Source organism: Lynx rufus, unplaced genomic scaffold (genome assembly GCF_022079265.1).
Source record: "Lynx rufus isolate CCGP_SWC_20201006 ecotype Redwood Valley unplaced genomic scaffold, mLynRuf1.p SCAF_3, whole genome shotgun sequence".
Taxonomy (NCBI): domain Eukaryota; kingdom Metazoa; phylum Chordata; class Mammalia; order Carnivora; family Felidae; genus Lynx; species Lynx rufus.
This window is the reverse complement of record NW_025814845.1, coordinates 97,710,820-97,769,028: the sequence shown is the minus strand read 5'-3', so window position 1 is coordinate 97,769,028 and position 58,209 is coordinate 97,710,820. Positions and strand designations below refer to the sequence as shown.

The 58,209-nt window shown below is 35.3% G+C and overlaps 1 protein-coding gene across 1 annotated transcript; it reads right to left on the bottom strand.

Annotated features, from left to right (window-relative positions):
• Positions 1-14,937: 14,937 nt before the first annotated feature.
• MYOZ2 (myozenin 2) lies at positions 14,938-55,989 on the bottom strand. The gene is made up of 5 exons (XM_047090461.1): positions 55,914-55,989; positions 40,281-40,450; positions 34,741-34,870; positions 28,889-29,072; positions 14,938-15,172 (listed from the first exon to the last, which is right to left on the bottom strand). The coding sequence occupies exons 1-5, from the start codon at positions 55,987-55,989 to the stop codon at positions 14,938-14,940; spliced, it is 795 nt and encodes a 264-aa protein (XP_046946417.1).
• Between the last annotated feature and the right edge of the window lie 2,220 nt (positions 55,990-58,209).

The following is a 58,209-nucleotide window of genomic DNA, read 5'->3' as shown; positions in this document are numbered from 1 at the left end:
CTCCAGTCTAACCTACATTCTATTAATAGTTTTTCTAACATGAAAATATGATCACAATATTCCTCTGCCAAGATTTTTTCAGGGACTTCCCATCACCATGGGGACCTTTCATGATCTGGCTCCAGACTGTTAACATCATCTGCCATTTTTGCCCATTTACTCCACACTAGCAACACTGAACTCCTTGCTTTTCTGTGATCCTACCAGGTTCTTTCAAGATCCTTCAGGTCTCATTTGAATTGAACACTTACCTCCTCCATTGAATTTTTCATAACTTTCTAAGACAGACTTGCCTTTCCTTCACCTGTTTTGGACTTACTTCTATGATAACAATTATATTGTACTATCATTATTTGCAAATGTAACTGACAGGGCAACCCCTATCTCCACTCTTGAAAAATATTTTGAACTGTGGATAATAAAGTCTCATACTATCTCCTTTCCTCATTGAGAGATTACAGAAGAATGCCCTTTAGTTCACCCTGCTTGAGAGTTTGACTAAATCCTAACTGAACACTTTTTTAATCCTCTAAGTTCAAACTTTCTACCAGTTCTTGGCATATCTAAGAACTGAGTTTTAAATTATAGGCTTGAAATAGGTCACAGTTAAGCATCAAGAGAGCAGTCTGAAGCAAACAGATGAGAAAAAGGAAAACTGACATTGCACCACATATCGCACCCAGAAAACTTTGTAGCTAGGAATGTCTTCACTTGCTTTTAATAATAACACACCCACAGGTTTTAATAATAACCACAGGGTGGGCATAGCTCCATGTCAGGCATTTTGCCTTTTCTAGCCCAGTGATTGGTGTACGGGTTGTTCAGGTTAATCAGCATCCTTTCCGGGAGTTTCAAATCGGATCTTTTCTCTGGTTGCAAAGCTGTAAAGATGGGAGCTGAGAGCTGCTTGTAACAATGTGTGTTGCCTTTTAGAGTTGCTGGTCTGAAAAAATAATGTAAATATGTAAATAATGTAATGTAAATATGGGAGAGAGAGAAGAGAGTCCCTGAAGGTCCTCTATCCTCTTCCAAAATAGGGAATTAAGGAGTTAAGTGTTCACTGGATTCCTCAAAGGTCTGCAGCATGACATTTTGTTAAATATCAGAAGATCAAATTCAATATCCTTAGTATCATAGCCAGCTCTTCCTTAGCCAAAACTTTACTAGCCCTATATCCCCATCCTTTTAGGTCTCTGCTATACCAGAGTCAACATTTGCCTCCTTAATTTTTGCTGAGTTACTACCAGCTTAGGCAATTTCATTATCCTTGTATATTATTTCACCTTGAAACATTCTAATTTTCTTATCTGTAAAACTGTGATGAGAAATAATACTTATATACGATGTCTTTTGATACTGACCCAGATAAAAGCAAGTAAAGTACTGTACTGTGTTATTATGGCCATTAGTGCTATTATTATGATTACCAATACTGTTATCATCAATGTAATGTGATGCTATAAGAACCTATATATTGTTTTTCTTGCTGCCTTATGTATTTCATTACAATCTCAAAGATGTGGGAGGCATTAGATTACATCTGGCCCAGCCTCCCACTCACTGAAGGATCATCCCCACCAGTGGTTGTCCAAGTTCTGTTCAAATATAGTAACATGATAAAAAATGTGATGCTTTGTGGGACAGCCTATTCCTTTTTAAGACTGTTAAGAACTTTTCATCACAGGGAATTGAAATCTAAATGTAATTGAAATCTACCTGTAATTTCCATACATCTGTCCTTTGTAGCAACAGAAATCTATATTATCTTTTCCATAAGACACTGTTTAACTTTGAAAACACTTGTTTTTTCAAGGTAAATATACTCAGTTCTCTCAATTTTTTGAGGGCCTAGTAAATATTAAGCTAATGAATTCATTCATTCACAATATTTGATATCATCCTACAAAGGATTTAAAGTGAATTCTAAAAAATAATAATAAAATGAATTCAAACATATAACATAATGATCAAATATAAATAATAAGAATCAGAGCTATGAGATTGTAATACCAGTAGAACATAAACAATGAGAGCAAAAGAACAAAAATATGCATGAGTCTGTACCTTAAACTTGTTTGGCTCCAATCTAAAAATCAAAAGTGGATATGATATGGAAGTTATCAGTAAGAGGAAAACATTTTTCTGTCATCATCTGCAATGTTTTTCCCCTCATGTGGGCCTTCATCTAAGGAGGCTCTTATCTATGTTCATGGGCAATGGACTCATCATCAACATGTCCCTGGAAAATGCAGTAACAGATTTCATATACCATCCATAAAACTGAATTCAGGATGCACTTTTGGTGTTAACTTCTGAAAAAAAAGATGTGACTCCCAAAAATTAAAACAGATTTTTTTAGCCCAATCATGGTTTGTGTGTAAATATAATTTTTAAAAATTTTTTATAAACAAGTTTTATAACATGTTTTACTTATAAGTTTCTTTAGATGGAAAGAATAAGTCTCTTAGAAATGGAAAGGATCTGGGGCGCTTGGGTGGCTCAGTCGGTTGAGCATCGGGTTTCAGCTCAGGTCATGATCTCATGGTCCTTGAGTTCGAGCTCCACTCAGGGCTCTGTGCTGACAGCTCAGAGCCTGGAGCCTGCTTTGGATTCTGTGCCTCCCTCTTTCTATGCCCCTCCCCCACTCCACTCTGTCTCTCTCAAAAATAAAAAAAATAAAAAATAAAAAAAAGAGGTCAGAGAGGGAGAGACCCAAAACATAAGAGACTCTTAAAAACTGAGAACAAATTGAGGGTTGATGGGGGGTGGGAGGGAGAGGAGGGTGGGTGATGGGTATTGAGGAGGGCACCTTTTGGATGAGCACTGGGTGTTGTATGGAAACCAATTTGACAATAAACTTCATATTTAAAAAAACCAATAACCCCCAAAATAAATAAATAAATAAATAAACATTAAAAAAATAAAAAAAAAGAAATGGAAAGGGTTTTAGAGATTACTTTGTTAAAGTCTCTCATTGTACAGATGAGAAAACTTAAGCTCAGCGAAGTAAAGTTACACAAGCTCACGCTAGATGCTGGTAGAACCAGAACTGAAACCCAATTCCTAAACACTTGGAATTGGCCTGGTGTGAAATATTTTCCCTGAAATATTCTAAGTTTCATAAGAGATAGTACTCTTTTGTTTCTTAAAGTGCAATGAAATTTCTTCTAAATTCAAGTATGGTGATAAATATACTTGGCATCTTTGTACCCTTTTGAAAGACAAGGGAAGGGGCATATAAGAAGGAAGTCAAGAGCATTCCATAAGATTTTCTTTTTCTGAATTGTGGTATCTATGCTAGTACTCTGACTTTATGAAAAACACTAAGATGTTTGGAAATTTACCAAATTTATTTTCTCACCCCAGGGAGAAATCCAAGCCATGTATACACACACATACACACACACTCACGCACACACACACACACACACACACACTTTATATCTTGGACTGACTGTGTTTAAAGTAGTTCTTAAAGAAATACAATAGTAGAATAACATTGTGTCTTTTGCTCATAGCATATTGGCTGAAGCACTGAACCCAAAGGAAGTTGCCCTGGAGAACACTTTTCTTTGTAAAGATGACAAAAATATTCAGGGCACCGGTGTTTTCAAGTTGAACTTCCTTATTGAAATTCACTTCACAGTCAAAAGAAAAAAGGGAAATAAAACATTTTCTAATAGAGTAATAAAAATTGTTGGAAAATATTCAGTGATAGAAATACTTCAAAGAATTATAGGTATATCTAAAACAGAAAATCTAAAGTACTGAAATTATTTCTAATTCTCAACTATTATTGTTCTTGAGTCTTTCATTCTCTTATCTCTAAAACAAGCCCTAAAACTGAAAGTGTGCTGGGAAAAACAATCTAACTCTTGGCAAATAATATCCCAGGAATGTATGTTAAAGACTTTGTACATTTTGAAATCAAAGTTTTCTGATTAAATTGTTTTCTACATGTTTTGTTCTATTACTGTTTCAAATTCTTTTAATTCTGAATAACTCTCTTTATCTAATTAGAATAACTCTCTTTATCAAATTAGTATAATAGTTTTAATATGACAAAGAGAAGCCATTTCAGTTGTCAAAAACTGTGCTGACATTTCAGTTTCAAACAGCAGCTAGCAAGAAGAACTGTAGGTCTCAAACACTGTGGACTGCAACGGAGAGAAAGCAGTATATTTTACACTATGATTCAGTTCACATGGATATATAGAAAACAAAACCAGTAGGTTTTTTTTAAATATATTTTGATACGATAATAATAAAAGTTTTTATTTTTTTATTTATTTTTTATTTTTTTAAATTTACATCCAAATTAGTTAGCATACAGTGCAACAATGATTTCAGGAGTAGATTCCTTAGTGCCCCTTACCCATTTAGCCCATCCCCCCTCCCACAACCCCTCCAGTAACCCTCAGTTTGTTCTCCATATTTAAGAGTCTCTTATGTTTTGTCCCCCTCCCTGTTTTTATATTCTTTTTGTTTCCCTTCCCTTATGTTCATCTGTTTTGTCTCTTAAAGTCCTCATATGAGTGAAGTCATATGATATTTGTCTTTCTCTGACTGACTAATTTCACTTAGCATAATACCCTCCAATTCCACCCACGTAGTTGCAAATGGCAAGATTTCATTCTTTTTGATTGCCAAGTAATACTCCATTTTATATATATACCACATCTTCTTTATCCATTCATCCATCAATGGACATTTGGGCTCTTTCCATACTTTGGCTATTGTTGATAGTGCTGCTATAAACATGGGGGGTGCATGTGTCCCTTCGAAACAGCACACCTGTATCCCTTGGATAAATGCATAGTAGTGCAATTGTTGGGTCGTAGGGTAGTTCTATTTTTAGTTTTTTGAGGAACCTCCATACTGTTTTCCAGAGTAGTTGCACCAGCTTACATTCCCACCAACAATGCAAAAGAGATCCTCTTTCTCTGCATCCTCGCCAATATCTGTTGTTGCCTAAAACCAGTAATCTTTTAAAACAAGATTATTACTATGAGTGACGCACTCTGATATTTTATTCTCTTCTATTTCATTTGAAAAGCTTCTGGTCATAACCAACTAAATTGATTCCCAGACCGCCTAACAGACACAACTATAGTTTGAAAGCTGTAACCAAGAGGGCTTTGGTAGAAGGAACAGTTTATTCTTCAATATAGTGTGGAAATTTACTCCCATCTGGTTAGAACAAATATTCATTTTTGTTTGACATTACCACATCAACAATTTTTCACTGATTAAAAACTTCCTAACATTGTAAAAAGGCCGTTACTCTTTGGCTCCACATTTTACTAACATTACCCCTATTCACAGTTTTAATTCTCTGTGGTTAATAAATGAAATGTACAAATTATATAAGGCTGTATCTATATAGTTATAGATCAATATGAAATTATTTACAGTATGCTGCCAGAAGGTGTGTGGATGATGTCTATGGTTTGTATTCTTAACTGAGATAGTAGAGAGAATGTGATAGTGGAAGGAACGTGAGATCAGAAGCAGGATTCTTGGGTCCAAATTTTATTTATTTATTTATTTATTTATTTATTTGCTTGTTTATTTATTTTAAATAAATTCATTTTTTAATGTTTTTATTTATTTTTGAGAGAGAGATAGTGGGGAAGGGGAAGAGAGAGAGGGAGACAGAGGATCCGAAATGGGCCCTTCACTGACAGTAGAGAGCCCAGTGCAGGGCTTGAACTCACAAACCATGAGATCGTGACCTGAGCCAAAACTGGACACTTAACTGACGGAGCCACCCGGGCGCCACTTGGGTCCTAATTTTAGATGTGCAATGTGAGATTGGGCTAGTTTCTTAATTTCTCTGATCAAGTTTCCATTCTGTAAATGAGGGAATTGATCTAGAATATTTTAAGATAGTGTCTAAAGTTCTTTGATGGTTGTTTATTTAAACCAAAGAGTGTTTTATTATGCTATTAACATAGAACTAGTGGATTAAATTTGGCAAAATAACAACTTGTTAATTGCTTATTCTTATTATTGTATCTAAAATATTAATATTCCTTTGCTATGCTAACAAGAGAACACAAGTAAATATCAAGATATGGAATTATACAAATGGCATAGTCTAATACATTCTGATAATTATGATCATTAATCATAATTGATACATTTATACATATATGCATCTGAAAATGTGATAATTTTTCTGTGTTGCTACACGTGTCAGTCTGTTTGGACTACTATAACAGAATACCATAGACTGGGTAGTTCATAAACAACAGAAATTTATCTTTCAAGTTCTGGAAAATGGGAAATCCAAGATCAAGATGCCAGTAGATTCAGTGTCTGGTAAGAACCCGCTTCCTGATTCAAAGATGTTTGTCTTCTCACTGTGTACTTACACAGGGGAAGAGGTGAGGGAGCTCTCTGGGGTCTCTTTTATAAGGGCACTAGTCCCATTCATGAGAGCTCCACTCTTAAGATGATCCAATCACCTGCCAAAGACCCCACCTCCCAATACCATCACAATGAGGGTTAGGATATTAGCATATGAATTTTAAAGGAGACACTTACATTCAGTCTATGCCTTAATAAGTTTGGTAAGTTTATGTTAAGTTTGGTGTGTTTTTATTATTTTGATCAGTTTGTAAGAAAACTGTAATCATATACTGTGTTCACATCTCTTTCTATATATCATAAGTAAAGAATATTTTTCTTAAATAAATGCGGCCCATGTTCACATTTGACTCTATGTTCCAAAATAAGTGCTGAGCCTGGAGTGCTGTATGGCCCAGAACAGAGTCTTGCCCAGGAGGCCTGGGACCTAAGGCAAATCAGCTATGTTGTAGAGTCTTCATTAGTCCCAATTTTTCACATAGGTGGAATTAAGGTAAAATAGATATTAAAAAGTGACTTTTAAAATTAAGCTTGACGGTGGAAATTGGAAAGTATTCCTGCTTGCTTTTTCAAGGTAAGGTGGAAAAGAAGAAAAGGTTATTTCAGGTAGATTGCATTTAGGTGAATTTTTCATTATTTTAGCATCAGCTCATAGGGGAATTAACTCCTTCCCCTATTTAAGACCTCCAGATGCCTAATTTCTTTGAGCAAGACAGACTGTCTCAGCCCCCAAAGGGACTTGGGAGTGATTATTTTTATTAATTCTATTCTGGAGATAATTGTGCCAAAACATTAGAATCAAGGGGCAATGTGGCTCTTTTTTTCTTCTTTTAATTCTGTTTTTATTTTTAGGTAATCTCTACACCCAACATGGGTCTAGAACTCAGAACAGTGAGATCGAGTTGCAGCTCCACCAACTGAGCCAGCCAGGCTCCCCAGGGGCAATATGCTTCTTTCTTTGAATATTCAGAACAAGAATTTATTTTTTTTATTTTTTTTATTTTTTTTATTTTTTTTTATTTTTTAATATATGAAATTTATTGTCAAATTGGTTTCCATACAACACCCAGTGCTCATCCCAAAAGGTGCCCTCCTCAATACCTATCACCCACCCTCTCCTCCCTCCCACCCCCCATCAACCCTCAGTTTGTCAGAACAAGAATTTAAATGAAAAACTCATTTTAGTTGGGGGTGGGCGGTGGGCGGGGGGGGGGGGGGGGGAGGGGGGGAGGGAGGAGGAAGGGTTATGTAGCCATCAGATCCATGGGAACTCCTTTTTGATTATGTAATATGTTTTCTGAAGAGGTAAGGCACACTGATCAAGAAAGTATCCACCATATTGATATTTAAAAATTAATAATAGGCAACCTGGGGCCATAGTGAGACTTTGCTGCCTGGGATGAGGACCTTTCTCCCTCTTCTTTCAGCAAATTCACTGGTCCCAGCTGTCAGCTTACCCCCCACCCTGAGTGGGAGTGCAGCACAGAGCAGTCTCAAGATTCTACCAAGAACATTTTGCCATGATTGAATAGGAATCCCAGATAAAAATGTAAACCATCGACCTGTTCACTCTGATATCCCTGAAAAGGAATCACCATTGAAGCAAAAGCTAAGAGAATTAAGACAAGAAACAGAAGGATGGAACCAAAAGTTCTGGGCAAACCAAAATTTGACTTTTCATAAGAAAAAAAGAACTTGTTCACTCAAGACTAAAAGCTTAAGGCCTGGGAACTGAAGCAGAATCAGGTCAAACAGCGACATTGAATGAGGGAGAAATGGCTGACTTTTACAGGAATTTTTAAGTAAAAATTTTCAGGAGCACATGTTTTATAACAGAGACTGGTACAGCCCAATTTTGCCATCACCTTCTTCATGGGGAAAATAGCCCTGGGGGTGATTTGGAACAAGCTTAGATTGAAATAAAAAAGAAGACCAGAGCCTGCCCTGACCCACCCATCCAGTGTCAGAGTTTCCACAAGAAGCAGCTGGTTTAGGAACTCATATTATGAGGGTTCTAAAAACCTGTAAGTGATCTGTGAAAACCTGTAACCCCCACACCTTCATCATGCAGGCCCTGTGTCTTATGTCAGTGAAGGGTGGGCTGGGAGAAAGTGGGTCCTGGTGAGCCGTGGGCCTTCTGGCTATGTGCTGACTGTGAATTCCAAGCTGCCTCTTGGTTACAGATGTGATATTAAATAGAGCCCAAGCACTGTGAAAAAAAAATCTTAATTGACATACAAAATATGTGAAGGATCACAGGAAATAAGACTACTCTATCAAGATCCTAAAAAAAGCTATCTTATCTGCAATTTTGAGTCTAGAGAATTGAGCTAAAGCTCATGCTTATCTTAAAAAGTAGTCAGGCCAATTTACTGTTTCTGACTATGTCTATATTTAATAAATTCCTTATTTCAACATATATTAGTTCCAAATCAGAGCCTACTCTATTTATCCCAAAGAAGTTTCAATGTAACCTCTAATCTAACTTAGTTCTTTTTTTTTTAATTTTTTTTTAACATTTATTTATTTTTGAGACAGAGAGAGACAGAGCATGAACAGGGGAGAGGCAGAGAGAGAGAGGGAGACACAGAATCGGAAGCAGGCTCCAGGCTCTGAGCCATCGGCCCAGAGCCCGATGCAGGGCTCGAACTCACAGACCGTGAGATCGTGACCTGAGCCGAAGTCGGACGCTTAACTGACTGAGCCACCCAGGTGCCCCTAACTTAGTTCTAAATGCCTTTGATTTCTTAAGGCATGATGTTGATAAATTTTTATATTCATAACAATAGCTAACGTTTATTGAGCACTTACTGTGTATGTGGTAGTATACTTTATAATGCATTTATTTTAATATAGATACTAATATTATCCCCATAATTCAGATACATTTATTCATTTAACAAATATTTATTGTTCTGTACTACTCACCAGGTATAGAGGGTAGAGCAGTTAAAAAAAAAAGGAAAGTCTCTGCCCTTGGAGAACTTTCATTCTGGTGGACGAGATAAAGAGTAAAGGAACAAGTACATATATTTTATGTGGTGGCCATAAGAACACTCCTTGCAGATCTCCAACAACATTACTGACCAAGGGTTCCAGTTCTGGTGCACTGCAACCCCCATCACTACATTTGTGCCTAGGCTGCCTTCCACGGTCGGCTGCCAGCCAATGACTGACTGTCACAGTGACACTAAAGTGAAACTGTTCCAGGGAAACGCAGGGCCTCTCTTACAGGTGACTTTGGCTCCAGGATCTTCCAACAGCTTTGCTGCATCTTCCCTAGACTGTATGGCAGTGTGGGGCAAGTCCATGCACTTCCATTTGAAGTCTCTTGGCTCTCCCAGCCTGCTAGACTCCTTCCCCTTCTTCACTCTTTTTTTTTTTTAAAGTTTATTTGTTTATTTTTGAGAAAAAGAGAGAGAGTGCAAGCAGGGGAGGGGCAGAGAGAAAGGGAGAGAGAATCTCAAGTAGGCTTAACGCTCAGTGCAGAGCCTGATACAGGGCTCAATCCCATGACCTGAGCCAATGAGTCTGAGGCTTAACTGCCTGAGCCATCCAGGTGCCTCCGCCATTTTCACTTTTGAGGGCATTTTTCCCATTAAATTCTTTCAGATATAACCCCATCTTGGCATCTGCTTTTCTGAGGACCCAGACTAACATGTTATGTTAGGGGGGTAACAAGTGCTATTAGAAAAAATAAAATAATAAGTGTTAGAAATAGATGCTCTTAAATAAGGAGGGTAAGGGAAGGTCTCGGGCAGAGAGGTAGCACTTGAGCACATAAAGAATTGGGGAAAACTGATGCACAGAGTGAAGTAAATTGCTTGAGATGACATCACTGATTGGTGGTAGATCAGTAGATAGCTAGCACCTTCAAACAACTGCTTTTGTATGTTATTTGTAGGTAAGTGATGATAAAGAAAGTGTAATGGGAGTATCTGTTTAGATGACATTTCACATTACACAATTGTGTACATGCAGAATCAGAATCTACTTCCAAAGATGTGAGGAAAATCCTGCAGAAACCACAGCATAACACAATTAATTCCTGTACAGGCTAGCCCATATTTCCTTTCATCCTGCTTCATTCTGGTGTTCCCATTTTGCCCTGTTCCTTTGTATTTATTTTGCTAGTGCTGTAACTTCTATACTAGTTTTTTCAATCAACAGTTTTAAAATAGGGTATGACATTGAGTTTATCTTTTTTCCTTCTTTTTCCGGTCTTGTTTCCTGAAACATCTCCATCTCCTACAGTGCCTAAGTTGGCACTGAAATGTGTTTCAAAATATAACACAAGTTAGAAAAATAAGCACATTCTTTTTGGATCTTAGCTATATAACATCTTAAAATTAGCATATTCCCCCTTTTTGCCCATATGGGCCAAATCTTCCTATTGATGTCACATTATATTGAGAAAGCGGAAGAACTTTCTATTCTAGGTTAAAATCTAGCCCTTCCATCTAAGGAATTCTAAGAGACACACCCTATTCTTTATCTAATAACACTCCAGCTTAAGCCAGGGAAATCTTGACACAGTTTTACTTACTTTTTTCTTAGTTTTTGGAAGTTTAACTTTTTTATGTATTATAATTTTCTAAATATTCTTTGATATATTTATGAAGTTCTTTGATCAGTTAGTTCAGAATCGATTCCCCTTGCTTGCTCTTTCGGCAAAAGCTGGCACTCTTCCATCTTTCATAGAAAGCGAAGTGCCCTTCTTCCTACAGAGTAGAGCACGTGGAGGTTGAAAGTATTTTTCATAAGAAAAGAATCGTTCAAAGCAACACTTTCCTAAGCTTAATAAAAAGCAGTCATAGCTGAGAAACTGCAATGATGTCATGCAAGTTTTATCTTGCATAAGCAGCAGAGTGAGGAAATTCCAGAATTAATAAGTCTGCTGGTACAGCTGTGCCCTGAGTTGGAAAGTTCAGGATGTTCTTTTCATACTCACGACTGGACATTTTGCTCCACATTAGCCTTTGTGAGAATAATTGGCTCTCTCCATTTCCAAGCTGCTAAAACATTTATAAATGGGCCTATTTAGAAAATGTAAAAGTTTAAATGGATTCAATAAATGGTCATTTTGACTCAAAATGATTGTTTTTATTTGCCTTGATTCTGTAATAGCCAGTAATTAGTTATTTTAAATTATCAAGTACTTTTGAATATTGAGTTAAGAAATGCAAAATCCTGACTTTGAGAAATGATTGAAGAGAGTGGCCTTTTAACGATAACTCTAGTTATTAATGTGGCTGTAGTTATTATCTAGAGAACAATTGGCCAGCTGATCATCAGGAAATTGGCTTACATAAAATAGGAGATATAATTTCATGATCCGGAAGTCTGTTGAACAGTATAATGGAAATTGAGCGGGTTCCCTCTAAAGTTTTGAAAAGCAGAAAATATTTTCATTTAAAGGAATGGCTTTGGCGTATTATCACACTAGATGACTTCTTTCAACCTTATGGTTTCTTAGTGTCCTGCATTTCTTTCCTCTTTCTTTCCTCCTTTTTTTTTGCCTTTATAGGGGAAAGAAAAGGAAGATGACACAGATTAAAAGCAGAAATGAGCAAATTTAATCAGAATGCACTTTCGTGTTTCTCAAATTTCAGAATTAAACATGCATGTTGCTTGTTTTATTTAGTTCACTTTCAACACAGTCTGAAAGCTCAGCTTCCTCTGATCATGAGTGCCTGAAGGACTTTGGAGGGATACTTGGAAATTGCTCAATTTATAGCTATAGTTTCCCCAATTGAGATAATGGAGATTTATTATTATTTTATCTAATGTAATAAAATAGTTTAAGGCTGAATTTTATTCTGAAAGACAAGACGAACAATGACTTTTTAGAGCATATATTTTAGAGCCAGACTTATCAAGTTCTTTCCCTTTTGAGCTAGAATTAAGCAAATCATCTGAGTTCTCTAAGACTTAATTTTTCTATATACAATTAAGATAACTTATAATACCTTTCTCACAGGATAATTATGCAAATAAAATATTTTGAATATATGTTAAAAAGTCTTTATAAAGCCATGTGTATAGTGCCTGGCACTTACTAATCCATCAATAAAAGTTATTTTTATTCTTTTACTTTTTCTTTTAATTTTCTTTCTCCTTTCTTCCGTTTTTCATGTATACAAATCTGGCTGGAAAAGATGCCACAGTCTTTTTGCTGTTCTAAAAAGACTATTCTGTTTCTTCAGACTTTGAAATATTTAGCTGTTTTTCAGGTCAGTGGAAACCTAGTCAAAATTGCTTTCAAATTCTCGATTGTGTAGCAACCAGAGTGTGAAATTTTGGCATTTCTAAAGGTGTCAGACAGCTGAACTAGAATTAATAGATACTTCCAGGAAAGGAAGAAATACAATAGTGAACAGAGTTATTCCATCATTTTGTAGCCAATCCTAAAAAAAATATTTAGGATTTTCCCTTTTTAAATATTCCTTTATGGTACTGGGGGGTCGGTACTGTTATCGCTGGGCCCCTTTTGGTGGTTGACAGAATGAGGATACTGAACATAGAGTTTAGTTATTTGGAGATAGCTGAAATCATGCAATAAAATTTCAATTTAATGAAAAATAGTAACTCATCTCAAAATACTAATAAAAATTAAACCATTTCATCATAATGCATCATAGAATATGACTCATTTTTATTTTTTAAAACATTAAAAATGGACAAAAAAATGGTTTGGTGGGAGCCTCACATCTAGCTTATCACAGATGCCAACATTACTATTTTAAAACAGGTAAACACCAAGACATAAGTAAAACTAAGTTATATTTTAAATACACATTTAAAGATATATTTTAAATTATACAAAATCTCTACAACTTCGGTATATGTAAATGCAATACTTTGATATTGCTACTTTCAAGGGTTGCATTTTTTCATAAGCAATTAAAAAAAATATCTCTGCCTTCAAGTCTAAAGGATGATTAAAACAAGCACCAATTCCAACACTGCATACATAGATTCTTTTTTAAATATGTAATGTTGTTAGGTGGCATTGCTTTGACTATGCACTCTCCTGCCTAAATTTAGTCTGGTGCATAGTTTTCTGTGGATGAGACATTCCTTCTTTGGTATAAACATCTATTACAGAACTCTTAACTAAACTAAAATGACAATTGATTTTTATTTCTTTTTTTAAATTTTTAAATTTTTAGTTTTTTAATGTTTTTATCTATTTTTGAGAGAGAGACAGAGCATGAGCAAGGGAGAGGCAGAGAGAGAGGGAGACACAGAATCCGAAGCAGGCTCCAGGCTCTGAGCTGTCAGCACAGAGCCCAACGCAGGGCTTGAACCTACAGACTGAGATCATGACCTGAGCTGAAGTCAGACGCTCAACCAACTGAGCCACCTAGGCACCCCTGATTTTTATTTCTTACTAGGTCAGTCTTATACACTTCCTCTACCATATTTAAAAAAATTTTTTTGATGTTTATTTATTTTTTTTCAATGTTTATTTGTGTGTGTGTGTGTGAGAGAGAGAGAGAGAGACAGAGACAGAGCACGAGCAGCAAAGGGGCAGAGAGAAAAGGAGACACAGAATCTGAAGCAGGCTCCAGGCTCTGAGCTGTCAGCACAGAGCCCAACGCAGGGCTCAAATTCATGAATCACAAGATCATGACCTGAGCTGAAGTCGGATGCTTAACCAACTGAGCCACCCAAGCACCCCTCCCTCTAAAATATTTTAAGACACATCTGTATATTAATTTGAGCCATTAATACCAATATGTTCACATATATCAAGATTGATACATTGCTACATTGCTTTCAGTTACTTTTGTGCTTATCCATTTCTTGTTTTCATTTGTGTTTTATAGCATATACTCCCTAGTACTTAAGGACTGAGTAGAATTTAAAGATTCAAGGAAAAAAAGTCACTAATTCTAATTATATTTTCTTCCTTTGTATGTATGTGTGTATATATATATATATATATATAGGTATATATAGGTATATATATATAGGTTATATAGGTAACCTGGTGATTCAAAGCCAGTCAAAAATTACAAGGTAGTTTAGAAATTTTAAGAATGACTAATGAAAAGACTTCATCCAGATGTGCTATTTTATCCTGGTCACCAGAAAGGAAGAACCCAACCCTTTCCTCCATAAAAAATGTGCATCGTCTTCCATAGCTTTCATCCATTAAATAAAACTCCAAATGAGTCTAAATATCTTGCACTGCACTTTGATTCTACATCATTTTGAAAATTTGTTCAGGACTAGCAAATATTAAAGGAAAAAGAGATGAAACCTTTTGTTGTCAGTTACTCTTCTGGACTTTCTCAATGAAAAGGCCGGATTATTTAGACCGAGTGAAAACAACATTATGAATAAAGACAAGTGAGTTGAAAGTTTTTAAAACAAGATTTCAAATTGTTTATTAGTGTTTGAGATAAGATCGAATTTAAATGTCATAAAAGGAAAATTGCTAAATTGCTATTAAATTATTGCTACTAATGAAGAGTGTAAGTGGATTTGCCAGTAGGTAGAATAATAAAACAGCAACATTTATGGTTCGAAGTTTTTGCGGCACATACAACTTTCTTTTCATAGGTCTTCTGTTTCTGGTACAGTGGTATCCTCTGTAGGTTCAGTTGTTATCACTATAGGAATATTCTCAGATATCCATCCCTTAGGAGTCCTATTAAAGGACCGTCTGCCAGAAAGAGGATTGGCAAAACCCATAAACCTGGGATCTGTTAGGAGTAGTAGCTCAAAATCTGGAACCTTGAATTTAACCATCTTTGATGCTTTTTCAAAACCTCCAAATGGTGTGGCAACTCTGTGGGAAGTGAAAAGAAAAAAAGGATATATTAATTAATTTTCAAATTCACTTGCCAATAAATAGAAAACAATTTAATTCATGATTTTATGGGCATGTCGTTATGTTATATTCTTTGTATGATTTTCAGGTTTTGATCTCTGAGTCAAGCATTTTTTTTAAGGACTATGCTTTTAAGATAATAAATTGGTGTAAATTCCTTTGTATGTACTTTTAGTTGATGACTAAATTATCTATTCCTTACACCCTGAACTCCCTGAAAACATTTCTTGCCTTTGTGCCTTTGCTACCAGTGTTTCCCCTGCTTAAGATATTTCTTCCTTGCCTTCTCTCCACCTGTGTCTGTCTTGTGGTCTTTAAGTTCCAACTCCCCTCCAATTATTCCAGCCCACACACCCTTCTTTAGCCAAATTCCTGTAGCATCCATTGCTTTATGTCAGTTATTTGGTGCTTACGATATGGTACTTTGTATTGTTAGCTTTTTTTTTTCATAATATGATTTGATTTGAGTTTGGGTTTTAATAATATGGTTTGGTATAATTTGTGAATTATAAACTCTTTGAAGACAAATAGAATGTCTTTTGTATCTTTCTAGCTCTACCTCAAAACTCTCAATATTCTGTTTTTCTTTTGAATAAAGACCAACTTCTTATCTTGGCATTCAAGGTCCCACATAAAATTCTAGCTGTGTTTGATTTAGCCATTAATTTATTTATTCATTTAGTGCCAGGCACATTTTCAGTGTTAGGGGTATAGCAGTGAACAATGTAGTCAATGTTTGAGCCCTTATATTCTAACAAAGGAGACAGACAATAAAAAAATAAACATATAGACAAAACATTCAAGACTAATGAGAGCTATGCAGAAAATTAAAGGAGTATGATATAATAAAACATAAATGAATGACTAGATAGTCAGGGAAGACTTCTCTGAAGAGGTGACATTTAAACTGTCATCTGAGGATGAGAAGTTAGCCATGGGCAGTACAGCTGAAGCACATCAGCATTTCAGGAAGAGGGAGTAGTTAATGCAAAGAATCTAAGGCAGAAATAATGCTCGGGAAAAGAAAGAAAGCCTACATTGGTAGACCAGTAGGTAAGGGGTTGGTAGAGAGAAGAGAGGACAGAGGGGTGTATTGTACGGGACTTTGTCCAAATAAGGAATATGAATTTCATTGTCAGTGTGAAGGGAAACACTGTAAAATGTTAAACAGGGAGTAGTGTAACGTGATTACATTTTTGTAAAGTTTACTCTGGCTGCTCTTTCTCTGCAAATAGATTATAGGAGAACAAGAGTGAAAGGAGAGACGACATTGTGACAATTCAAGTGAGACATGATGGTGGCTTGGATTTCAAGTGTTTTCCATGAAGATGTGAAGAAGCAGGTGGTTTCAGGATGTGTTGAGCAGAGTCAACAGGATTTTTTGATAAAATGGATAAAAATTGTGGGGGAAAAAAAGAAACCAAGAATTGGTTTTATGTTTAGAGTTTTAGCAACTGGCTGGTGGAATACAGAGAGGAACAGGTTGGGTGTGTGGGTGGAAAACAATGTTGACATCCTAGTGGAAGGTCAATCATGCTGGTTTGCCCTCTTCTCTTTCATGCACCTTTGTTCCAGCCAAACTGGATGCACGGCTTGCTCTTCACCTTATTCTCTCCTACCTTTACTCATACTCCTTTTCTTTGTTGGTATACTCCTACACTTCTTGCTACATTTCTAAATCTTCATTAGGTTATAACTGTAAGTTCTTTTTTTTTTAATCTTTTTTAACATTTATTTATCTTTGAGAGAGAGAGAGAAAGAAAGAGTGCAAGCGGGGAAGGGGCAGAGAGAGAGGGCGACACAGAATCTGAAGCAGGCTCCAGGCTCTGAGCTGTCAGCACAGAGCCTGATGTGGGGCTCAAACTCACGAACCGTGAGATCATGACCTGGCCCGAAGTCAGATGCTTAACTGACTGAGCCACCCAGGCACCCCTATAACATAAGTTCTAATCTGCACTTCCAAATTATCTAGTTCTTTAGTATGTTATTTAAGTAACATACATAGCTCTCTTCTGGAAGCTTTCTCTGATCTCCCACAGCTAAAAGTAGTTCTTTCCCCTCTAAGTTTTCATGGACTCTATCTTTACCTCCCATCTCACCCCATTTCCTATTTTCCATTATATCCATTGATATATCTGCTTTATTTTTTGCCAAACTGTACTCCAGGAGGACTGGAATTCTCTCTCATGTATCTTTGTAACTCATTACAATATATTTGTGTAATGCATTGTACCTAGAAGATCCCCATACACATCTGGACAGTGCAACTGGCAAGACTATATAGATTCTCCAATAATGTGGAAATTATTTTAAAGCCTGGAAGAGATCTGATTTTCTTTGTAGCTCAGTCACTCTGTGATCTTTCTTGAATACCTTAATTTCTGTGTGGCAATAGTGAGGGGCCATGGACTCTAGTTGGGTAAGGAGAAAGTGATTGATGGACTTTGAGAGATGGGATGGCTTTAACGTGTGGGGCTAAAGTATTATTGAAGGAAAGATGAAGAAATGAAAGGTAAAATTACAATGTGATAGAGAGTGGAATGCTTGAAATTGAGATTTTGAAAGAGACACAGGTATTGGTGACGACAAACTTTAAGAAAAACCAAGAGTGACTGAGGGATTGAGAAAGCTATGCTTAAAATGAAACAAAGTCTTGAAAGGGCGGAGAGTTCAGTGGCTCGTACATGGATCCTGAAGCCACAAAGAAGTAAGACAGGAATAGTACTGGGGAGGAAGACAGGGAGCCAGACACTAAAATCTTCAGTGAGGGGAATGTCTACAAAATGAATAGATCACACTCAGATATCACCTCATGCCAGTCAGAGTGGCCAAAATGAACAAATCAGGAGACTATAGATGCTGGAGAGGATGCGGAGAAACGGGAACCCTCTTGCACTGTTGGTGGGAATGCAAATTGGTGCAGCCACTCTGGAAAACAGTGTGGAGGTTCCTCAAAAAATTAAAAATAGAACTACCCTATGACCCAGCAATAGCACTGCTAGGAATTTACCCAAGGGATACAGGATTACTGATGCATAGGGGCACTTGTACCCCTATGTTTATAGCAGCACTCTCAACAATAGTCAAATTATGGAAAGAGCCTCAATGTCCATCAACTGATCAATGGATAAAGAAATTGTGGTTTATATACACAATGGAGTACTACGTGGCAATGAGGAAGAATGAAATATGGCCCTTTGTAGCAACGTGGATGGAACTGGAGAGTGTGATGCTGAGTGAAATAAGCCATACAGAGAAAGACAGATACCATATGTTTTCACTCTTATGTGGATCCTGAGAAACTTAACAGAAACCCATGGGGGAGGGGAAGGAAAAAGAAAAAAAAAAAAAAAGAGGTTAGAGTGGGAGAGAGCCAAAGCATAAGAGACTGTTAAAAACTGAGAACAAACTGAGGGTTGATGGGGGGTGGGAGGGAGGGGAGGGTGGCTGATGGATATTGAGGAGGGCACCTTTTGGGATGAGCACCGGGTGTTGTATGGAAACCAATTTGACAATAAATTTCATATATTGAAAAAAAAATGAATAGATGACCTCAACAATGGCTGAACAGATAGTACATGGTGTCACATGGTATAGAATCTCTGTCTTGTTTCCCATAATTTTGTCTTCCAGTAATTTGCTCCTCTGAAGAGCAGCATGTTTTATTTTATATTGCATCTATATTCAAGATGACTCACCTTATGATATTTTCCCCAAATTGCTGTGGAAGATATGGATAACAACAGGTCACTGATTGGTTCAGTAACCTCAGCCTAAGTTAGTACTCAGCAATCATATCAGTATAGACTTTCATGTCCAGAGTAAAACTGTTACTCTGGAGGTATAAGAGAGATCAGTTTAGAAAGAACTTGAAGAACTTAGATTATCATTCAGGTCCTTTATGATTATTGAACTTCAGAAGGCATAGTGATGATGAAAGCTAATATTTATTGATTGAGTACTATATACCAGACACTTTTTAAAGTGCTTCTCAAACTCTCTTGGTAGGGGAGTCACATTGGGATCTTGTTACAGTGCATCCACTAATCCAATCAGTCTAGTGTATATCCTGAGATTCCACATCTCTAACCAGTTCCCAGGTAATGCCATTGATACCGGTGTGTGGATCATACTTTGGGTACAAAGGCTTTGCATGATTTTTTCGTAAATCCTCACAACCTTATAAATTGGTTCTACTTCTATCCCTATTTAATAAATAAGCCTGAGACACAGCTAAGCTAAATGACTTGCTCAAAGTCACCTACCTATTAAGTTATAGAACTAGGATTTATACCCAGGCAGCGAGACTCATGGGAGGCCTGCTTTTCTAGTCACTATCCTATACCACACCTTGACAAGAAAATTCTTAAGGAATATTGGGCCTTCTGAGATCACTTTCTAAGTAGAGATGTGTGTTTAGGAATGTCAACCTACCTGGGCTTTGTCTAAGTGATATAAAACCAGGTTGCTGTCACATTCACGATACAACTAGCTGATTCAATATCCCACATTTGTCATTTGATTTACTGAACTGAAGGGTCTTTATGACTCAGATTTGATTTAAACTTCTTATTCTTGGATGTCCAAGATGTCCAAGACAATATTTTATCATTTTAGAAGCTGGCTATTATATAGCAATAGTTTGTTCATTTGAGATTCATTCATTTATTCATGCAACAAATTACTGATGGTTTATTATGTCTAAACACCCTATCTGTGCTAGGAGTTCAAGGATGGAAAGATTGCAGTAGGTCTTACAGACAAGTAAAAAGTGAAACACGGGGAAGAAACAACACATCATTGAATATGACAGTTGCTCCAAGGGAAGAGTATCTATGCAGAGAAGCTTAGGGTAAAAGCACCTTAGTCTGCCTGGTTGGTCAGTAACCACTTCTTAAGAAGCCTAGGGTAAGGACCAGCTACATTAATTTGTATGGTCCAATGCAAAATAAAACCTTAGAGATTCTTATTAAAAAAAATTGTTAAGAATTTCAAGGCAAAGACAGCAAAGTACTGAAACCCAAGCAGAGCCCTTCAAAGCGTGGGCACCCCAGGTGACTGCACAGGCTTCACATCTATTCCTGGGAGTTTAAGAATATGCACATGCTCACAAAACTTAATGGGTAATCATTTCACAGTATATACACATATCAAGTCATTATGTAGTACACCGAAAACTAATACAATGTTATGTGTCAATTATATCTCAGGAAAAAAAAAAAAATGATTAGCCATGAGTTGACTGTTTAAGCAGAATGGCTGTTACATAGAGGTTCATTATATCATCTTCTCTTCTTTTTTTTTTTTTTTTTAAATTTTTTTTTTCAACGTTTATTTATTTTTTTGGGACAGAGAGAGACAGAGCATGAACGGGGGAGAGGCAGAGAGAGAGGGAGACACAGAATCGGAAACAGGCTCCAGGCTCTGAGCCGTCAGCCCAGAGCCCGACGCGGGGCTCGAACTCACAGACCGCGAGATCGTGACCTGGCTGAAGTCGGACGCTTAACCGACTGTGCCACCCAGGCGCCCCTAATCTTCTCTTCTTTTGTATATGTTGCATATTTCCCATTACTAAGTTGTTTTGCTTGTTTGTTTAAGAACAATATACGTTTATCCATTGGATGCAAGAGGCTGGAGTTGAACATTTCCAGAATTAGGCTGAATTTGGCCAATTCTTAAAAAACCTTAATTTCAGGGGCACCTGGGTGGCTCAGTCGATTAAGCCTCTGACTTCGGCTCACGTCATGATCTTGCAGTTCATGGGTTCAAGCCCCATGTCAAGCTCTGTGCTGACAACCCAGAGCCTGGAGCCTGCTTCACATTCTGTGTCTCCCTCTCTCTCTGCCCCTCCCCTGCTCACACTCTGTCTCTCTCTTTCTCAAAAATGAATAAACTTAAAAAAAAAATCTTAATTTCAAATCTTAATTTCAGAATGAATTTTGCTCATTTATTTATTTTTCTAAATCAAAGAATAAATGTTCTTCTGCCACTGAAATCTAACATTTGAGTTTGACATTTAATGCATCACTTTTTACCTTTTTATTCAGTTCAGTTTTGTTTTTCCTTCCCAATTTGTAGGTCATTTTCTTCTGTTATAAATGAAAACATTCCATTCTGGTCCACCACCCATCTCCTACCTCCTACCAGTGATCCAGTGAAAGATTGTTGTTTGAAAAGCTGCGTTTTCTTTTCTTTGGCACCAGAGAGACTATATCCTGTTTGTTTGAATGTTTATTGCCCTCAGCATACAAAGTAAAGAAAGTCTATCAACAGAGATGTTAAAGAGTCAATGTGAGAGATCATTTATAAGATTTTTAAGATATCTGTAAATAGTGTCAAGTTTTAGTCAAAGGTAGTGAAGCAAAAATTTCCACTTAAAGATTTGGAATGTTCTATTAAAAGATGACTGCGCACCTCTATAATTCTTGTAACATAAATTCTTCAAACATAGATCTGACTTAAAAATGATTTTTACACTTTGTCATCTGTGCAGTGAATAATAAGCATGTTTCACTCAGATTCACAGTTAATAGATGCTTTCTTGATTATTTTGATCGATCAGTAATAGGGTTGCATTTGTTAAGACTAATAGTGCTTGACATATAATATGCCCATAGTAATTACTGATTATTCTATAAGGTAAAGAATTATGTAAAATGGTTGTATAGAAATTAAAATACACTGAATACACATGCATGTAATACATTTAAAGCCACTTCTATAATCATAGATATATACAGATGAGGAAACTAATATACGGAGGGTTTAAGTGACATACTCAAAGTCATACAGCTTTTTTAAGAAAGCTCCTTGTTCCTAGTTTACTTTTCTTCACATGTTAAGAAGGCTTAACATAGTATTACTTGAATAAAGCATAATATTTAAATAAATTAAAAATGAGTACAAGAATACAAAGTTGTTTTAAACCATGGGCCATTTTGAATATATGATTAGACTTTGGAGCCAATTCTTATCCAGTTCATTATCACTGCTGAATGATGTTAGACTGTGTCTTACCCTTATATGCTTTATTAACAATAATACAGGGATTGAGCCCCACATTGGGCTCTGTGCTAAGCCTCTCCCTTCATCTGGCCCTTCCCTGCTCTCTCTCTCTCTCTCTCTCTCTCAAACACACACACACACACACACACACTATCTAACAATTATGTATAATAATATGGTGTTACCAAATAATATTATTTTACTCTTTGCAAAGGAATTAGGGAATATTTGGAGACTGCTTATTTCCCTTCCTTCCTGTTGCTCTATTTTATTTTTGCAAAAGTGAAAGAAAAGATATATTAGAAGTCTTATAATAACATTTAGTTAAGAAATAGAAGGGAAATGATATATCTTATTACATTTTATTTTTAAATAAATGCTTTTTTCCTCATAATCTTGAGTTTTGTTAAAATAAAGTCTTGGTAAATAACCTATAACAGAAAAGGTATTAACCCAATTCATACCTGGAAATTATTTTAACCTCTCTTTTACATGGCTGGAATGTGTTCTAGACTAATTTGATGAATGGCTTTTATCACATCTAATTTATAATAGATACCTATTGAGATTATTTTGCCTATGTGATTTTTATTTTTTTTATTTTTATTTTTTAATTTTTTTTTAACGTTTATTTATTTTTGAGACAGAGAGAGACAGAGCATGAACGGCGGAGGGGCAGAAAGAGGGGGAGACACAGAATCGGAAGCAGGCTCCAGGCTCTGAGCCATCAGCCCAGAGCCCGACGCGGGGCTCGAACTCACAGACCGTGAGATCGTGACCTGAGCTGAAGTCGGAGGCTTAACCGACTGAGCCACCCAGGCGCCCGAGTGATTTTTAAAATTTAGTTGAAGTGTAAGATACACTAAAAAAAAAGTATACAGATCATAAGGCAAAATTTAGTGACTATTATTTATTTTCTAATTATTTGATAGTAGTATAAAAATATCATAATTTTTATGTTGACCTTGTACTCTGTGGTTGTACTAAATTTATTTACTAATTCTGATTACTAATCTGCTGCTTTTGAATTTCCTATGGACATAATCCTGCCATTTGTGAATAAGGATAGTTTTATTTTTCCTTTCCTATTCTTACACCTTTTGTTTATTATTATTATAATTTCATTGTCTAACAAGTGTCAAAAAACAACTTCTCTGTCTGAAAATGTGTATGTAAGTGTTTTTTTTATTTTAACTTTTACCTTTAAAGAATATGTTCACTGGAAATAGAATTATAGGCTGGCAGTTATTTTTTTTCATTTTTAAAGTGTTATTCCATTGTCTCCTATAATTCCAGTTGCCTTATTTTTACCCTAGCTGTACTATCTGTGCAAAGCCTGATGTGGAGCTTGAACCCAGAAGCCATGAGATCATGAGCCAAAGTCAGACACTCAAACAACTGAACCACCCAGGCGCCCCCAATGTTTTCTATTTTTAAGTAATCTCTACACCCAATATGAGGCCTGAACTCACAATTTTGAGATTAAGAGTTGCATGCTCTACCAACTGAGCTAGCCAGGCTTCCCAATTTTGAAAACTTCTTAGCTATTAACTCCTCAGATATTGTTCTGGCTTATTTTCTCTCTTATTCCCTCATAAGACTCTATTGGCTTATTTATTTTTTTATTACTGCCCCAAGTGCATCTTCTGCTATTTTACTGCATTCTGAGTCCTTTTGATCATTTTCTGTATCAGTTTATGAATCCACTCTTCAGCTGTGTTTCATCTGCCATGAAGGCTATTTGTTTAATCTTTAAAAAAATTTATCATTAAATATAATACAAATATAGAAAACTGATTAAAATGTACAATAGCTTATTATAAAGCAAATAACCTTGTAACTACTACACATGTGAAAAGTTTCTCCAGAAGCCCACATGTGCCTGCTCAATCCCAATCCTCTCCTGATGCTAGTAGTAGTAAATGTTTTGACTTTATGGTAATATGTTTATAAAATATTAAAAAAAAAACCCTTTCTTTATCTGTTAATAACCCACATCTGTATCTCTAAATACTCATGGTTTAGTTTTGCCTGTCTTTTTAAAATGTCTTTTAAATCATTTTTACATATGGATTTTCCTTTAATCTCTTCCTTGCATTTATTTATTGAAAATACTGGATCATTTGTCCCATAGAGTTTCCCACAGTCTGAATTTTACTGATTATATTCCCTTGGTATTTTTAACATGTTTGTCTGTTCTTTGTATTTCCTATAACTTTTATATGGGGCAGAGGGAGGAAGAGAGAGAGAGAGAGAGAGAGAGAGAGAGAGAGAAAGAGACAATCTTAAGCTATGAGCTCAGCACAGAGCCTGATTCAGGGCTCAATCTCATGACTCTGATATCATGACCTGCGCTGAAATCAAGAGTTGGGCGCTTAACTGACTAAGCCACTCAGGCACCCCAGTCCTTTGACTTCCTCATTTCAGTTATTATATGAATACTTCATTTTATTTTGCTTCATTTTACTGAGCTTTGCAAATATTGAATTTTTACAAATTAGAGGTTTGTGCCAACCCTGTGTCAAGAAAGTGTATTTTTCCAACAGCATTTGTTCATTTCATATTTCTGTGTCACATTTTGATAATTCTCACAATATTTCGAACTTTTCATAATTATTAAACTTGTGGTGATCTGTGATCAGTGATTACGACTTGCTGAAACCTCAGATGATGGTTAGCATTTTTTATCAATAAAGTATATTTTAATTAAGGTAGTACATGTTGTTTTACACATAATGCTATTGCATGCTTAATATTTCATAGTATAGTGTAAATATAATTTTATATGCACTGGGAAAACAAAAAATTCATTTGACTCGCTTTATTGTGATAATTTGCTTTATTAACAGTGCTCTAGAACTGAACCCACAATATCTCCAAGTTATGTCTGTATATTTTCACTTTTGTAGAATTTCCATTTGATTCTCTTTTTAAAAACATTTCCAGTCTGCTGATATTCTTTGTCTTGTTATCTATTTTCTTGAACATATTATTCACAATTATTTTAGAGTATCCAACATTCCAATAATTGGATCTTTTGTGTGTCTGTTTCTTTTGTTTATTATTTTTCTCTTTATTTTTAGTCATTTTGTCTTGTCTCATAGTATGCTTGTCTCATACTATGTCTCATAGTAATTTTAATTGACTGATAAGCATGTGTACAAAAATTGTAGAAATAATTTGAGTCTTGGAATGGTGTTCTCTTCCCTCCAGAGATGATTTACTTTTGTCCATGGCAGGCAGTTTGACATAAAGGAATTGATTTTTATCCAATCTAGGATAGGATATATATCTTATATCTGCTAGGCCTCTCCCCCTAGCAGACCCTATATTCCTGTTTTTGGCCTTCCCAGATTCAAGACTGATAAAGGTTTGCTCACTATTTCTGCTTCTTCTTAGTTGTTGCCAATAAATCAGCAAATGCCTTAAGAGGAAAAGTGGTACCAAATGTTGGGTTTATATCTCTAAATGTCCCTCATATCTAGGATTTTGGCCTTCAAGTCCTTACTTCATTGGTAGCGCTTTTTTTTGTTGTTGTTTTAATGTTTATTTATTTTTGAGAGAGAGAGGCAGAGCGCGAGCAGGGGAGGGACAGAGAGAGAAGGAGACACAGAATCCAAAGCAGGCTCCAGGCTCTGAGCTGTCAGCACAGAGTCTGACATGGGGCTCAAACCCATGAACTGTGAGATGGTGACCTGAGCCGAAGTCAGACGCCCAACGGACTGAGCCACCCAGGCTCCCCTCTTGGTAGCTTTTTAATCACTTTATAATAACTAGCTTTTCTACTTATTTTTATGAAGTTTTTCTAATATAAACTAGTCTTCCATAGCTGGAAATAGATTTCCACTTCCTACCTATGTAACTTTTTATACTCATTTATTTAGCAAACATTTAAGACAAAGATCATGATTATGTTGTTTGTTTCTTAAGTAGGCTTTTCAAGCAATGTGTGAAATAGACAAGACCTTAAACTTGTGTAGCAAGTTACATATACTTTAAGGACAAAAAGAATCTTAAAGCTACCGGTTAGGGATTGCCTACGTATCATCCTATTTTGTTTCATCTATTATTTGACAGTAATAAAGAATCTAAGAATATTGCAGCATTATTTACAACAGCCAAGATATAGAAGTAGCCCAAGTGTCCCTCAATAGATGAATGAATAAAGAAGATGTGGAATAAAATATACACAAAGGAATACTACTCGGTCATAAAAAGGATGAGATCTTGTCATTTGCAACAACATGAATGTGCTAAAGGGTATCGTGCTAAGTTAAATAAATCAGAGAAAATTCACTTATATCTGGAATCTAAAAAAAAACAAAACAAATGAATAAACAAACAAACAAAAAGCAGAATCAGACATATAAATACAGAGAGCAAACTGATGGTTGCCAGAGAGGAGGGAGGTTGGGAGCATGCGCAAAATGGGTGAAGGAGAGTGGGAGATACAGGCTTCCAGTTTATGTAATGAATGCCATGTGAATAAAAGTACAGCATAGGGAATATAGTCAATGGTATTATAATAGCATTGCATGGTGACAGATGGTAGCTATACTTGTGGTGAGCATAGAATAATGTATAGAGTTGTTGAATCACTATGTTGTACATGTGGAATTCACATAACACTGTGTATCAACCATGCTAAAATTAAAAAAAAAATTATCATTACTTATTTGCTATCTCATAAAATCAGGGAAAGTGACTAAATAATATTGGCATATGTGTATGAAATGACATTTGTACACATTAAAATGATGTAGATGCACATTTACTTATATCAAATTATGCTCATAAAAGAATCTAAGAATACAGTAATATTAACATTAAGCTGTAAAGTTTTTATTTCTATATTGATGTATATATAACAAAATAAAATTTTCTCAAGTAAAGGAGAAATATTAAGAGGTTCTCTCTCTCTCTCTCTCTCTCTCTCTCTCTCTCACACACACACACACACATGCACACACACAATGTTACATTTACAAAAGCCTTGATTTAACACAGGAAACTACAGTTCCTAATTGGATGGTATTGTGTTCACTGAAATAGCACTCACTTGGTATTTATACAATCAGTAAGCATCTGTTTATAGCCAGCCCAAATGTACCAGTGTGTTTGTAAAACTGGAAAACAAACTGTTCAGCAGGCATGGGGTGGTAAAGCCACAAAATACACCAGAAGTCACACAGCATCTCTAAAGCACTAATCTCAAAAACAAGCCTCAATTATTTCATTATTTTCCATTTTCCCTTAGTGTTTTACTTTTTATAATTTTCTACCTTCCCATTTTGGAAAAAAGTTATATCATTGATTAGAAAGGGCCTCCAATCTCCTTTCCTTGATACATCTCAATCCCTCCTTAAATTCTATGGTATACCTCATTTATGCAACAGAAATATGCTAACTACTATTAGTAACATATATAATACTATTAGTATTACTAGTAATGCTAATGAGTATTAATAATGGTAATAATAGTAATAGTAGTAATAATGCTAATGTTAGGTGTAATCCTAGGAGATCTATTACTAATAATAGGCATAATATTAACACCACTATTATAGTAGTGTGTGAAAACTAAGTATAATTTATAAGTACTGAGGAAGGTCACTAATTAAATGCAGGCTTTGTGGTATTCTTTTGTAAATAAAAAAGTTACTCCTTAATTTATTAATTTTCAAATGAATCGTCATTAAGCAGTCTATTAATTGGTTCTACTTTTCTGTGGGTCCAAAACAGCATACTGGAGATATTTTACTCTTAAATGAAAATCAGGGGCACGCTCAGTCGATTAAGTGTCCGACTTCCGCTCGGGTCATGATCTCACGGTTTGTGAGTTCAAGCCCAGCGTGTGGCTCTGTGCTGACAGCTCAGAGCCTGGAGCCTGCTTCAGATTCTGTGTCTCCCTCTCTCTCTGCCCCTCCCCCGTCACATTCTGTATCTGTCTCTCTCAAAAATAAATAAACGTTAAAAAAAATTTTTAGACAAAAATCAAATGATCAAAGAATGGATTATAAGACCATTAAAAATATATCTAAAATAGCCATGGGAATTATTAAAATTGGATAGCAGGGAGAAATAAATATCCATTGTGAATACTATCATGCAGATATTATTTGGCAATAATTTTGGTAGCATAAATTTTGGTTTATCCATGTGCTGGAGTCTTGAACCACAAATCCTTAAGTTACCTTTAATCTGGTTTAAAAAATGTAAATTGGGACCTAGAGTTACACAGTAGTTCTCATTGTCCTATATGTAATTTCTGAAATTCTTGAATAGCATTGTCATTTGAAACAACACATAAACACTAATATCAACCTTTGAATGAGACATTATTAGTTTTTGGAAAAACTTTTTAATAAAATTATGTTAATAAAAATTTTTTAAAAACATTCTATAATGTGGGAAATAATCTTGATGTTGTAACAGTGATAGTTTCTGAATCACTGCCTTCATTTTTATACTAAAAAACCAAGATTTGCCATATTAATAATATTGCAAAAATGAGTCCTTGCCTAGGCTTAGGAGTTCCCCTATATTGCCATTTTGAGTCTCTTCTTAAAAGAAAATTTCTTTTTCTACCAGAAAATTCAGTTCTCCATACCATGATATAAAAGCCTTGGTGTTACACGCCAACAGCGTCACCCAGGATAATTGGATTACCTGTTAAAGCTCCTGTAATCAGGCAGTTCTGCCTTTCCTTCAGGCTTGAAAAATTTAGGGTATAAAGCCTCTAAAAGCTCCGGATCACCGCTAATGGCTTGTTCCCAGGGAGACTGATAGTACTTAGGGACAGCCGTGGTGTTGAACTTTTCAGGAGGAATTTCCTTCAGTGGTCCAGAATATCCTTTGGAAAAATATAGCAAGAATAAATAAACACAGAGTGCCTAGGATTACAGAACTCCACCTAACATTTTACCATGTTTAATTTTTCAAGCGGGGGTGAATTTACGAAGAATGCGTCCTTTTTATGATCTCTCAGACAACAGTCTGAAACTGTAAGACATTTTTAACCCCTTTAAATTTGTGGAATTTTCAGAAGAAACCACTTTTGTCAACATTTAATTATACCAAATCATACAGTTATTTCTTTCTTGATTATCTTTAGTATGTATTTGTTCAATGAAACTATTCATTTAATTTTAAAAAGTTGTTTCCCTTACATTAATTTATAGTAGGCTTTAGTTACCACAGTGAATGAATTAAGTTAAAATTATATATATTGAGTGCCTACTGTGGTTCAAGAAATAGCCATGAAGATAAAACCTCCCTCCTCTGGGAGCTGATTCATTAGAGGTAATACTTAGGTCTTGTCTATCTTAAATCGCTGAGTGATCTGCAAACCGTTTAAGCTTCAGAACGGTGAAGTAATTTGTTTTCACTGTCTTAGTCAGACCCTGATCTTATTCCCTGAGGAGTCCATCCCATGATTACTTTGTTCCTCAAGATTTCTTAGGTAACTTTTCTGCTTCTGGTCTCACTTCCTCAACTTCTCGCGGGAGCTGGAAATTTTTTTAAGTGCCGTTTAAAAATCACACGAATTTCTGGCATAAACTTTAAATCATGTTCACATGCATCAAGTGACATTCTTCAAGTTATTCAAAGGCAGCTGTGTACTCTCCATCTACACTACCATACTACCTCATTGTGTCGTTTGCATAATTCTCTTTTCCACTGTCAAAACCCTTTACCATTTGGTCACTCTTACTTTTTTAAGTTTCTCTGATTCTCTTCTCTAAAATGTTTTCTATTTTCTTCTGTCAAATCACACCTATCCTTTCGTTACACTAAAGAGTTTATCTCCTCCAACAAATCTTGCAGTTATTTGTTTGCACTATTAATTTTCTTCTGATTGCCTCCAGTATCTCATGATAATCTCTTCTAATAATCTTTTTTTCTGCTTGCCACTTAGTTACTCAAAGCTCTTTTCTTATATTATATATGCTGCCTAAAAAAATTCCATTTATATTCATGGCTTTGTAGCCTACATATTGATGATTGCACATTTTTAAATCCCCAAGAGTTTCTGTTCAACCACCCATTACATTTGTCCAAACAAATATTCCCCTGCCATCCTTTATAACCTGTCTAGACCTATGTGTGCCTATTTCTAATATATTTAGCTTCTTCTTCTATACTGGTTACCTTAATGCTATCACTACCTTCAGATGCCCAAGACAGAAGCATTATGCTAAACTTTCCCTCATTCCCACAACAAATCTCTAAGTATTACCATCTGTGTTTTTTAAGGACTTCTAAAATAGTGGCTCTTAAACTTTGTTGCTGAATAACTTTGGGCACATATTTAAAATGTGGATAGTGGGCTCTTCCCTCCAGAGATTTGATTTCGGTAAGTCTCAAGTATGGCTTACAAGTCTTAGGGAAGGGATTTGCAAAAAGAACATTGGGAAACCTTGCTCTAGAAACTTCCCTCTATCTTCTTCATTTTTGTTACCACTGCCTTGGTTTAAGCCTTGACCATCTCTTGCCTGGGCTTTCACAATAGCCTTCATACTAATCCTTTAGATCCCAACCCTTCCCCCATGTCCCACACTGCTGCCTGACTGACCTTTCTAACTGGAAAACCTGATCCTGTCACTGACTTCCCTTTCTCAGGGTGCTAAGATGGCTCCCCATGACAAAAGTCTAAATTACTTAGCATTGCACATGTGGCCCTAGCCCCATCCAGGGTAATGTCCTGCCATTCTCTTGTCCCTTTAATGCCTCAGAACTTGGGTCCACTCTACCTGAAGCTTGTTGTGTCCCCATATGATTCCCTACTTGTTCCATTAGTTCCCTGTGCCTGGAATGTTTTTCTAATTCTTGCCACCTACAAATTCCTATTTTAAGCCTTAGCTTGAAGTTACCTCTTCTATCTAGCCTTTCCTGTCTCCCTCAGAAAAGGAGAGTTACTTTCCTGGCATTTTGCATTTGTATTGTAAACATAACTCCATTATCATAACTATTACATTTTAATGTCCTCTTCCTTTCCTAAAAGTGATCAAATGTCAGCCATCTAGAAACTGGAAATTTTAGAATTTTATATTTTTAAAAATTCCTTGAAATCCCACTACCCCAATACAGTTATTTTATCTGTGTGTATTTTGTCTCAGTATTTTTCCACCAATAAACATAATGATCACATAACTATAATTCTAGTATACATTCTAGTGTATTTTATTCCTAACCAACTTTGCTCAGGATACTTTTGAAGCTTCTACATCATGTTTATAATAATTTTAAAGGTTTTATAACCTTTGTTACATTGAGGGATGACAAGGGGTCTAATCTTTTCACATTTTTTTAATATTCCAAGTTTCCCAATTTCTTTTTATAAATAGAATTAACTAATAACTCTTTTCTGATGTGCTGATTTATAGGAAAGAATTTGCATATGTTTAAGTTCTCAAATACATTACATTTCAGCAATGCTACATGATAAAATTTCTTGTTTGATTTTTTTTTTTTAATTTTTTTTTTCAACGTTTATTTATTTTTGGGACAGAGAGAGACAGAGCATGAACGGGGGAGGGGCAGAGAGAGAGGGAGACACAGAATCGGAAACAGTCTCCAGGCTCCGAGCCATCAGCCCAGAGCCCGACGCGGGGCTCAAACTCCCGGACCGCGAGATCGTGACCTGGCTGAAGTCGGACGCTCAACCGACTGCGCCACCCAGGCGCCCCTCTTGTTTGATTTTAAAATAATGTCTTTAAGATAACATTTCAGTTCAAAGGAACTTAATTCCTGCAGTATTATGGCACTGTAATACTCTTATTGATTCATGTTTGAGAAAAGTTAGATTTTAAATACATGGCATGTTAACTAATAAATTTTTTTGCTAAATTAGGATAAACTGAAGTTTGCTTCCTCAATTATCAACCAAGGAGGAAGGATCCATTACTCTTGCTTCAGGACAAACTATCTGATAACCTCCAAAATCCTCCTTTTCTTAGTCTGTGTTACATAGACATTTCCTAATATTTAATAATTGGATATATAGATTTAAAGAGCTCCATGAGTTTATACTTTTAAACTTTCTCTTTATATTTATTTATATTTATATATTCATATATATATTTCATTTATTTTGAAATAAATAAAATGCATATATGATATTGAATTATATATGCAGAGGCAAAGTGAGACCACAAATATAATGTGAACTTTTTCCTGTCTCCCTATGCATGAATTCCTTGAGGGTAGAGATGAATTTTTTTTTATTCCCTTTGTAATTACATAGTTTATAAAGATGACCACATAATAAAAGTTCTAACTTCGTGCTGAGAGTACTGGATTGAACCAACATAAGCCTTTCTATATGTCTTCTCTTTGCTATTTAAAAAAATAAACAAAAAAACACTCCAAACATTAGAAGGCAAGTAGTTACCACATGGTGGTTGGAGCTAAAATAATATGTATGTATTCTATTATGTTTTAAGGATATAAAGTTGATAAGGAAAGGATTAACTTTAGCTAAGTACAATGGTACCCCACTTATCCTTTGTTTCACTTTCTGCGGTGTCAGTTAAAGGCAGTAATCATGGTCCTGTCCTGTCCCCAAGCGGGTGCTCCTCCTTCTGATACGTGGTTAGAAAGTCAATAGTAGCCTAACACAAGGCCTGCTTCACTCACCTCACTACACCTCCCCATGCAACATTTTATTATCTCACATCATCACAAGAAGACAGGAGAGTACAGAATAATAAGATATTTTGAAAGAGAGATGGAGACCACATTCACATATGTTTCATTATAGTATATTGTTCTAATTGTTCTACTTTATTATTGTTGTTGTTAATCTCTTACTGTGCCTAATTTATAAATTCAACTTTATAGTAAGTATGTACGTATAGATAAAAAACATTGTATACATAGAATTCACTACTGTCCACAGTTTCAGGAACCCGCTGGGGTCTCAGGCATATTCCTGTGGAAAAGGAGGACTAGCATACTTTATTATATGTTTGGGACTATACTTATCAAACTTAATTCTCACAGCCCTGTGCAGTGAGATTTGTTTTCCTTATTTTACAGATTGAGGGAACTGAGATTCAAAGAGATTTACTTTATTTCCCAGCACAATCTTAAAATAGGCGGGGATGGAAAGAGCTAGGAGGCTGAACCCAGGTCTGTCCGATTCTGAAGCTTGTTTTTCTCCTGTGTGCTTAATGCTGTATATGTAAATCTGTTACCTGCTTTCCTACCATGAAAAAGGCTACTGGAAAACTAAGAACTTTATCACGATGCTTTACTTCAGAATTCTATGCATTCTAATTGTGTATTTGGTCTCCTTCAGTGTTATATTATTGTATCTATCAATACTTTTTCTCATTGTGGTGTTCAATAAGAGTGTCAATAAATCTAAGGTCATCAATGACTGGCATTCAATTTACTTTTAAGTAAGATTAAATATGATACAGTTGCTTTACTTACATATTTTCAAAAACTATTGCTGTTGTTTGAGGAGAATTCTAGAATTACTTTTCCTAAATTTACTGTTTATAAAAATATGACAGGGGCGCCTGGGTGGCGCAGTCGGCTAAGCGTCCGACTTCAGCCAGGTCACGATCTCGTGGTCCGTGAGTTCGAGCCCCGCGTCTGGCTCTGGGCTAATGGCTCAGAGCCTGGAGCCTGTTTCCGATTCTGTGTCTCCCTCTCTCTCTGCCCCTCCCCCGTTCATGCTCTGTCTCTCTCTGTCCCCAAAATAAATAAACGTTGAAAAAAAAAATTTAAAAAAAATGACATAAGTATTGCTAATTTCAAGATAAAAGTATTTGAACCTTTAAAAAATCTATACATTCTCTTGAGGAAATACTTGAAGGTACTTGCCATCAATTATTTTGAAAAAATGTTGTCTAAATAGATAGTTTTTGTGATAGATTTAGTATTTCAAAATCTAACAGAATTTCTAAATAACATACACTGACTGGATAAGGATTTGGTTCTCTTTTCAGATATTAAACAAATATGCAATCTTAAAGAATTGCATTTAAAGTCTTCTAAGAAAGCAGAGAATAATAAAAGCAATCTCCACAAGGTCACCTTACAGAAGGCATCTGTAAATTTGGTGTCTGGATTTAATTCTTGATCAGTCAATATGAGCTTATAGCCATTCATAACCTCAGTTTCTTAATTTGTACAATGAGGATTGTAATGAATGTGTCAGAGTTATTTTGAAATTAAAGAAGACAATATATATCATAGCACTTGATAAACTATAGTCCTATACAAATAGAATGTCAATATCATGACAAGTGATTCAATTTTTAATATAACAGATGATTGCCAACAAATACAACGAAACTTCTGAAAGAACATAGGAAATGTTTTATATGACTTCTTAGAACTAAATCTTTATGTTCATATTGAACTTAACCACAAAATAGACATGATAACCAAAGCCATGTCATTTAGATACCATTCATTAAAGGGTCCAAATGACCTGAGTCATATATTTAAGTACACACCAATTTTATTCTATTTATTTTATTTATTGTCTGTAAGGGGACAGTTACCTGGTGCAATGTTTTCTGGATTTGGGGGACTTCGTGGATCCGGGGTGTTGGGAGGAGTAAATGGGGCTTGTTGTGAGCCACCTTCCAAGTTGCTTCCATCCAGTTTCCCGTTCTGCATGGCAATGTTGTGCTGTATTTGATCAAAAGTAAACTCTGCTGAAAACTCAAAAATGTTGGACACACTAATAGGAGATACCGTATGTGCAAGACTCCATTTGTATATTTAAAACTTAAATACAGTGCCACTTTCTTGTTTCTTGGGGCTTCAATAATTTATATGTAGTTGGTTAAGTTATTGAATGAGAAATTTTACTGATCCTAACCTAGGATCCGTTATATGACAACACTTCAGTTAATAATAATTAATTGAGGGGTGCCTGGGTGGCTCAGTCGGTTAAGCATCTGGCTTCCACTTGGGTCATGATCTCTGAATTCATGGGTTTGAGCCTGGCCTCGGGCTCTGTGCTAACAACTTAGAACCTGGAGCCTGCTTCGGATTCTCCGTCTCCCTCTCTCTGCTCCTACCCTGCTCGCCCTCTGTCTCTCTCTCTCTCTCAAAAATAAATAAACATTAAAATAATTTTTTGAATAATTAATTGAGCCTCACTATGTGCCAGACACTGTGTCTAAGGCTTGGTATCAATTATTTAATGTACTATTCACAAAGCCCCTATAAGGTGAATCTATTTCATTTTTAGGTCTTTACAAATCTAATATTACAGAGCATACCGGCCAAAGATTTGGCTTAGTCACACTTACATTACTATTTTGTTTATACTGAGATTTAATTATATTCTTTAGTTTGTCTTGTTTAAAAATTTAATCTAAAATTTGAACTCTAGCTGTGTATAAAAAATATACTTGGAGCTGCATAGATTTATAAAAGGAAGAATCTGGGATTTCTAGGAAGTAAAATGCTTAAAAGAGATGTTCATCTTTTAAGTTTTAGGTGAATTTGTTTTACTATTATAATTTAGGATTTATTCTATGGCACTAATATAGCACCTTTAAAAACAGTTAATTTGCAGTTTAACAGAGAAAAAGACATTGTAATAGGTGATGTCTTCAGAAGCAAGGCTAGGCATTATCTCTATAATAAAGCATTGTTGTAATTTGATAGGAGAAATATGTGTGTTTTAAGAAGAAGCCAATCTAAGAAGTACCTAGTCATTTTTTTTAACTTTAGAAAGAAAAATTTAGTGAAGAGCATAGCAAATAAAAGAGCCAATTTTGACTTTATGTGACAGAGGCAGAAAACATTTTTAAATGCTTTTTCACTTTTGCATGTATTTCTAAGATGATCTGGTGAAAAATAATTTTACACTTTAGTACTTAAATAAACTTTATCTTTGTTTTCAGGCTTTCCCCACCCACAGCCACTCTCCAGGTGCCTTTTACATTCACCTTACTCTCTGCAACACCGTGGATAAAGCTGCTGTGGAAATGAATAGGGCACATATTGGCAATGGGAAGCTGGCTTGTGGAAAGGAGCAAAGACAGGAGAGATAATGTTTATTAGGTGAGCACAGTGTCTTGATTACTGAGCAGAAGAGTTGACATTTTATTCCATAGGCAACAAGGAACAATTTCTAAAGACTAGAATAATGTTATACTCAGAAATATCAGTATTTAGCTTTTTGAATGTAGCAATTATCTAAGTGTTAGACATTTAAGTCTAGACTAGACTGGTATCTTTTCTCACTTCTGAACCTACATCACCTCTCAAAACTTTAATTATAAATAAAAAGCCAACTGAGATAAATATAGGAACATCATGAATCTAGAATTCTTTTTCTAAGTACCTGAAATTTGTCCATGAGATACATTTCACCTAAACTTGCAAACCATTCTACCTACGGTAATTTAAGAATCATAATACTGATGTTCTTTGAAGACTTCTTCCTGGGGATTATTGAACAGGAAAATCAACTGTGTCTAGCTAGTCATTAATTATCAGGCGACATCCAGTACCTCTATTGTCATCGTTAAATATACAAAGAAAGCCTAATAGTAGTTGAGTAGCAACTTACTTTAGTTATGATATAAGCCTTAAATTACAGAGTTCCATCCTGTGTGATTCCCTTCAGGAGAAGTTGAAAAGATAAATGAAAATCTGTTTCTTTTTATTTCAGTTAAGTTGACCCTAAACAAAGTAAAACTAGAGCAGCATCTTACGGGTCATAAACATACAAGTTATAAACACATGGATAATGTCTATTACATGATTTCTGTTGAAATATCAATAGAAATAAAAGGTCTTTTTTAAAAAAACATGTTTCTATAATTTTTGCCAAATACATAGAAGTTATTTTTTTGCACAAAATAAATATATGTTAGGAATCTCAGTATATTTAGTTTGGTCTTATTTCAGCATTATTTTTATTGTACACTTCCCCTTTCCCCACTATTATTTAAGATTTCTAAGGATTTTAAAAAGTCCATAGTTACCAAAAACATATGTAGTCTTCACCATAAAATGGAGATTGTTTTCCTCAATATCATTTTATAATGATTTATAGAACTTAATTTTAATTATCATGAATCATTCTTCTATTTTATTTTTCCTTAAATGCTTGTTTTCTTCATCCATTTCAGTTTTTGCCTACTGGTGTAAGAATTTGATCAATTCATGAACTAGGGTTTCAAAATTGGCTTTGTAGCAAGGAGTGTATTTTCATTTCTTTTCAAGACAGCACATTTTCTGTTGTTATTTATGTCATAAGGTTTGTGTGGCTTAATTCTGATGGTTTCTTAGCAGTAGAGTAAGCTCAAAGCTGCCGTTAGCTTTTTCATTTTTAAAATGGTACTTAGAATTTAGACAAATGGCATTAAATTACCAGGGAGTTGGCTTATATTTTCATCTAATGATGTCCTAAAGATTATAATAAAATAAGACATTTATATAGAGTTAAATAATCATTTTGACAATATTTATTGCTTGAGGGAACCAGTAAAAGTAAAAGCTCATTCCAGAAAATGTAGTTAATAAATTAGGAAAATGTGATATAAATCATATAAAGATGATTCAAGAAGTAGATTATAAGTAATAGCTGTTTTCTTTCAATATTACTTTGTTTCTTCTTCACTACACAAAGGCTGTATTTATTTATCTATGAGTTCCCAGCATAGTATCTAGAACACAGTAGACATTCACTAAATATTTGCCAAAGTATAAATAAATGAATGGAAATAGACCTGAGCCTAATATTGTTTTTAAATTCCCATCATATTAACAAGGCTTGCTCCAAGTTGCAATCTAGTGCCTTGATTAAGCAAATATATCATTATATAATGTGGTTCACTCTCTCTTCCTCAATGATTTATTATGCAGGTCATTTTTAGAATTAAATACAGATCATTAAAGAAGGCACTTTAGAGAACATTTTAGTCCATTCTCTTATTTTCTAAATGAAAAAAGAGGTCCAGGAAAACTAAAAAAACTTTTAAGTGGACTCCAAATTGCACAGCTTGTGGGACAGCCAGGACGGAACCCTGGTCTTCTGGTTTCCAGCCCAGTTTCCTTTAATTACACCATGATAGGTGTCAGTGCCAAGAATTCTAAAATTCTGAGAGCTGGATTTCAATCTTATTTATTATAGTGTTGCTTAAGACAAATTAATATACTTCCTTGAACATTACTTTCCTCATTTAGAAAAAAGAGAGAGTAGATTTCAACAGAGTTTGGAGTGGGTTATGTAACTCAATGACATACTAGTTCATTGCATACGTTATTATTGTTTATTGCTCTAAGTTACTTATTGGCATTTGATTGTTTATTTCAATATGCTTGTTACAGACTATTTTATTTATTTAATGTTCAACCTTTTAGGAATACTGAAAAACTATCAAGGCATATTCTTACCTTTTATGTATAATCAAAACATTTGGCCACAGGATGTTGTCAGTAATTTGAGATACTAGTGATGAAAGAATATATTGTGTTCATAAAGACATTTAAAAACTCATTGTGCCTTCCTCCAGAATTGTAGTTAAGGCATGGACTTAGAGATGTAAGTATAAGTTATGAAAACTGGATTTATTCATTTATTCAGGTGCCTAGACTTGTAGATGACTTTTCAAAGAATTTCCTTAAGCCACTTCATTTTATACTACTCTTTAAAGCTGCTCCTCTGTTGTCATTAATGAAAGAATATGATTATATAATTAGACATCATCAGCTGTGATAGGGATTATTTTAGGCTCACACTGTATTAGCCACATTTTTGGATGTAGATACTGGACATAATTATAGGGTAACATAACATTATATTTATCCATGACTTCAAGTGAAAAATCATCCCTCACAAATGTAAACATTATAGTTCAGTAAGATTTGATGTCTAACCAAATTCATAGTTATAACTAGACTTAATCCATGGATGTTAAATGATGCTCATTAATGTGAAAAAGAAATTATTTTATTTAAGAAGTCCCCTCACATTTATTGTTAACCAGGGAAATGGAAATTTCAGGGATGAATAAAATTTTAGTGTTTGTGGGTGTGGATGTTAGTTCTGTAATGTATTTTAGTAATTACAATAAAAGATCTCAGTGAAACCAGTCTATTTGTTGTAAAGATGTGAGATGTCCATTCAAAACAACTTAGTGGGGGCAGCTGGCAAATGTTTGGGTTGAAATGCACAAGTAAACTTACAGACTTCCCATAGTTACAGGAAGAAACCTTTAGGAAATAAAACGTATTTATTGTAGTCTCCACTACTTCTTCAAATTTAGAACCAATGCTTTATTCCTTTTTGATTCTTCATGACTGGTATTTTATTTTTAAAGCCATTTTCCCAAAACTAGTTGTTTTCCTACTATGAACTTCTTCCTCTATAATCTCCCCATAGAATATATTGTGTTCATAAGGACATTTAAAATATATATAATATAATATATAATATAAATATATGAATAATGTAATATTAATATAATACATAAAACATAATTTAAGTCATTAGTTTGTTCATTTGTTTATTAACTTTAAGCTGAGGGAAACTTTTGCCTGAAGATTTGTCTACCTTGGTTTGTTGTTAATAGGAATCAGACTTCCCTACACAATGTGGAATAAATGCTTTGAGTGAGAGGAGCTCAACTGTGTCTGTAGTCCTCAGGCACGTTTCAGTGTCAGGATGTACTCAGCCAATAAAATGCTTATACTTACTTTGTGGAGTGCTGTGTGCTTTGGAAGTGTTCCCATCCCAAGCATTTAACTAGCAGTGATAAGACCATGGAAACTTTTAGTTACACCAACCTCCACTCCCTCTCCCTCCTCTTAGTGAGCAGACCAGCTTTTCAGTGCCAAATTTACAGGTTTGCAGTGTCCCTACTGAACTAAAAAGATACTCATAACATATACAATGCTTCTTTTGTTTATTCACCTCAACTATTTATTATCATGAGAAAAAAAAGTCTAACAGCATCAATGGGAAAATATGTCAAATAAATATGTAGAACACTTGTTTGGGAATCTAGTGATACATATACACTTAGAAATGCTGCCCATTTATTTAGATACCACATGATCAGGTTATACCTACATTTATTTGTGCTTTAGATTCATACTGGAAATTTTCAAATGTGTATTTATCAGATCTTCTTTGTCGCATCTTAAATAGTCTGGCACCACGGTTACTGAGGTGGGATAATTCTTCCAACATGATGTCTCTGGGGATGCTGACTTTTTTGCCCAGGTGCATGCCATCTACATCTGTAAAACAACATTCATGTGTATGAAAACCCCAAGGTAAGCATTTGTAAGTGCTTTGCTAAATTCCGTAATTTATTGCCTGCTATGTAGTGGCTTAAATAAAGACTCTTTATTCAAATTGCTTTAGGTTGAATCCTGGCTCCCTTATTTTCTAACTGTATGATTATAGATATGTTACTTATTTTTCTAAGCCTTGGTCTCCTCATCTGTAAAGGAGGGCTAATGGTAATAATACCCACTGAATAGGGTTGATAGGATTAAATAAAATGCTTCATATAAATCACTTAGCAATGGTAACTGGCACATAGAAAGAATGACTGAAAGTTAGCTAATAACACTGTTATTATTTAGTGTTTCCAAATTTAATGAGTTTTCAAACAGCACTGCTTATAGTTGTTTTAATAAGTTTTATTTGGCACTCCACATTTTTATGTGTTGGTTTGAATTGTCCCTATCACTAGAAGGCCTACCCTTCCACTCATGCCATCCATTTCCCCATCACTGTCAAAATACCATTCATTCTGCAGCCATCACCAAGGAGCCTAGTGTAAAGCAGGCAGGTGGTGAGTATTGAGTGAAGAATCCTTCCCAACCCAGCTTAAGTGCTATTTATGTGAATTCCTTCACTAAAATCTGTATTCATAATTATTCATGCCTTTTCTGTATTCCCATCACACTGTATCACAATTACTTGATTCCATTTTACTGATTTAATAGTTTGTAATTTTTGTTTTGTTTTGTTTTAATCTTTGTGTCTTCCATGCCTTAAATATGGGCGATGTCCAGTAAATGCCTGTTATTTTTTATTTCTAGTACTGGATTTTTTTAAAACTCAAAAGAGATCAAACTTTTCTCTCTACTTTCTCCTTTAATCAAGAATATATTTCTGTGTCACGCACAGAATACTCTTGCCACTGTACACTGTTGGTAAATGCACAGGAAGAAAAACTGGGCCACTAGTAAAATAAATAATTATGCTGATTGATTGGGATGACATTCTTTGACAATGGGACAAATTAACCTTAGTAGTTGGGCTTTTGGTGGTATTTAAGGATGAAACAACAGAATTACTTAAATTTTCTCCTTATTTTACTTTGGAAAAAAAATCAGTTTGTTTACATATTTTGATGTTACATGAAGAAGAGCTCCACTAATCATAAAACTAATAATATAAAGACTTCTGTTTCTGAGAAAGTGGATATACTTTCCCTATACCTCTGCTAAATACAACTAAAAATCCTGAGCATTATGTATAAAACAAACATGAGATGACTCTGAAAGATGGGGAGAAGAAGGCAACTAGCTAGGACCTCACAACTCAAGGAACAACATGGTGGTGAATTCTCTGAGTTTTCTTTTAGCTACAAAATCCCAGACTTGGAGCTAAGATGCTAGCAAGCCAGACAGACCAAGTGCAGACAAAAAAAAAAAAAAAAAAAAAAAGCCCTAATAAAAGACTGTTATTGGCAAAAAGACCAGGAAAGGAGCAGCCTAGAAAAAAGAAAACTTTTATTTTTATTTTTTTTTTTTTTAAATTTTTTTTTCAACGTTTATTTATTTTTGGGACAGAGAGAGACAGAGCATGAACGGGGGAGGGGCAGAGAGAGAGGGAGACACAGAATCGGAAACAGGCTCCAGGCTCCGAGCCATCAGCCCAGAGCCTGACGCGGGGCTCGAACTCACGGACCGCGAGATCGTGACCTGGCTGAAGTCGGACGCTGAACCGACTGCGCCACCCAGGCGCCCCAAAAGAAAACTTTTAGACGATAGCCATTCTACCTCAGCAAAATACCAAAGAAAAAACTTTGGTCCTACCCACATCAACAAAAGCTAAGTGGGGAGCCTAGAATTTTACCCTTCTGAGGCTGTAAAAAGGTGCCACAATACTCCCACTGGGGTGTTGTCAGAGAAGCCAGGGAAGAAACTGGGACTTTCATTACTATTAGCCAGTAACAACCTTCCCTCCCTGCAGTGTTAGTGGATACCATGTGGGGATTTCAAATGACCACTCCCCCCCCAGCAGTAACAAAGAGTTCTTCCCCTCAAGTTTCAATGGAGGACAAGTGGGAAACCCGTATTACTACTTCCACCCGATGGTGATGAGGTGGCGCTCTCCTTTCCCGCTGAAGCAGTGTTAGACTAAGATAAATGAAAAAGAAGGCTTAAATAAGAGCAAGGGTCTTAGAACATAAAATGAAATTTTCTAAGTTCAAATAAAAAAAAATCTCTTATCATACCAAGAACCAAGAAGATCTCAAACCAAATGAAAAAAAGACAGATGCCAACATGAGATGACTGAGATGTTAAGATTACACAACAAAGATTTTAAAGCAGCCATGATTAAAATGCTTCAAAGAGCAATTACAAAGCTCTTAGAAACAAATGAAAAAATAGAAAGCTTCAGCAAAGAAATAAAAAGTCATGGCAGCAAAATAAAAGATGTAAAGAACCAAATGGAAACTTCAGAACTGAAAATATAATAACCAAAGTAAAAGCTCAGTGGATGGAATCAGTAGCAGAATGGAGGGGAGAATGGAAAAAAAAATCTGTGAACTGGGAGGTAGAATAATGTAAATCACCCAATAAGAACAACAGAGAAAAAAAAAATAGACTAAAAAAGAAAACAAAGAAAGCCTTAGGTATTAATTGGGCTAGAACAGAAGATACAGCATTTGTATCATTGAAGTCCCAGGAGAGGAGAAGGAAGTAGGGCTGGAAAAGTACCCAAAGAAATAATGGTTAAAAATTCCCCAAATCAGGCAAGAGACATAAATCTACAGGTTTAAGAAGCTAAGAGAATCCTATACGAGATAAATTTATAGAACTTCACAACATTATGTAATCTTCTAAAAACTAAAGCAGCCAGGAAAAATGACAACTTACCTTTAAGGAGGAAAAAAAGGAGAATGACAATGAATTTCTCACCAGAAACCATTAAAACCAAAAGGAAGTAGCACAAAGGTACTGAAAGAAAAAGTTGTCAACCCAGAATCTGATACCCAGTTAAAATATCCTTCAGAAATAAAGGAGAAATTGAGACATCTTCAGAAGAGGGGAAACTAGGAGAATTTGTTTCCTGGAGTCCTATCCTAAACAATGGTTCAGGCAGCTATACCAAAATACAAGACTAGTGGTTTCTAAACAACAAAATTATTTCTCACAGTTCTAGAGGCTGGAAGTCTGGTGAAAGCCCCCTTCTGGGTTACACATTGATTATTTCTTGCTGTGTTCTCACATGGTGGAAGGGACAAAGTAGCTCTCTTGTACTTCTTTTATAAGGGCATTAATCTCATTCATGAGGACCCCACTGCATAACCTAATCACCATCATGTAATACCATCACAGGGGCATTAGGATTTCAGTATATGAATTTGCGGGGGACCCAAACATTCAGACCATTGCAAGAAGCTAAGGGAAGTTCTTTAAACAGAAGGGAAACAATAAAAGATGGAGCAAAGAATACAGTAAGCAACATAAGAATAAGAATGCAATAAGCTTCCCTTCTCCTCTTGAGTCTTCCAAATTATGCTTGATATTAGAAGCAAAAACTATAAAAGTCTCTGATATAACTATAAATGTATGTATAAGAAAAAGTTAAGACAATTATATTATAAACAGAGGAGGATAAAGGGACATGAAAGTAAGTAAAGTTTTCATACTTGAACTGATAAAGTAACAACATCAGTAGACTTTGAAAAGTTAGGCATATGTAATGTAATTCTTAGTGCAACTACTAAAAAAGCTATTACAGATAGACTTGAAATCACAAAGATAAATAGAAATGGAAATGTTAAAAAATGTTTAAGTATTCCATATAAAAATAGGAAAAACAAAGCAGAAATGAAAAACAGAGGCAACAAAAAATAAAATGATAGAGTTAAGCTCTAACACATCAATAATCACATCAAATATAAATGCTCTAAATATACCAAAGGACAAGACTAGTAGATTGAATTAAAAAATATGACCAGACTATATGATGTCTACAAAAAACTCACTTCAAATAAGTGAGTTGAAACTACAGGTAAATTGAAAGTAACAGGGTAGAAAAATATATATCAAGATCAAATATTAATCAATGGAAATCAGGAGTGGTCATATTAATATCAAATAAACTGAACTTCAGAGCAAAGACAATTACCAGAGACAGAGAAGGCATTATATAATGATTAAAGTATCAATCCACCAAGATGACCTAGAAATTCTAAATGTGTATGCACCAAACAGCAGCAACAACAACAAAAAGAACTAAAGAAGTGAAAGGAGAAATAGACAAATCCATAATTATAGTTGGAGACTTCAACATCCCTCTCTTAACAGGATGGAGCAACAGACAGAAAATCAGCAAGGATATAAAATAACTCAATAATACCATTAACCAGGAAGGTCTAACTGACACTTACAGAATATTTTACTGAACGACAGAATGCATGTTCTTTTCAAGTGCCCATGGAACATATACCAAGGTAGACCATATCCTAGGCCATTAAACAAACCTCAACAAATTTAAAAGAGTAAAATTGTACAAAGCATGATCTCTGATTACAATGGAATCACACCAGAAATCTGTTACAAAAAGATAATAGGAAAATTTCCAAACATTTGTAAAGTAAACAACATACTTTTAAATAATCTATGTGTCAAAGGGGAAGTCTCAAGGGAAATAAAAAAATTCACAGACCTGAATGAAAATAAAAATAGAGTATGGCAAAATTTATGGGACACAGATAATGCAGTGCAGAGAGGGACATTTATAGTACTAAATGCATACATTAAAAAAAGTCTCAAATGAATAACCTAAACTTCCACCTCAAAAACCTAGAAAAAGAAGAGCAAAATAAACCCAAAGCAAGCAGAAGGAAACAAATCATAAAGATAACAGCAGAAACTAAAAACCTGTTAAGCATGGAGTTGGCTTTTGAAAGATCAATAAAATTGACAAATCTCTAGCTAGACTGACACAGACAAAAAAATAAAAGACACAAACTACCAATGTTAGGAACAAAACAAGGGATATCACTACAGACACCTCGATAGCAAATGGATATTAAGAGAACACTATGAAAAACTTTATACATAAATTCACATAAATTTGAAAACTTAAAAAAATTCACCAATTTCTGAAAAGCACAAAGTATCCCATCTCGCTCAATATGAAGTAGATAATCTCATTAATCCTACAACTATAAGGCAGCCAAATTTATAATTTTAAAATCTCCAAAAAAAAGAAATCTTCAGAACTAGATAATTTCACTGGAGAATTCTACCAAACATTTAAAGAATTAACACCCTATGCTACATAATCTCTATCTGGAAATAGAAGATGAGAGAACAGTTCCCAATTCATTATGAAGCTAATATTACCTCCATACCAAAACCAAACAAAGACAACACATAAAAAAGAAAGCTAAAGACCAATTTTCCTCATGCATATAGAAGCAAAAATCCTTAACAAAATATTAGTAATTAGAATCAATATATAAAAAGAATTCTATGCTATGAATAAGTGTGATTTATTTCATGGATACTGGCTGGTTCAATATTCAAAAATCAATGCATTCCATCATATTAACATGCTAAAGAAGAAAAATCACAAGACCATAACTTTGGGATCTAGGGCTCAGCAAAACACTGTTAAACTTGATGACACAGGCACAATTCATTAAAGGAAAATTTGATAAATTGGACTTCATCAAAGTTAAAAATTTGTACTCTGAGAAAGATTGTTATGAGGATGAAAAGACAAGCTACAGAGCGGGATACAGTATTTGCAAAACACCTACTTGACAACAAGCTAGAATATATAAAGAACTCTCAAAACTCGCCAGTAAAATGCAAACAATCCAATTAGAACATGGGCAAAAGACATGAAGAGACATATCACCAAAGAGGATGTACACATAGCAAATAAGCATACAAAAAGATGTGCAACTTCATTAGCCAATGCAAATTAAGGAAATGCAAATTAAGACCACAATGATATGTCACTACCAGAATGGCTGAAATGAAAAATAGTGACAGTTCCTAATTCTGGGGAGGGTATGGAAAAACTGGATCATTCATATATTCTTATTGGAAATGTAGAATGGTATAGCCACTCTAGAAAGTAATTTAGTAATATCTGTTAAAAAATGAACATAGAACTAACAGTAATAATGGGCATTTATCCCAGTGAAATGAAAGCTCATGTTCACACAAAAACCTATGTACAAATGTTCATAGTAGCCAAATTCTTAATTAAAAACAAAACGGAAACAATCCAGATGCACCTCAATGGGTAAATGGTTAAAAACACTGCAGTCCATTCATACCATGGTACTCAGCAATAAAAAGAAACAAACTATTGAAACATACATAACTGTAGAAAATTATAGTAAGTGAAAAAAGCCAATCTTCAAAGGCTACATACTGTATATACACATATGGTGTCTATATAATTTATCTAGTATTCTTGAAATGAAACAATAGAGAGAAATAAGGAGTAGATTAGTGATTGGTCAGAGTCTCTTAACTGTATTAATGACAATATTCTGGTTGTGACAGTGTATTATAGCTTTGCAAGACGTTACCTTGGGAGAAATTGAGAAAAGGTACATGATGGGAGAACTTTGTATATTTGCATATGAACTACAATTTTCTCAAAAAAAAAAAAAAAAAAAGAAAGAAAGAAAGAAAAAAAGAAAGCTACCAAGCTATGAAAAGACATGAATAATCCTTAAGTAAAAATTGCTGTAAAGTCTGTAAAAGCTACACACTGTCTGATTCCAACTATATGACATTCTGGAAAGGGCAGAACTTCAGAAGACAGGAAGAACAGAGCAAAGTAAATGATGGTGTTTTATAACAGTTTCCTAGGATTTGTTTGCCAGCCCTGCTGAGTTCTACAGGGAATATTCACCTTCATTTATTTACAAGTGTTCGGAATCTTTGTTACTGTGTGCTTGGAACATGGAAAGAGAAGCTGGGTTAATTTTCAGTGTATTTTTCAGTATACATACACATATATATGCATATTATATACTGAATATATATATTCACTCATATATATTCAATATATTCTAGAGGGAGTGACAGGGTGGGCTGTTTCAACTTTTTGTTTCTATAATCAAAACAGCAATTCCCTTTAGATCACAAAAGACACAAGAAACAGTATTGCTTATACTAACATAGTGCAATCACTATGGGAGGGGGGAATCGCCTTTAAATGCTTCTCAAAACAATTTAATTAGCAATGAGAGAGACAGAGAGAGAATGAAATAATAACACAAAAAATTGAAATCCACAGATTTTTTTCCATTAACCTTTTCCAGAAATACATATTCCACATAATATAATTATATATTCCAAATAATGTTTTTAAACAAATTTCGGTTTTTCTGAAAAACTTTCAATGGGACATTTTCAGGAAATGAAAAATGCCCCAAGGCAGGCAGCCACTAGAAAATGCAGAGATGACAATCTTCATAGTAATGGAATCTTTCTCCTTACAATTAAGACCACAAGGCTTTTCCATAAAGAAACCAAAACAGAAATGCAACTTTTTTCTTCCTCCTCATTTCTGTTACTGATTTGTGTCATTACAAACAGTTAAATAAAAATAGAGGTGTTAGGATAAAGGACTGACATATTATTATTACCTTCTGTACCTTCTAAAATTTCAATCTACAGCATAAGTCTAATTTTGTGACTCCAGATGCAAATTTGAGAAAATGTTTTTTATCTTGTTTCCCTTTTCCTAATGGCCCCTAATATTAGCTGATACCACCAACCTTTCTGAAATAGCCACATGACATAATTAGATTCCATCCTGCTGGCCTCTGTATTTGATGGGTGGGTTTGACAGGAGTTGATCCACTTTGTGATTGATTCAGAAACAAGTATGCGACCTGACTCAGGCCAATGAGAGTGAATATCAGGACTTGTCTCTGTAAATATGCCAAGGATGCTTTCTGTATCCTGCTGCATCAAAACATGGAAGTATATCATCCAGGAAACTTTTGGCAGGTACATGGTAGAGTATTGAGCCATGCTTGGGATGAAGCTCATCCCAAGGAAATCAAAACAAAGACAGAGAAACAGGACAATCCTTGGTGGCATACTTGAGTTGCTAGATGAAGAAGCTCTACCAGATCACCTCTGAACTTTTCAGATATGTGAGCCATAAATTACCTTTATTGTTTAAGCTAGTTGGCTTCTGACTAAGAACCTGCTGGTGTAGTTATTCTCTCTAGATTTTCATCTCACTGATGTAGGTCCAAAAAGTATATTAGGATTGGGGTCATAAGGATGAGTGAATAAGGCCAGCCAGAGAGCCCAGAAGTGGGGGCCTCAAAGAGGAAAGAGAGCAGAGAGCAGAGCTATAACAAAAATGGATATACCCTGGCCACAGACTCATCTGGTTTCTAAGAAACATTCACTCCTTTTTAGCAAAGCACTAGAACCATCATTCAAGCTGCTACAAGGAATAGATGCTCAGTAAGAGCCACCAGGAAATTTCAGGGTCAATGTGTACAAAGAAATTACCAGCTGATACAGTCTGTTATTACTAGCAAATTTATACCATGAGAGAGGGGAAGTAAGAGACAAAAAAGAAAAAGGAGGAGAGAAGGCACACAAAATAATATCCCAACCTCTTATTCTTTATGCTCCATTACACTTCCTCTAAGTCTACATTTTCTCCCTTTGAGAACCCATCTGTGACTTTGAGTGACCATCTGACAATATTAAGGATCTCTGGAGCCAGAAGTACTAGGTGATAAGTCAGTGCTACAGCAAGCTTGTATGTGGCTCAGAAGAATCAAATGATAAACTTTCAAGAATTCTGTGAGCCAGTAGTTAACTTCAACGAACACAACCATATTAAAATTTATATAAATAGTATTTAGATAAAGTATATTTAAAACAAAGCAATAAATACTCAAAAAGTATTACTTTCTACTACTTTTGCCTTTGTCTTTTACTGCTTTTTGCTATTATCTGTGCTCCTGATGTTATTTATATCTATTTGTATGTGAATAGTGGAAATACTATATAATGTATTACTGCACATCTTTTTCTAATTCTGCATTCAGTGTCTTCTTGATGGTAGCTTGAAATTGGCCATGGTGAGAATATTTATACCATAGAAATTGGCAAGCTCTACAAACCAAGGCATTCTACCCCCTAAAGAACCAGTTTTTAAATATTTACTAACAAAGACCTAGATAAAGGAATATGTTAAGTCAACACATTCTGCATAAAGAAACAAACAATGAAAGGCATATCTAAATTCTCCAAGGTTTTCTTCCCTTCCCTTCCAATAGCTAACTTTATTAGGTAAATGGAGCAGGAGTTCCAGACCATCTGTGAGTTGGGGAATCTAATATATGAACACTTTCATTACTGAAACTTTCAGAGTGAAGAATACTGTCAACTGAGCACATAGAATTCAAGTTCAGCTGTTCTCTGCCCTTTATCGCAAACCCGTCTGCAGGGTCTTAACAGTGTGTTTAATCTGGATGCCTGATAAATGATATAACTTGTTCAGGATACATATCTTTGCCCTGATGGATTAGAAGGTTGTCTTTGTGGCATTAGATCATCTATTGAAAATAATATTACTAGGCATACTTTCCTATTGATGTCATTTATAATCATCCAGAATTTTCCCTTTATTCTTTAAAGATTTTATAGGGTTTGAAATATAGTATTTTGCTACTATTTCAATTATTTATGAATAGTTGATTATTTAATTATAATTTGATATAGATACATAACTGGAGGGTCTTCACCATAATCAAATTAATTTCCACAAAAATCCTACAAGTTTTAATCTGCTAGAAATATTAAATAATTGTTACTAATATTCTTCCTCAGTAGTGTTCTCAAATGTAAAATATTTTGTGGTTAAATTAAGATCCAAAATCTTACATTAAAAAGTTCAAATATTTTGGGGCACCTGGGTGGTTCAGTCAGTTATGCATCTGACTCTTGATTTCAGCTCTGGTCATGATCTCACTGTTCCTGGGATTGAGCCCCAAATTGAGCTCTGTGCTGACAGTGCAGAGCCTGCTAGGGATTCTCTTGCTCTCTTCTTCTCTCTTTGCCCCTCCCCTACTTGTGGGTGCACAAGCTCTCTCTCTCTCTCAAAATAAACATTTTTTTATAAGTTCAAATATTTGGTTTTTGAGTATACTCTCCTACTTTTCATACTGAGGAGCTCCATTACTGTGAGTATTAGAAACCAAATGGAAAATTGCATTTTATTGAGAGAATATGTAATCTTCGAAAACATGAACAGTTCCTTTTTCAAACCTTCTGTCAGTGCATAGTCTTATGAACAAAACTGGACTTCAGTTCCTCCAAAGGGAAATATTCTTTTTTTCCCACATTTATTTCATAGGTTGACATTCTGAAACTTCATCAACAATGATTGATTGCGCACAGGTAGTCCTACATATTTAAGATGAAATTTTGATCATACCAAAAGCTACATATTTAGTTAGACCCATGAATCTAGTTCATAGTCTATAAAGATACCACTTACACATAATTGTAGTAAGACAAAAGATCTTTTAAAAATCTACTTCCCCACGATTCCCTGGCAGTTGCCATTCTGGTGGAATAGACAAAAAGAGTGAAGGGAAGTTAATGGAAATTGACTTGCTTTAGGGTGGTCCTATTGATTTACTAAGAAGTCTTAGGCCATATATTTTCTCTGCACTTGTACAGGTCTCTTCTGACTGCTTATAGATGGCCTGTTTTAATTGAATATAGTCCATAAAATATACTTTATTTTAAAATGTAACAACCATATATACATATTACATGAAAGATAATAGTCCAGACTGTGATTTTGAATAATGCCGGAAAAGTCTACAATTGATAATGTCAGTAATAATTTTCTTTACATTAAAAAGTTGATTTTTAAAACCTCTGAGATTCTTTACTTTCCTATTTTATATCTCTTTGCCTTGATTTGAGTTCTAAGACTATTTTGTAAAGTTTTCAAAAACTTGCCATTAAAATATTGTTTAATAACTATAAATTTATAAACATTTAAGAAATGAGATTACCAATGTATTGAATTTACAATTTGAATTATGCAACCATTTAGGACTGTTTATGAGATGTACTTGTAGAGCATTTTAGAATGAAAAAGACAAGAAGGAAATTCAGATGATAGTATACGTATAGTGTGGCTGGATTTATTCACTGTGATTTCAACTTGGGTATTAGCTAAAATTTAGCCTAGCTCTCTGCAGCCACTTCTCTGAAGGGTCTTATTAGAAAATTAAGAACCTATGGCATGCTGAGAAAATCTATGAATTTACAAGATGTTACTGCACACCACTTTTCAAAATAAAACATGCTTTTTTCTTGGAGTTTTGGAATGCTAATGTCAAAATTGAAACCAAAGAAAACTAATAAACTTGTACACTGAAGCATTAGGTTAAAATCTTTTTCTCCCGCATACTTTTTGTATTTTGTCTCTGGTATTTAAGGCCTTCGTGGTGTCCTTATTTTGACACTGATGACTTGGTTAATTACAGTTTAAGATAGGCTGATACAGGAAAAGCAAAAAGAATCTTCACAGTCTTCATCTGAATTTATAGATTTTATACTCTGTACTTTTCGAAGTGCCCTTACAATGTATGTCAATATTATCATCGTCTTTGTTATTGGTGGAGAAACTCAAACACACTGATGTTTGACTTTGGCACAAAGTTCAGTAAATTAGAATCATGGAATTTTAGAATTAGATGTATTGGTTGGGGCGTCTGGATGGCTCAGTTGGTTGAGTGTCCGACTCTTGATTTCAGCTCAGGTCATGATCTCAGAGTTGTGGGATCAAGCCCCATATCAGGCTCTGTGCTGACAGACCGTGCTTGGGATTATCTCTCTCCCTTTGTCTCTGCCCCCCCCCCACTCTCTCTCTCTCAAAATAAATGAATAAAAGCTAAAAGAAAAGAATTTAATGTATCAGCAAATCCAACCTCCTCATGTTCAGATGAGCAATCCGATGGCTAGTCTGGAACCCAGGGCTCCTGGTACCCTATCAACAACAGCACTCCCTTTAGAACCTGGGCTTCCTGTTTTCAGACCACAAAGCTAAACTCTTTTCCTGAAGTCACCAAAACAGTCTGCTCAGTTCTCTTTTGTGTGCCGGGAAAAGCTATTCACCAATCATGAGGGGAAAAATAAAGAACATAAACAGAAAACATACCAAAAAAGCCTTCACAGCACCCCAGTGAAAAAACTGTAGGGTGACTGAAGCAGCCTTCTGAGGCACTGTGGTCTTCCCTGTTTCTGAAGTTCTTCTGAACTGTTATATCTGTGTGTAAGACCAGGGCACAGCATATGCACAGTTCTGCTTATGGCTATTTTAATTACAATTCTTTCCCCACGCCTCCTCCCACTTCTGGTCAGATGCCAGTTATTCTAGAGAGCCTCCCTTTCTTTTATTCTTATTCCCCCTCCTCTTTTCTCTGTCAACTTATTACTCCCTTATTACTCACAACTCATTTTATGCTTCCCTATCTCTCTTTCTCCTCTCCAGTAGTCAAGTCTCAAATGAGTTTCTGAGTGAGGGAAAAACATGATTTATACTGAAGAATATTGACCAATTAGGGATAAACAGCACAGGCTGGTGTCCGTGAAACTTTTATAAGCCAAGTTTTCTTTCCCCCATAACTAATTCATGCACAGATAACGGCAAAATATTTTTGCGTTTTTGTCTGTCTTTTAGAATAGCACTTGTTAGATGGCAGCAACATGGCTCTTCATCCTCCTGTAAGAAGCACAGAAGTTTTGTATCACAGCAGTAACACAAGACTACTACCACTGTCAACTCTACTCCTTCTCACATTGATGATAATGGTCATGATATAATGATAAGGATGGTCAATGTGAAAGTACACAGCCTTAGTGTCAGGGAATACTCTCTATTAATTATTTGTTGGGAGTGTGGTAGATTTGCTGCTCATGCATCATTTGACACCACAAATGTAATGGATTTATACTGAGTAAAAATTTAGGGCATAATCAGTAGAGGCTGGAAGCTATCTACATTTTTACTTCTTCTATCCAGTTCTATGTATTTTAGTCTACAGGGATAGGATTGCTCATCAATTCTTTGAGGTTGATTCTTCTTCACATGAAATGAGTACTCTGATATAAAACTCTCCTTATTTGATTCTTACATTTTTCTACTGTTTTAATCTCAAAGGCTCACTAGCTATAGTCTCTCCCAGACAACAAGAACTGGAGTGAACTTCCAGTTCATGTTAAAAGACAACACAGTTAGTCATCTCATTGCCACGTTTCATTCTCTTCCAGGCTAAATGTTTTTGAAAACTGATGTAAAAAAATAAAGAAGTTATAACACACAACAGAAAAAAGTCCTGATGTACAAGGGGAAAAGGAGGTGAGAGAAGGACTTGAAAATATCCTTCTCTGTTCAGTTTTATAAAGGAAAATGCAATCCAAGTTTGATTTACTTAGTCTTATTATTAAGATAAAAACAGTTGAATGTTCTATCTTAAATTATCCAGATTTTTACTGCTGTGATGTATTTGAAAATTTGGAGGATCATTCCCAAGAAGGCTTCTCCGCAGTCTATGTCGCATCTCTGCATCCAGGATATTTTCCTAGCTCCAGATCTCTAGACGCTGTATCATATACAAATAGTAAAGTTCCACATAAGATATCAGAGGAAATAAAATAGGGAAATTATTTAAACTATTTCTTAACGTGCTACAGCTATTTTATCTGAGATGAGTTAGGAAAGTCTGTGATCATCCTGTGTTATCTGGATACTTGACCTCCAAACAAAGGCAGAGCATGTGACTCCACTTAAGGGGGCTGGAAATCTACCCGTGACTTGGGAGGAGGCTTCCACAGACTTTTCATGGCCAGGACCTACTGGTGGTAAGATAATAGTTTTGAGGGTCTTTTCCCCTTGAGATATAGTTGTATTTTTTCTTTATATTTCATAAACATAAAAGTTATGTTGTAAGAAAAAGAAAAAGATATTCTTACCCTTGTAGGTCTATGGCAGGACTAACATAGAGTAGAATCCAACATATGATTTAAACTGGGAATACATTAAATGGATCAATTGATTAATTATTGTGCTGCAATTAGAAAATAACTTATCTCAGCTAGTTGTAAGGTAAATAATTTATTCTCAAATTCAAGTGCTCACCCCTTTTTCCTTATTGATCAGGAAAACTATAAAAACAATTTCAAGTAAATTACCTGAAGCAGGAAATATAAAGAAGCACAAAAATTTAAAAGAAGTATGAGTTTTTGAACTGAACTGATACAAGTTCAGTTCTGGAATCTGGTTCAGAATTATTTTCACTGTATTCCAAGCTAGTCTAACATCATAGTAAAACTAAATTGAATCCAGTATGGTAATTTTGTATTGCAAAAGATAGAAAATGAAACTTAACAAGACTGTTTAGATATGACATTGTGTGGGGAGGCGAGTTCAAAAACAATCTTTGATTCTATTCAGTGTGAGTTATGGAAGGTAAAATATGAAAACACTATACTTACCCCTGTACCCAGCTGCCCTCACCAGATATCATGCCTTTAGGTCTCGATAGTGTTCAGGTGAAAGGTTACATTCCTTATCAATGGAGGGGAAATAAGGAGGCATTCTGAAAACCCCATAGATATATCTGGAATGGCTCAAATCAGCCCTTAAAAGCCTCTGAATACTTTACCTATTCACTTTTAATTGATACTATCCTTTGCTCATAAAGTTGAATTTCCTTTATAATAATCAAAATGCAATGTATAAAGAATTGCTTTCCAGAGTTATTTGCTAGAACTTAAGGAAAAGGAGAGTAGAATATCATCTTGTATCTAATTTATATTAAATTTTGGGGGGCCATATGCTTTGAGACTACATAAACTTTACATTTCCTTAAAAATTATAAATAAAAGTAGATTTCTACAGAAAAATGTCTTAGTAAACCAATTACTAAATATGAAGACTGGTTTCAGAGTTGGAGAAACTCACAACATGGATTCCAACTTAAAAGCTTTCATACAAAAAAGATAATAGAATATATTTTGAATGTCTTATGCAGTATAAGGTAAAAGAAATCAAGATATGCCATGCAGGTTGGACCATCAAGATAAATATGAGACCTGGCCAAAAAAAAGGAATTGAGAGGGATATTAATTTATAATGTGAAATGTGAAAGGCAAGCCAAACAGAATGTACATCAGCTGTCAGATTGCTTCATTCCTTTAGAGCAGTTGTTCATCTGAAAATAGCTTTCAAATGAGAAAGGATGACTACAAAAGGATTAGTTACCATAGGCTTTTCTACACCCCCTAGAGCTCCAGGTTTGTTATGACAGAATAGCAAGGATTTAAAGGAAGTAAACTATAGAATATTAAATAACATCAGGAAGGATCTATGTTAATGGTGAGCTATGTTAATGCTACAAAGGATTTTTATTGATACCATTTCCATGGATTTCCTTCATGATGGCTGATGCTTGCTGTTTTCTCTGCTTCACCATGGTATTATGTGAAAGCATGGTTTTTTTGTTCCCTATAGAAAATAAAGGAACATTATTGAAACATCGTGAAGAACTTGTCTGGAGTGTTTTATAATCATCCTTTTGAAAGACAGCATCTTTGTTCTGTATTAGGAATTTATCATTGCTTCCTACTGAGTGACTTTAATATGTATTCTCTATCTAGTGACAGAGCATGTTACTCATTGACAGGCAAAGTCACACTGTACAGAGGATAATATTCAGAGTTTCAGGCCCAGTCTTATCTATACACTTGTACAATGGTCACCAGGCAATGAGAAACAATGAGAGAGTTGCCTCCTTTCCCCTCCCTCTCTCTTTTCCACAGTTTATTTTAATTTGTCATTATTTCCTTATTGGCCTTCACTTGTACCAGCATCACAGTACATCAATTCCAGCAAACTGTAAGAATGAAGAAAGGACACTAGATTAAACCAGGACTCTTTGGTGGTGACATTTTAATATTGACATCAACAGCTGCCCTTTAAAGCAAAGAATGCCCATTTATGAGTCACAACTCTGAACCTCCTTGGACAACTGACTAATAAAACATTTTAGGAAACAATATACTCACCTTGTTCTTAGACTGTGCTTTTCAGCAGGGTTGAATCCCAATTTGTGGAGGAAAGAGTGGAGATGGAGTATGGATGGCACTTGGGCCCGATGGTTTTTATCCCTGAGCCTGGGACGGCATGGTCCCTAGCTCTGACTCAAACTGGGGACTGAGCCTTTCTGAAGAGACTGGCATCCAGCTGACATCAACTGACTATATATAGCACCAAATACTTCAGCTACTCATATCTTCCTGGCGAAAGGGAGGAACAGAGAAAGATTAGGTTTTCTCCATTGTGCTTCTAGTTTGAGAGATGGTTGAATGAACATACAGAAAGTTTTTATGGAGCACCTTCTCTTTGGGAAGATAGTAGCCAAAAGGGATTTTGAAAACTTTTTGACATGTAGATCTCATGCTACCTCTTAATTGAGGCGACAAGAGACACATAACATGAATGAGAACAGAATGATAGATCATTAACTATTAAAATGAAAGTCTGGACAATAATATCTACAGAGTTTCAAGAATAAAGAAAGCAATGTGGAGCGGAGTCATCCCTTAAGCAGGAGTGAGAACAGATGCTGGGTTCAGAAAAATGGGTAATATTTGAATGCTGAGGCAGGTGAGCACTTTGAAATGGTGTTAAAGTTGAGCCATGAAGCTATTTGAATAAAAGCTTAGACTCATAACTGGGTCACACTTTTTGAAGAAACCCTGTGAAGAACAGTGCCTACAAAGTTGACTAATCTTTGCAAGGTCTGGAGTCAAGGAATCCTGTTTGGGAGAATGACAGGATAACAAATTTTGAAGGTGGGCCTTGTTGGCCTCCTTGCTGGTCTTTGAACACAGAAGAAGCATGTTCCCATTTCTGGGCTTTTGCTTTTACTATTTCCTGCTTGCTGTAACATGCTCTTCGTCTATGCACATGGCTCATTCTGTCATGCAGTCAGGACTTTGCTCAACTATTGATTTTTTACAAAGTTCTTCCCCAGTCCCCATGTCTAAAATATCACATGGTGCCACTCTCTGTTCCCCTAATTCGGCTTCATTTTTCTTTATATTTTTGTATTAAAATTAAAGTCGAATGAAAGTGAAAGAAAAACCCCTAAAACAGAAATTTTAAAAAGATGGAAGTTTGTTTTTCCCCACATGTAAACTTAATCCAGAGGTGATCATCTAGGATTAATGTGATTGACATAATCAACAAGGGCTCAATCACCTTCTAATTTTTTGCTCCGTTTTCCCTAAAATGCAGGTCCTTTGGGCCTATGTGACTGCTTCAGCTCTAGCCAGCATGTTCATATTTCTGTTAGCAGAAAAAGGAAAAAGTAATGAGAAAGGCACACTATCTCTTCTTCGGAACATGTCCTGATGTTGCTCAGATCTCTTTTGCTTATATCCATCTATCCAGAACTTAGTCAAATAGCCATACAGAGAACTTCAAGAGAAGTTGGGAAATGTAGATTTTCTTCTGTGTGGCCATTTGCCTGGCTAAAATTTAGAGGTTAACTTACTGACAAGGGAGATAAATGGTTATAATATCAACTCTCAAATTTTGACACTAGAACATGTCAACATTATTTTATCTATCTAGTGTCTCTTTTTCCTACCAAAAATACAAGGAACTCCATAAGGGCTTGGGCATCAAGAATTGTGTCTAGTGTGTG

Excerpts from the sequence above, each read along its gene's own strand:
- MYOZ2 (XM_047090461.1), bottom strand. The coding sequence starts at position 55,989 with ATGCTTTCACATAATACCATGGTGAAGCAGAGAAAACAGCAAGCATCA. Across the intron at positions 40,451-55,913 it reads GAAGGAAATCCATGGAAATG|ATGTAGATGGCATGCACCTG; the intron begins GTATCAATAAAA and ends GTTGTTTTACAG. Across the intron at positions 15,173-28,888 it reads GATTACAGGAGCTTTAACAG|AGTTGCCACACCATTTGGAG; the intron begins GTAATCCAATTA and ends CACTTCCCACAG.